The sequence below is a fragment of the Amblyomma americanum genome, chromosome 10, assembly GCF_052857255.1.
Source record: "Amblyomma americanum isolate KBUSLIRL-KWMA chromosome 10, ASM5285725v1, whole genome shotgun sequence".
NCBI lineage: Eukaryota > Metazoa > Arthropoda > Arachnida > Ixodida > Ixodidae > Amblyomma > Amblyomma americanum.
The window spans coordinates 61,852,033-61,914,974 of record NC_135506.1 but is presented as its reverse complement, the minus strand read 5'-3'; the positions used below and the strand labels follow the sequence as shown (position 1 = coordinate 61,914,974).

The 62,942-nt window shown below is 45.0% G+C and overlaps 1 protein-coding gene and 1 long non-coding RNA gene across 4 annotated transcripts; both read right to left on the bottom strand.

Moving 5' to 3' along the window:
- Positions 1 to 12,666: 12,666 nt before the first annotated feature.
- Positions 12,667 to 38,963, bottom strand: LOC144108854 (uncharacterized). Of its 3 annotated transcripts, XR_013309524.1 has the most exons (4): positions 38,757 to 38,963; positions 25,809 to 30,656; positions 24,462 to 24,620; positions 16,039 to 18,487 (listed from the first exon to the last, which is right to left on the bottom strand). It is a non-coding gene; the product is annotated as an uncharacterized LOC144108854 (long non-coding RNA). The 3 variants fall into 3 exon arrangements; XR_013309525.1 differs by lacking the exons at positions 16,039 to 18,487; positions 24,462 to 24,620 and adding an exon at positions 12,667 to 12,789; XR_013309523.1 differs by lacking the exon at positions 16,039 to 18,487 and having other exon boundaries at positions 22,270 to 24,620.
- A 979-nt stretch (positions 38,964 to 39,942) lies between these two features.
- On the bottom strand, positions 39,943 to 43,187 carry LOC144106192 (uncharacterized). Its single transcript, XM_077638929.1, has 2 exons — positions 42,966 to 43,187; positions 39,943 to 41,895 (listed from the first exon to the last, which is right to left on the bottom strand). Exon 2 carries the CDS (start codon positions 41,645 to 41,647, stop codon positions 40,163 to 40,165), a length of 1,485 nt encoding a protein of 494 aa, XP_077495055.1. The 5' UTR covers positions 41,648 to 41,895; positions 42,966 to 43,187; the 3' UTR covers positions 39,943 to 40,162.
- Positions 43,188 to 62,942: the final 19,755 nt, after the last annotated feature.

Here is a 62,942-nt window from a genome sequence, read left to right as displayed (position 1 = left end):
GCCATCGCTTAATTTGAGCAAAATTTTCATTTACATGGTTTTGTGCTCGTTTGTTACGATTTATAGACAGGATAGAATGATAGGACATTCTTTATTATGGAACAACGTTTGTTTTTTCATTATTTCTTTGCCAAAAGTTGTAGTTCTTCAGTCGGTAGCTCTCCGCCCCATGATGCTTAGTGTGGCCATGGTGGTACAGGTGGTCTCGAGGAAGCTCCATGCAAAATCCCATAGGCGGGGCGCCAGCTGGCCCTCTAGTTAATAGTAAGAAACTCTATGGTTGAGAGAGTTTCTTACTGTTAGTAGTAATAGAGTGAACTAGAAGATATCTTCTAGTTCACTCTAGTAGTAAGAAACGCTATGCGTTAGTATTTGTAAAGAAAAAACGTTGCCTTCAGCACGGCGCTTTCGAGATTCCATTTGAGTGATTGATTGTTAGTACAAATTTTACTTCCATCAGAAAAGGCGTTTCTCCCCGCCATCGGCACGCAGGCCTGTCAGATGGGGAGTTGTGCGTCCGCGTTGAGATTTATTGATTGATTGAAAACATCTTTATTTACTGAATATTCGTGGAACATGTGGGCGGACCGCCTAGTCCGGTAGTCTGCTGGTTATTGCTGCTGCGCTGGTCCTCCCCAACAGCCAGTGCAGGCGGTCAGGATCATCGCTGAGCAGAATAACCTGCCACTACTCCTCTGAATGGTTTGGAATGGGGTCAACTATGGGATCAAGTTGGTATGCCCACATCATGTGGTAGAGGTTAGCTACCGCACCACAGTGTAGGCACTGTGGAGAGTATTTGATTTCATTTATTTCCGTCAAAGCGGCAGGGGATCGAACAAAAGTGAAATATAGTTCACTTCACGAGGTTCAAGCCCTGTGTACAAGGCATACAGCGGTTGTACAACATATTTACATATGTAGTGCTTAATTTTCGGCAAGAACTTTATACAAAATACAGATGCGCAAAGCCACTGGATGAACTGAAGCTAACATAATAAAATAAGAATATTGCATTTTCATGTCGGAAGATTGCATAAGCATAATACATATATACAGGAGAGAAAAAAAAGATGCATCATCATTATACAATTCATAGTGAAGATATCTCTATTATGACGCAAAAAAAGTCTTCAACCTTGACATGCTAATATTTTCTAAATTGATATTATGAGTGTCCTTATAGTTAAGTAACGATGGAAGAGAATAGTCGAACATTTGACGGCTAAAATTTGTACGTAAAAAAGGAACCTTCCAAATTTCTGGTTACCGAGATGTCAACCTACCTTCTCTTAAACTTAAGTTTGCTATGGATGGAATAAGGGCGCCCTCGCTATAAAGTTAATGTTTTTATCTTCTGCCCAAGTTGAAATAATAAAGGCTATGTATGGAAATTATTTGGAAATTCGTGAAAAGGCTTCTTGTATGTGTATTTGGCTCATCACCTGCGATGAGTCGAACGGCATTCTTTTGTAGAGTGTGAATTTGATTTAAATTTGTAAATGTAGTGTTACCCCAAACAAGAAAACAGTAGTTTACATTAGACATAAATAACAAATTAAACAAATGAAGTTTAACAGCAGGAGGTAAGAAATGTTTGAATTTAGCTAGTATACCCACGGTCCTCGAAATTCGAGAAATGACGTTATATACATGGACATCCCAGAACATATGTTTATGAGAATATACACCAAGAGTTTTAATTGTATCTACAACTTCTATTGCTGTCTGACCAATAGATAAACTGATACTTTGTGTCAAGGTAGACTGTCTTTGGGTGAAAATTACTGCCTTTGTTTTTTGCCATTTAGTTGTAATGAATTTAAAGTGCTCCATAAATTTAAATCGCTGAAAGTTCTGTTTATGTCACTTTCTAGGCAATTATAACTATGACTACGAAACAACAAGGTTGCATCATCTGCATATATTATAAACTTTGCAACCGAGGTGATATTTATATCATTAATATAAAAATTAAATAGTAAAGGTCCCAGGATGCTTCCTTGAGGTACTGCTGTCGAAACTGTTTTATAGGTCGATAAATTTTTGCCTATTGCTAGACATTGCTTTCGATTTTGCAATTTTGATGTAATTAATGCTGATGGGGTTCCCCCTATGCCATATAATTCTAATTTCTTCAATAGTGTTAGGTGATTGAGACTGTCGAATGCCTTAGATAAGTCAATGTAGAGGCCCGCTGTAATTTTCTTTTGAAGAAACCATGTTGCGCATAAAAAGACAACCACAGGAAAGGCCTATCCTATCCTCAAATGCTTTCAAGATTTTTTGTTTGTTAAAAGTGCCAGTTCTGCAGACCGCCCTTTACGGAATCCAAACTGGGATACCCTGATAAAAACATATTTATTTGCAAATTTTGTTATTCTCAAGTGTATTATTTTCTCTAAGCCTTTTGAAAATACCGCCAAAATCGAAATGGGCCGGTAATTATGAAATGAATTTTTGTCGCCTGATTTAAATATTGCTATTACTTTGGATATTTGCATTCTGTCCGGGAAGATACCTGTTGAGAAAGCAAGATTACATATATGTGTAAGCTGTGGTAATAGTGACACAGTACATTCCGCATTTTTGCTTAGCGCTGACCTGCAGCACGCGCCGTCTCGAAGAAGAGGAAGCGGAGGTGTCGGCGATCTTGAGCTGTGGTGCAGGCGTTCGTCGGATCCTGCGTTCCTGTGTTCAGTGATCACCACATTCACGCGTGATATTTTGGTGGAACTTTGCTGGGTAGTGCACCCCATGCCCAGGACCCCTCCAAGAAGCCGGGACTCCAGCCCGCTTGACACCTTGAGAGTCGAAGTTACGCCCATCCATCAAAGTAGCCGGCGGCTGCAAAGACTGCAACCAGAGTTCGGGCCTCTGCAGTCTCGTCCGACCGCCAGGAAACTGACCTCAGCGCGACCATCAGTGCCCACAAACACTCCCGTCAGCATGCCGGATGCCATCCCTTTGCCGTCTGTCGTGCTGCAGCAGCCACGCGAACCACCCACCTTTCACGGTTTCCCATGCAGGTGAGGACCCGGAGGACTGGCTCGAGAAGTTCGAGCGCATAGCCCAATACAACAGGTGGGCAGACGACTCGAAGCTGCAGCACGTGTTTTTTTTTTACTGGAGGGTGCAGCTCGTATTTGGTTTGAGAACCGAGAAGCCACAATAACAACATGGGGCTCCTTCAAGACTCAGTTTTTGCAGGCTTTTACCACTGTCCTCAGGAAAGAACGTTCCGAGCTGCTCCTCCAGACACGCGTCCAACTACCAAACGAGACCGTCCTCGTTTACTCCGAAGACATGGCGAAGCTCTTCCGCCGGGCTGATCCCAACATGTCCAAAGAGAAGAAGCTGCGTTTTCTTATGAGGGGCATCAAGGAGCAGATCTTCGCTGGGTTAGCTCGAAGCCCGCCCAAAACGGTCGCCGAATTTGTTTCCGAAGCCACTACGATGGAAAAGATGCTCGACATGAGATCCAGACAGTACGAGCGTCCGCCGTCGCTGATGTCTACCAGCGGTGTCGATGCTTCTAGCCACGACATCCTTCGGGAAACCATCCGGACCATCGTACGCGAAGAGCTTCAAAAGCTCTTTCAAGCCCCGGAGTCGCCGCAAGTTTCTTCCATTTCGGACATTATTCGTGAAGAGGTCCAACAGGCGCTCACGCCGCCAGCCCTTCTTCACCCGAACACAACACACCAGATGATGACATACACCGCAGCCGTTCGCCGTCCACCGCCGCCTCCAAGTCGCCCGGATACACCTGGCCACATTCACCGCCAACCACACCCACCTCACCCTTCTCAGGTTCTCCCTCGGAAGAACGACGTCTGGCGTACCGCCGATTATCGCCCTCTGTGCTATCACTGCGGCGGGCCCGGTCACGTCTACCTCAACTGTCGTTACCGACGTATGGGTCTGCAGGGATATCGTGTCGATGCGCCCCGACCGCAGCGTGGTCAATGGCCTCCAGAAATAAGCGATTAACTGGCCGCGACACCCGAAGCACCACACTGCTATGCCCGCGACGTTTTTTCGCCGACATTTCGCGTGGAAGGTCTCCTAGTCCCCGTCGGGAAAACTAGAAGCGGCAACCTTTGGGGGCAAGGTTGCTCACCTGCGACATGTCCAAGATCCTCCACCGCTGCACAAACATGACCGACTGCTTATACGACGCACCGACGATCACCAGACCGATAACACGCCTCGCCGCATCAATTCTTCGCCGCAACGAAACCGCCTGGTGCCGCACCGCAGCCGTGAGCGGACTCCGCGACGTTCCCGTACACCTACGACTACAACTGCTGATCTGAACATTTCAATCGACGGTACCGACGTCACCGCACTTGGGGACACCGGCGCCGACTTCTCGGTAATCAGTGGACCTTTTGCTGCGACTCTGAAAAAGGTGACCACACCTTGGACGGGCCCACAGCTTCGTACTGCCGGGGGTCATTTGATCACCCCAGCTGGCACGTGCACATCACAATTAACCATCGAAGAGGACACGTACCTGGCCACCTTCGTCGTACTCGACCAGTGTTCCCGAGACGTAATCCTCGGAATGGATTTTTTGACAGAAAATGGCGCGGTTATTGACCTTAAATCGAAGTCAGTGACGTTCTCCACCGAGAACGCAATCCGCAGTGGTTTCGAACGTCCCGCGGCTCTTTCCATCCTTGATGACGTCACCATTCCACCCCGTTCGAGCGTTGTGGTCTCTGTCGGCGCGAAGACGCTGCGAAAGTTTGAAGGCGTCGTCGAAAGCAAACCAATTATGCTTTTCGACCGCTGCCTTGCTTTCGCCAGAGGGGTCGTTTACCTCGAAAACGGAGAAACCGAAGTCCTGCTTACGAATTTTGGCAGTGAGCACCAACATCTTAGCCTTGGGACTACTGTGGCCCACGTTCATGGTATCGCCGACATTCGACGAGCGCCCAGTCTTGCCATGGTGTCCTCGTAAAGAAAAATTTCGCCGCAAACAATCAGCAATACCTTATTGTTATACCGACGAGCCTAAGAGACGAAATCCTTCAAGCTTCACACGATGAACCGACTTCTGGACATTTGGGTGTAGCCCGCACGCTTGCAAGAATCAAAGAGAAGTATTACTGGCCCCGCCTTCAGTCGGACGTTGCACACTACGTCAGAACGTGCCGAGGCTGTCAGTGTTGCAAAGTGCCCTCAACAAAACCTGCTGGATTCTTGAAGCCTATAGCACCACCATGGCGGCCTTTCCAGCAGATCGGGATGGACATGCTAGGCCCATTCCCTCTTTCTCATTCGGGAAACAATTGCGTCATCGTGGCAACTGGCTATCTGACCCGATACGCAGAAACATCAGCTCTGCCAAGTGCCACAGCCCTTGACGTAGCAAAATTTTTCATCCATCAGATCGTTTTGCGTCACGGTGCCCCGGAGACCCTAATCACCGACAGGGGTACAGCTTTCATGGCTGACCTCCAACAGCAGATTTACTCCACAGTCATACAGACCACCGAAGGACGACATCCTACCACCCTCAGACGAACGGTTTAACGGAACGCTTAAACAAAACGCTAGGTGACATGCTTTCCATGTATGTCGACGTTCAGCACAAAACTTTGGACGAAGTGCTCCCATACGTCACCTTTGCATACAATACGGCCGTTCAGGAAACGACAAACATGCTACCGTTCCGTCTCGTTTACGGCCGCGACGTGACCACGATGCTAGACGCCATGTTACCGCATGTGGACGACATCGACCCGAATGCGGATCTTCACACCTTCCTGCACCTCGCTGAAGAGGCTCGTCAGCTGGCCAGGGTGAGGATTCTCGACCAACAATGCCGAGATGCCCAACACTATAACCTCCGACGCCGTGATGCTCGGTGCTCATCAGGAGACCGTGTGTGGGTATGGTTTCCGATTCGCCGACGTGGACTTAGCGAAAAGCTCCTCTGCCGGTATTTTGGACCTTACAAAGTCATCAGGCCACTTGGAGACCTGAACTATGAGGTCGTTCCTGACGGCTTTAAGAAGACTCGGCACTCCCAGCACCCTGAGGTGGTACACGTTGTCCGCCTCAAGCCTTACTACGAGCGGTAGCGCTAGAGCTGGACTTACGGCCGCACAACACGTGAACTTCCTTTGGTGAACTTTTTTTTCCACACACCGGCTACGCATCGGGACGATGCTCTTTTTTTTTCCGGGGGCCAGTGACACAGTGCATTCCGCATGTTCGCTTAGCGCTGACCTGAAGCACGCGCCGTCTCGAAGAAGAGGAAGCGGAGGTGTCAGCGATCTTGAGCTGTGGTGCAGACGTTCGTCGGATCCTGCGTTCCTGTGTTCAGTGATCACCGCATTCACGCATGACAATATTAAGTCAAGAACATATTTGACAGGAATTATTTGAATATTGTCAATGTCAGTGACATGGCTATTTCTAAGCGATAAAAACTTTGTGCAGAGTTAACTCTCACTTGTTGGTTCTAAGAAAAGTGTGTTTGAATTTCTACTCAGACCTGTTTGCACTTCGGGATAACAAGAACTTGAAACTAAATTACAAAAAAGTGGTTAAATGCTACGACTAGATCCTTATCATGGAGTATTTCGTTGTTCACTGTTATCTCACTGAGGTCTCTGTTGGTGGGAAAACGATTTAATAATATTTATTTTGTTCCACACTACTTCAGGTTTCTTGCTGCTACCGAGTTCAAATACATTATATAAGTAAGTATGATTTTGATTTCTTACTAAAACATTTGTTCTGTTTCTATGTTTCTTAAACTTATTCCAGTCATTTGGATCACGTGTGGTTAGAAAATATTTAAATAGTTTGTTTTTCTTTTTTATTGTGTTAATGCATTCTTTCGTGATCCGAGGCTTGCGAGATTTCTTAGGTTTTTTAATCAGGACAAAAGGGAAAGATTGTGAATACGCAAACGCGAAGAGGTTCAGAAACTCGTTATAGGCATCAATTGCAGAGTTTAATCTATAAACGCTATCCCAGCTTGTCTCCATTATATTCTCCTGAAATTGCTTAACGTTCGTTCATTTATGTTTTGCTTTACGGAACAGCCTTCGGCTTCCTTATCAGAGTGTGGTAATGGCAGTTTTGTGAACATTAATATGGGTAGGTGACCACTTAAAGTTGCAGCGCACACGCCTCCGGAAGCCTCATGGGTAGGTAAATTTGTAATGAAGAGGTCGAATAATGTATTCGCACTTATTGTAATGCGGGTTGCTGTTTCTATTAGATTGCTCAAACCATTTGAAGAGAGTATAGTTTGCAATTGAAGTTGAGCTGTTGACTTACTTAAAAGATCAATATTGAAGTTGCCTCCTAAATTGAGCGTCAGATCATTTTCGTTTGTAAACCATAGCAGCTTTTCCAAGTTAGCAAAAAAGCTTTCTATACTGCCATCAGGAGGGTGATAAACGACAGCAAAAAGGTGCTTGCAGCTGATAGCCGCTAGATATTCAGTGTGTTCACTGATAAAAGAGAACTCTTCAAGTAAATCACAATTTAAATTTTTCTTCACGTTTAGCAATATGCCACCACCTCGCTTATTGTGTCTGTTTAAAAAATAGGTGTTCTAGCTTTTTTCCATCATGACGTCACCATTGCAAGAATATCAAGTCTCCGTCAACATGAGGACATGGAAATTAAAGGTAAAACTTTTTAGAAGAATGTGCAACTGATCTTCATTGTTTACTGAAGATCTTACATTCAAATGGAAGCACCTAAGGACATTAATCTGTTCAGAAAAAAATGTTATTGATATCCCACGGCAGTAGTGCCATTCTAGACAAAAAAAAATGAAACTGGGTACTAATTCAGTGCGGATTTAAACAATCAAGTGAAAGACACGCTCGCTTCGTACATTGATAACTTTAGCCGTTTCATCTTTTCGAGCGAAAATCTTGCCATCCCTGGTCCACGCGAACTTCCATTGGCTTTCCGTCTTCATTGCTACAGTTATTCCCAACAGTCGCTTCATCGCAGGGAATAAATGCTCATTAATGTAAATTGGCGTGCTGATGCAATTTTCATCAGCACGCGTTTTCCTTGCTTTAAGAAGCAAGGCGTCTCTCGTGGATCTGTTCTTGAATTGAACAATAATGTTCTCAGACGACTCGTTACGCGTTTTCACCCTGTGACACACTTTAATGTCCTCTTGTGCCACGGCTTCATTCAGGACATTTCGAATTCCACTGACAATATGTATCATGTCCTCACTCTCCACCTTTTCAACACCTTTGATTTCAATGTTGCGATTTCTTGCATATTGCTCACTGGCCGTGATTGTAGTTTCATGCTCTTCAAGTTGCTTTTTTATTGCGAAGCAATACTACTTTAGGTCGCACTTCAGCCCGTTCCGTGGCGAGGCGGTGGTAGGCGCCATTGACCTTTAGCGTGACCTCGCTGCGTGACGTCACACCACGTGACCTAGAGTGACGTCACACCAGCTGTGTAAAATCGGGGCCCCATCTCACACCGTCGCGAGACAAGGCGGTAGCCACCAACGGCGGCCTAACTCCCGCTCCTCTCACCAGGGGCGCTACGGTCGGTGTGACGTCACACCAGCTGTGTAACAACGGGGCCCCATCTCACGCCGTCGCGAGGCGAGGCGGTAGCCACCAACGGCGGCCTAACTCCCGCTCCTCTCACCAGGGGCGCTACGGTCAGAGTGACGTCACACCAGCTGTATAAAACAGCTCCGCTCCTCTCCCCAAGGCACTGAAGGCAATCATACAGCCAGATGTTATGCTGGTGCCTACGAACAAGGCAGCTCGGCAGAATGCAAAGAGGAAGCATCAGCGAGCTACGGAGACGCAAGAAGAACGAGAAGAACGACTTTCTAAGCGGCGTGCCCCGTATGCAGCTCGGCGACAACGTGCAACCTCCTCTGTGGAAACAGCAGACGCAAAGCAAGAAATTATGAGTTTGCCCGACAGTGAGTCTCCTTCTACTAGTTCAGAACGCTGGAACGCGGCTAAACGGCAGAGGCGTGTCCAAGAAACCCCGGAACAGCGGCTCGAGAAGGAACGTGCGTTTCGAGAGAAGGAAAACGAAAAGCGAAGAAAACAGCGTTATGTATTTACTGGTGGTTGCTTCGCAATCACCAGGCTTAACCAAGCTAAGCCACGGCCGTTTTTCTGTCTTTCTACACTCGTCTGCAAGTGTTTCATTTGCTTCCTTTATGCTTCGTTTTCTTTCTTGAGCTGCTCGTTACTTTTCGCAGTCTCATACTCTTGGTTAATGAAGTCTAGGTTATCCTTGAGTTCCCTCAATTCATGCCTTAGATCACGTTCAATCTTTCATGTCCCTTTTCATTTCTTTCAACTCTTTCCTGTCCCTTTTCATTTCCTCTTTAAACTCATCCCATGCTTTGGTTGACATAATGCAGCAGTTGAATAAAAACAATAGGAAGCATAGGAAATGCACTATTGGCAGCAGCAGGCAGAAAAGAACAGAATGTGTGATGTCCAAAGCTCTAACCTGCAAAACAAGTAAAATGCGCTTATGTGTTGTCCGTCGCCGCCCGCTGCTGCCAAGTGGTTCCAGTCAGGAAATGTGCCGTACATTTATAGCGTCGGAATCCTCTGAGCGGCAGATGCTGCCGGGGGGTGGTGGCCTGGTAGAGCCGCTTCGTAGTGCCGCCAGCGCCGGTTTTACGTTCACATGTAGATCAGCAAAAGAGCGGTCAGGCTGTGTTCATTTCGTCGCTTATTTGCAGCAACAAGTAAAACGCGCTTAGGTGTTGTCCGTCGCCGCCCGCTGCTGCCAAGTGTATACGGTATACCACTGGTGTAACTTAGCTGGCGTTGGGTATGTGTTGGTTTGTAGTCTCCTAAGGGTGTTCTAACTTATTGAGGGATTTATGTGGTGTTGGGTGCTCCTTCCTGGCTGTTCTGTAAGGCGCGAGATTGTCAGCATACACTGCTAAAGCTATTAGGTCGCAGCGCCCTTCATGGTCATCAGGAGGAGACGCCCGGTATAGAAGAGCTCAGGCATGCCTATGAGCGGCTTCGTTTCCTCCTGGTAGTTCCAGGTGACCGGGAAACCAGATGACTGGGGCATGGCTGGATGGATGCTTCATCAGCAATGACAACCCTGACCTGTGACTTAATCTGTTATTGAAGTTGCGAAAGGAGCACAACGGCGTTGGGGCTTAGATGCTGCAGCTATTGCATTAGCTGTAGCATCTAAGCCCAACGCCGTTGTCTCCAACTTTTCAATTTCCGAGCTGGGAGAGGTTAAGGAATGCCATCCAGTACATTCTCAGAGAGATCACGAAGGCTTGCATTAAGCGGATGGTGTCATTTTCCTTCATGCCATGATGCTTATTCTGATACGCGTCCGGAGGATTTCCTCGGTGGATGTTGTAAGCTTCTTCATAGTGGTGGTGTGTTGTCGCCCCTGCAGGATATACTGCACTAGGATCTTGATCTCCGTGGGTTTCTGTACTGGGTAGTTGTCTATATACACCGTTATGTTCTGTGCTAGGGGTGTACTCGGGTTGTTCAGGATGAGAAACTCGGGCTTTTCCGGCGCACACTGGAGGCCTCTCTCCCTGGTGTACCGGTCCATCGTGTTTGCTGCTCCTCGAGGTTGTACAGGTGTGGGCGCTGCCTGATTTGGGGATTATTATTTCTGCGTGCTTCCGCTCCCGGGGTATCGTTCCGGTCTCCCAGATCTCGTTGAAGTAGCCAGTCATTTCTCAGATCCGCTCGTCTCCCGCGTTGCAGATGACCGCGTTCGTTAGTTGATCGCCTCCTGGGTCAGTATTCTTTTTGAAAGATCGGTCCACCGCTAAGACCTCCTCCTCATTTATGGGAGCATCGAGGTTTGGGTTGTCTGGCCCCGAGTAATCCGGTAGGGAAACCAGGGGCGAAGTGGGGTCGCCCGCATATCGAGCCCATACCTGGTCTACGATCTCTGCGTTCGTGGCAGGTTCAGCGTGTAGGATCCGCTTGATCGTCTCGCTGTTCTCACCTTTAGTGCGACTGTATAGTCGATGGGGAATCGGATTAGGTTCCAGTTTCGGGCATTACCGAGTTGGCCGTTGATGTTGTCGCAAATCTGACGCCAGAGACTAATAGCGAGCTCATTAGCGTAGGCTTGAATTTTGTTGTTCAGCTAGGCTAGGCGGAGTTTCAGGTGGAGGTTATGATTCTGGCGTTTCCAGTGTCTAGTAAGGCTCCGTCGAGCTTTCCATAGATTCAGGACCTGGTAACGGTCTACCTCCGGAGCCTCATCACTCACCGCAATGTGCTTAGTGCATGTTTCGTTCGTATTTCTCCTTCATGCAGCGAATCCATTCTTGAACGTCCACGAGTAGTTGATGTGGTTTGCTCTTGCCGGAATGTATGCCAATCCGTCATTTTTGACTTTGAAATTTCGCTTGTAATGACCGTTCCGATCGTGATTTCGCAGACGTAGTGGTCACCGCCGAAGCTTAGCCCTGTGTTGTACCAAGTACCAAATATTTTTGAAACAAAGAAATCACTGCTAGGTGAAACACCCTCTCATAAATAACTGTGTTCGCTATGTGCACAACTGTGTACAAAAATTGTTTAGGTAGTGCCTGAAAAAGTAATGAAACTAAAGAGTCTTCACCCGATTTCCATTCATGCCTTGCAGAGTAGCACCCGATGGGTTGGAGTGACAATGCCAAAGGTCAGTCTGTTCTGGTTTCAGAGAATCCATGGGTGGACCAGCCTCCAAGAGAAACAGGTCAACATTTACGGCCTGTTCTGTGCCAGCACCTTCCGCTAACACATTATCTTTTCCAACCACAACAGCCACAATTCCACCAGAATCTTGTGAGCTGGAGGGAACTTGAGTTGCCGTGTCCAAAAGGGAGCTTGCAGCCTGGGAGCTTTCAACTTGAGAGTGAGGAAGAAAAAAAAACATCCAAGTCACACAGCAATGAAACTGCACATGTGACTACTAGAAATAAAGATGACACTGTTATGTAGTCCTCTGGTTTTGTCTCTAACAAAACATTCTGAAAATTTGTTTTGCTGGCATCCTCATGAATACTGGAGACAGCGAGTGATGTTTAATGTTCATGAGAGATTGAGGACATTTCAATTAATCTTTAAACATTACCGAGTAGGACAAACACTACACGGGACCACTGTGTAAATGAGGACAAACAGTGCGCCCTATAAAAAATGCATATGCCTCATGTACCTTGTCCACTGTACATCAAAATGATAAAAACCAAAAACATGCTACACACAACATGTAGTGATAGATGTGATGAGCAACAAGAAAACATTTTCTAAGGAAACATGGCTATTTGCACAAGGAAGGATTTCTGGAACAAGCTACACAGGAAAATCACACTTTTAGTACAACCACTGTGCAGTGCAGAGTGAATTCTGGATACGTAAATACACCCCTGCAAAGTTACTTGACATATCACACCTACGAATGCGCTTGGTTACTGATAAAACTAGCACTGCACTCTGGTGCAGAATACCCCCCCATTTTAAACAGCATTGCATGGCAGTTCCCAAGAAGATGACCCTCTGGTGAACTCTCAATCATTTGACTTGTCCTGAAAATGAGTTAAGAACTAACTACTTTTGTGGATGTTTAGAGACATGCATTGTATAGACAGCACTTTAGCAAATGGTAACACTTAGTAATAATAGCAATAATAGTAATAATAATAATAGTTTATTTCCAGGCAATCGTACATTATACAGTAGTAACCAGCCCGCTTAACCACTGATGCTTGTGAGCATGGCTGGGCAGTACAGCATGTCTGCATCAGGACAAAGTCTTGCAGGAAAACAAAAAAAGAAAACATAATATTGAAAGCACATAAACGTTCAAAAGAAACAAGCAAACACATGTACGTCGCAAAGTAGCGAGGCTCAAAACAAGGCATTAGTACTGGCATCGTACATGCACAAGATTGTATTCTCCTCAATACACATAAAAAAACCAGACAGGGCATTTTTGTAACTGAATTATGTTTTGAGCACTACATATAAAAAAAGAGCATTGTTCCAAATGAAATATCTAATAAGGGCAGCATACGATAAGCACATGGTGTCATTCGACTGCACAAATGACCGTATAAATGCCTTAATTTTTCGAACAGAGGTGAAGGTGTTGTCGGTTTCAAATTTGTTGAAACATGAAGGTACATAAAATGCGCGCGTTTTCTTTCCATAATTAGTGTACACACGTGGAATACTAAATTTCTTTATGTGGCTTAAGGGTCGTGATTTTCTATTTCCAACTTTGAAGGAACATGAGAAATAATGTTTGTATAAAATATCAAATAAAAACTGTTTTTCTATGAATAACATTAAAAAAATTCATGCTAAATATTATACATGTTCACTATGAAACTGTGTACCACATGACAGGCTGCATGAAATTTTTTTTTAAACACTATTTATTACATTTAATTTGTATGTGGATGCAGAACCATAAATAGTAAGACCATATCTTAGAAGAGACTCACCTAAGCTCTTATACACCATTTTTCGTATAGGTGCATCACATAACGACCTCAGGGAGTAGAGATGTGCACATACCATTCTTAGTTTCATTGAAACTTCCGCGATATGAATATTCCAAGATAGTGTGCTGTCGAATGTCATTTCTAAGTATTTTGCGCTATTAGTTGTGCTGGGATACATGAACAATTCTCGGAACAAGAGTTATGTAAGTAAATTGGCTTGGTGTTTGTTATGACTTCGAGGATTGCGGAAACATATAAGGTTTGTTTTGGCTTTGTTAACTACTATTGCACTGTTTGAAAACCAAGGGAGCACGCGCTCTATATCTGTTGAAAGTATACCTCCGAGTTCGTTATAACACCTTCCTGGCAGTACAAGGGCCGTGTCATCTGCGTACAAATACAGCTTGGATTGCAGCGGTAAACAGTCTATTTCATTAATGTAAATATTGAATAAGAGGGGTCCTAGGACCTACCCTTGAGATACTCCTGATTTAATATCGAAAAGTGTACTGTAACAGTCACCTATTTTTACACACTGTTGTCGATCTTTGAAATAACTGCAAAAGAATGACTGGTAGCGCCCCCTGAAACCAAAATTATCTATTTTATGTAGCAGAAGTTGATGGTAAATCGTATCAAATGCTTTTGGAAGGTCAAGAAAAAGTGTTACAGCAATAAGATTCTAGTCAATTTCTGAGCAGATCAAATCATTAAAGTATTCTAAAAGGCGAGTCGTGTTGTATCCTGGTTGAAAGCCGTATTGAGCTTGGCTTAGTAATTTATATTTCTAACAGAATGACACCATATTATCATGCACAACTTTTTCAAGATTGCAGGCAATAGATGAAAGGATAGCTATTGGTCTGTAGTTACTGTAAACACTTCGTGATCCTTTTTTAAAAAGGGGTCTACCCAAGCTGGTTTTCAATTTATTATGAATATTGCCTGTTTTTAAGGTTTCGTTGATGACGTGAAGCAACACTGCTTTTAGTTTATCACAATGAACAATATCTATTATTCGAATTCCATTGCAGCCAGGTGATTTCGTGATTTTTAATATTTTTACTATGTTCCAAAGTTCACTTTCTGAGATAGGAGGCAGGTAAGCAGAATGAACATTTGAGTTATTTGCTGCATTGTGAGCACCACACCAAGTATTATGCACAAGTAATTTCATCACCGAGTCAATGAAATGTCGGTTAAAACCTTCAGCCAGTTTTTTGCTTTCAACATTCGGGAAAGCTTGTTTTATTGTATCATCTATCGTACGCTTAGGTGATCTTCCCAGAACCGTGTTTGCTATACTCCAGGTTTTTCCAGAATCGTAGCAAGAAGCAGAGAATTTCTGTAGGAGATAACGTTTTTTAGCTACTTTTATTTCCGCTGTTATTTTATTTCTAATTTGTCAAAATTCTTCTTTTGTACTCTTATCAACTCTCTTTTCCTGTAGCTTTTTCTGAAGTTTGCTTTTAATTTAGCAAAGTTCAAAAATTTCTTTGTCAATCCATGGACTGCGGGGGTTTTAGCTTAATTTTCCTTTGGGAGTTGCGGTATATATCAGCAAAACTCTGTGCCAACAACTCATAGCATTGTAAATGATAAGCACATGTGAGCTTGTTCCAGTCAAGAGACCTTATCTGTTTATTGACATAAGCATTGTTCAAAATTAACTTCTCCTGGAACTCCTGGCCGGATTGGTCAACATTTCCCAAAACTGCCAAGGCCACAATATAATGATCCGCTACTTTTTTCCCTAATTACAACCCAAAAGAACTGCCTTTACACAATTTTGTACTGATGAGGTCAATACAGCTTTGTGTTAAACGATTGCCTACAATTTCTTCACGTGTATAACTTTGAATTTTATTTTCCAGTCCAAAGCTTGCTAGTAAGGTCAGGTATTCTGACATTCCCGTTTTGTTTACGTTACAGATATCTAAATTACAGTCACCAGCCAGAATAACTTGTTTTGATGCATGGACATGAAGGAAGCTCGAAAGCTCAAGAAAAATAGCTGTTTTTATTTGGTGGTCTATATACTGCACATACTAAAAATTTATCTGCACCTTTTGGAACATTTTGAGCAATCACTTCTGCTTCGACAAAATCAGTTTGCACCTGTTTGCATATCCAGTCAATATTTACAAACATGAGTATACCGCCACCTCTTTGGTTTTTTCTGCATAACGAAAATGACTGAAAGCCCATAAATGAGAACTGCAAGCATTCAGGTTTGCTAATATTAACCTCAGTCAGGATAAGAGTCTGCAGGGATGGCAGAGCTTTCTGCAAGAATACCTGTAACGTGTCCCAATTTCTTCGTAAACTCCTTACATTGACGTGCATTAGTTCAAGGACGACATCCTTAACATTTCACTCGCACATTCTCCCTTCCTCTTCTCCCAATCACTTACACAGTTTACGCTATCAGCCATTTCATATCAGTTTGGTTAAAGCTTCTTCACTGTCGATTCGCATCACGGAATCACCTTCTTGCTTTCTCACAAATATCCGTCCATTGCGAGCCCAAACAAAGCAGTAGTTTGTTTGGTCATCCAGAGCAGCTTCTTTATGTGTGCGGTAAGATTTTCATTAATGAGAATATCTTCTTCCTTTAGGCTGGTTCTTTTCTCAATCCATTTATCTGTTACTTCTCTGGCAAATCACACTAGGATTGGTTCTGCACTGCTGGACTTGGTTTTGATTCTGTGTATTGCCTTAATGTCCTCATCCATTGGTATAGAAAGTTCAAGTTTCTAAGCTATGGACCGGAAAACTTCTCTTAAGTCTTCATGACCATTATCCATCACACCCTGTATTTCCAGGTTATTTCACCTGGAGTGCAGTTCCAGCTTGTCCACTTCTTGTTCCACCAGCGACCATCGAGAGGCGAGCACACTTTGCTATTAATCGTTCTTCCAGATTAGTAGTCTTTTCCTTCAGTTCTTTTATTGCAGATCCCTGGGATTCAAGAGTTACTAAAATGTCGTCGTATTTGGATGACAGCATTTCAAGGGATGTCTCAATTCCTTGGATTGTTAATGCTTGTGCTTCAAGCTTACTATTAGTTGCCTCATGCTTCGCCAGTTCTTCTTCTTGCTTTTTTTCAATTATATCAATGCGACTTAGAGAATGACATCAAGCTTAGCCATGATACAGTGGACTCTCGTTAAACAGAACTTCAAGGGACCGGGAAAATATGTTCTATTTATCAGGAGTTTCGTTTAGAGAAAGAAGGTTCAGGATTTCGCAATCCGTTCCACACTGCTTGGTCCCGACGAGGCAGGTGTGCATGCAGTTGGCAGTCTCCGCGGAAGCAGATCTCAAATGCAAAATCTAGATAATAAAAAGAACGGTACACTATGGGCACAATCTTTATTGCACAAAAGCAGTGAACTTTTTTCTTTTTCCAAGCACTACTGAAATTTTTTTAAAAATGTCAATAGTCCACTTATTCCGTAGAAATCAGTGGAACTGCAATTTATTGGCTTGAGAAAAAGGACTTTATGTTTGCTTGTTTTAGCTCTCGCGACCATTTTCTTTGAATGGCGCCACCCATTGCTCACTTCTGCAGAATTTTGGGGAGCCGTCTTGCTCGCCAGTCCCCGCATGCTGCCGTGTCTGCAGCGGCAGCCTCCCCTGAAACGGCACGACACACTATGCCATTCCGATCTTTAATCTCATCAACCACCCTTCGCTGCACGAGAAACCTTCAATGCCGAGCTGCAGAACAAATTCTGCTTGCGCGTGAATGAGTTGCCCGCTGATCAAAATGTTTTCACTGCGGGCTCTCCGCAGCCAAACCACCAGGCACTTCTCCAGATCTTCGTGGTTGGCCACCCACTGCCGTTTTCTTTGAGGGCCAAAGCGTGACGTCCCAAAAGCCTGCCGCAGCTTATCCTTGTCCTGAAGTATCCTCGGGAGGCTGCTCTTGGGGACAGCGTAGTTCGTCACAAACGCTGTTTTTGTGAAGCGAACCACTCTCGAAGTCGTTGATTATCTCCACCTTCCTTTCTAACGTAAGGGCATTGTGAGGTTGCTTCTGCGCTGCCATCGCGACGAAATGTCGCAGACGGCGCTCGACAGTGGATGTAAGGCTTAAGCCTAGCTGAATACAACTGCAAGCACACCGTGACAGAAAGCAAGCGATGCTGTTGTTGATGATGATGATGATGGCCTCTGGTTGAATGGCACGTACCCACGGTGGGGGATTGGCCAGGGCACATTGTTGATTGCAGTGTGCGAAAAAACCCGAAACGTCCGAAGATGGAAATCGGAAAGAGGGGGGGGGGCAGTGATGAGTACCACGACGGGGCTGCGTGTTCACGCCAAGTTGTGGTTTCGAGCCTATTTTCGGTTCCGTTTATACGGTGGTCGGAAAATTTTTGTTCCGATTAACGAGATTTTTTAAGATTGCCTTAATACAAAACCAATCAACTACGAGGCGTTTGTTCCATTTAAGTATTGGTTCCGTTTAACCGACTTCCGTTTATCGAGATTCTACAGTATTAGTCAACGAGTGATCGTCCAGACTACCCGCATTTCCATTTTCAGTTTTTGCACAGGGCAGCTTTGATTTTCTAGAATCACAAGTTGGACAAGACCACGTTTGCAGCTTATCAAGATTCATTTGCTTCAAGTTGAATTTTAATACATCCGAGCACTTCCCGGTGTGATACGTGTGCGTGCATTCGGCACATTGTAAGTACTGTTTTTCTCAGGAGATTGAAAACATACAAGCAAGACACTCACGGTCAGGCATTTTTCACTCAAACACAGGTGCAGTCCAGTGGAGCAATAGGCTAAAATATGAAACAACAAAAGACAGTCTTACCTAGACAGGCAAAGTAAAATGCGTAAGCTCAGGCCAATGCACTCCGCCGGACTGCAACTGGTGGCCAGAAGCTTGCTTCTTTTAAGCGCAGTCAAGCAAGGTGTAATAAACTGGTTCACTGCTCTCCTGCTCACTGCTGTCCACAGCAGGCAGCTTCAAATCTAGACAATCTAGACAGGCAAAGTAAAATGCGTCAGCTCAGCCCAATGCACTCCGCTGGACTTAATCCGGTTAATGCAAAAATTAGGCTAAGCATGGAATATTGTGCAGTAGCATTAGTTACGTTGGGCACTTAAGGTCCTTACATGCTAAAGGCATTTGAAATAAATTTCTTTAGCTTAATGGCTTTCTGCCTAAAGGCCTTTACCTGGAAGGCCTTTGGGTAAAGACACAGGTAAAGGTCTAAAGGCCTGCACCCAGGTGAAGGTCTGTCAGGTGTACACACCTGGCAGGTTGCCCACAACCCAGTGGGCAGGTGGGCTGCCTGCGACAAAGCAGTCTTCAGGGACATACGCATGTACGTACGTATGTATGCATGCCTGAAATCAGAAAATGTGCCTAGTAGTGCTACTGCACCAAAAAAATCTTTTTTTGAAACTTTTAAGAACAAATGAGGCATGTCAATGACATCAGGAATCTATAGACCCTACTCATTCTAAGACATGATGGGCTAGAGGAGGCTCTTGCGTGGCAACCCAACACCAGCATCTATATTATTGCAAGTGCTGGAACTAAAAGCTCAAGTGAGGGCTGCTCATGGGCCAGAAGGAACTGCACAATGGGACGGAAGATCGGGCAGTGCACCCAACCTCCCTAATAAGCGTGCAGAGGGGTTCAAGTTTAATCCCATACACTATCCTATTTCCTAGTAAATATGAGCTTGACGGCACTGACAAAGTTTCTCCCCTCCCCACCACCACCACCCCCTGGGGCAGAGATCACTGGATTTTCTGAGCAGCCATATTACCCTGCTCCTGCGGCGACGATGCTATGCGACTGCCAGAATGTTGCGTGCCATGGCTGCCTGCATAGGCGCGCCATTCAGTTGATGTCATGTGAATAGGGTCTAAATGGTTAGTAATAGCTTTAAATGAAAGCTTTCAAAATATAAATTTTGCAGATGTAAGAAGTGGAAGAGCAGAAAACTGAGCAATTCACTACAGAAACGTCTTTTCTACCCGAAAACAAGCAACCTTCACACAGGCGCACCATTCAGTTGATGCCATGTGAATAGGGTCCAAATGGTTAGTAATAGCTTTAAATGAAAGCTTTCACAATTTAAATTTTGCAAATGTAAGAAGTGGAAGAGCAGAAAACTGAGCAATTCACTACAGCAACATCTTTTCTACCTGAAAACAAACCTACATAGAGGTGTACTTTCCAATGTGCAGACTGATAAGCCACTGATATTTCTGGCAATAGGACACAAAAATTACAAGGATACCCTCTCCCAGCACCACAGTGAAAGGTAAAGCCAAGAAAAATCATGCAATAGTTATCCACACATTGGAACACTTTTCCTTCATGCTCTTAAGAAGCACTCCAACATAGAAAGGCCCTGAAACCCCATTCCTTCATCAAATGGCCATTTTTCAGGGGCCAGCCAAGAGCAGCATGACATACTTGCCCCTCAGACAGTCACAATTATAATACAGTGCTTATCAACGTGACAGCCGTTCAATGCCTAATATATCGAAGATATTGCTGCCAGCACGCGTAACTAGCTCAGCCATTTGTAAACTAGTGCGGCCACCTGTAACTAGTGCACCTATTGCAAGGATGCACACTGAGAAGTTAAGTGACATGTGATGGCCATGCCATCCAATAGAGGAACTAAGCTGCACTGTCAGCAGAGTTCATTTACGGAGTGATTGAAGAAACAGTAGGCTCATTCGGTTTTCCTATCTGACAGTGCAATCACAAACATTACCTCCTCTTACGCAAAGAAAAAAAAGAGGCCAATGGTGACACTTTATCTCCCCTGGGGCAGAGAACACTAGGACAATACAATTGGAGAAATATGGAATGATAAGAAATTGAAGCAAGAATAAGAAAGAAACAAGAGTAGTTTCAGGGCCCTGTTGTCGATTCTGGTGCTACAGTGCAAAAATACAGCATAAAAACAGGGCAGAACAGGAGAGGCAGCACACAGTGGGCCTGACGAGGATAACAGGAATGACAGTGTAGAAGCGTTGCACTCTTATTTTCACTTCAGTGTCAAAGAACCGAACAGTCCGCTTTTGTTACAGTTCACCACGATTTTACGTCATGGTTTGAAAACAGAAAACCCTCGTTTTGAATGACACAATGACAACATCTTTACAAATCGACAAACTTTCATTTTAGAGAGGTATTAGCAAGTTTAAAACAGCCTGAATTTAAATTCAAAAGTACAGAATGTTTTTAAGAGAGCGTTGTTGGGCGAGTCTGTCAAACATTTCAACATTCGTGTTAACCTTCTCATCCTTGTCTGTGTGTGCATAGTACTGTTTCTTTATAGAACGTTTCTGACAGAATGGCTGCTCAAGCATATACTATTAGCTAGCCTTGAAGCGGCATGCGTCTTGTTCCTGAAAAAAAAAAAAAACCCTAGAAGCATACAGCATTATTTTTCTTATGGTAATCTGCCACACATTTATGCCACATTTAATTCAGCCTTTTTACAAAGCAGAATTATAAAAACAAACAAAACAAAGTGATGCCAAAAACAACTTATCTACCAAATCTTACCAGCTAGCCAGTACAAATGCTTGGAAACAGAACAGAAGGAAAAGGGGGGAGAGAGAAAAAAGAAAAGAGAGACAGGGGTGTTAATTGACTACAGCATCAGTTGGCTGCCCTACCCTAGGGAAGAGGTATAAAGGGAGCAAAAAAAAAAAGGCAAAGAAAGTTGGGCATGTCAGTTTACAAAAGAAGTGCAAGGCCTGCTCGAAAGCATGTGTGCCTATCGCATTTGCTGCTCTTTCGGTTGTTGCGAGTGCCACTTCTTAAGTAACGATGTGCACGTGCCCATAGCACATAGTCAGCATTACTTACGAAGTGGCACTCCCAACAACCGAAAGTGCAGCAAATGCGATAGGCACACATGCTTTCAAGCAGGGCCTCGTCCCACTACCCTTCAATACAGCATTTTACGACACCTTTCAAGTGCCCCACTTTACCCCACCCACCACACTATGTAAGACGCAGCAAGGTGAGCCTTTCACATAGTTGTGCAGAGGGTGCCCCTCATTCTTTCAAAAGGTATACAACAGCTCCTCTTCTACTACTAGCACCTACTCATCAACTTTTATACTATCTAACCAACAGATAAGCTACTCATGACACCTTGTCTCTCATCTTATCAGATGCGCAATAGCTCAAATGGTGATCCTTATGTGAGCACTTGCAGTGCCTGACGCCACTCCTCTTGCTTTTCTCTTTTATAAAAAACCATTACCCATACTCTTACGTGGAACAAAAAGAAAACACACACTGCATCCATAAATGGCCATTTGTTCGTAGTTTTAAAATATTGCAGTAGCACAAAAATTGAGGAAAAGTAAGACACAAGTTATGTGCTAAGATAAAAACTAAACTACAATTTTCTTCCAAGAAAGCCAATAGGACAAGGCATTCCTAGCTGGCACCACATCCTGCCACTGCTCATAACATGATAGTAATGTTCAGCTTATGTGTACCATGGACATTAAGGTTATTTTTTAGATTTAAAACCAACTGTACCGTGAACATTAAGGTTATTTTTTAGGTTTAAAAACAAGCAAAAACAAATAAATGGTTACTTAAATAAACATACTCAAGACTTGGCACGGTTAAAAACGATATGGTTATCAACAAACCGCTGCTATTCTCATGTATAACAGAAAACCTTAAATAATTAGAGAACATTAAATAAATAAATTTAAAATCGTAAGGATTTCCTTTTATAAGATGAGACTGCACACGTACCTCTGTAAACTATACAAATCAATTTAAAACTGTACACATGTAGAACAACTGATATTCATCAGTTGTGTTTTATGCATGCACAAAAGCATATAATTCCCCTTCATACAAACTGAAACAGCCTCTGACAATTTAGCTTACAACCGACAACACATAACACATATTCCCATGGTGTTGCTTCTTGGTCTTTGATATGTAACAAAAGCTCACTGTGCACATATGGCATTTGCTACTACATTACTGCTAAAACAAGCATACCCAATACAGATGACCACAAAAGGTGGGCCTGTGACACAGTAGCAAGACTCAATTTTGTCTAGAGAACATGGTTGGGGCCCATGACTGTTGTTGCCAAACATCGCAAAACTTCCTCTATAATAAGTTAACTGACTACACAGATTGCTATGCTGACAATGAGAAAGAATGCGCTGGCAACTCTTGGAGAATGCGGCTTGAAGAAACATCAAACAATAAATCTTTACCAACATGCATCTTATAAAGCAGGAGATATAAGGGTTTGGTGCATGTCAGTCTACGTATTCTCGTTTTAATCAATATCACTGCAATTATGATGCACACACCGCCAGCCCTAAATAAGTTCAATATATGCCTGACATAATTTTCGTATCTTTAACAAAATCTCTAAATCACATTAAGATAAACAGCATGGAGGTGCTACACAAACAGACACACCAAATACATCCGTAGCCTAATACCAGATGTGATATTACATAACAGCATGGTAGGTCACAAAAACAAAAATATCACAGGCAGAAAGTACCACACCAGTGTCCACACAAACATAAATACAACATACAAGATCCAGAGGCCGGTCTTATCATTGTATGGGCACTATACCTTTACTTGTCTTTCCAAAACAGCAATAACAGGCTACAACACTTATATCACAGAAAGTACAGTTCTAGATCCTTTTCACCCTTTTGTAGTTTTTTCATATGCTCTAAATCCTTAGTATAACATTCATATTTCGACTCACTGAAATGCAGCTGCTTTGGCAAAAACACAGTGCCAATGATCACATTCTCAAAATAAGAAAGTATTAGCTTATTAGTCTCTACACGAGTTGAATAATACACAAATGCTGGCTCATAAAAAAATATTAAAGAAACTACGTTGGCAAATTTAACCAGAATGGCATGTTGCATTATGCCCTGAACCACAAACACTGGAAGCTTGCATGCCACTGCACTTACAATCACAATTACGAAAACCGCGAACCTGAGTTTCAACACTGAATAATCCAAGGAAAGGCTCAACACAACACGAGTTGGGAAGGAAAATATATTAGCCAAAGTCAACATGAAGAGGTCTTTAAAAGGGACCATAAACAGCAGTCTCAATGGAAACCTTCGACTTTCACCGAGTAAACGAGCGAAGAATGCCGGTGGCCGGCAACTGTCTTCGCACGCATCACATCCATGGTTTTAATTTTTGCTCAGGTCTCTCTTCCTCTCATCTGAAAACTGCACGTCAGCGGGATTTTGGAAATCACTCTTGCCAGAGCATGGACCCAAAGAGGAAATTTCAGGACAGGTTAACATGCACACAGTACATTTGGATTCGCATACACCAGTGATTAGGACTTAGCTTCCCTAGACCAGGTCCTGTGACCTAAGGAAGGTGTGTACCAATGGCCATCCCATCCTAATGCAGAGCCAACAAACAGTGCTTCATCTCAGGCATGACCACACTAGACCGATCTTCACCCTCTGAAAATGCTCAAGGCAATGATACCTGTCCTGCTTATCTTGCGACGCAGCCCTTTGGACACTTTCACCTGTGCCCTACCCATCAGCAAAAGCATGGTGCAAGTCCATATATACGCAAGGAGAAAAGAACATCTTAATAACAGGTCACAACAGTGTCCTGCACTTCAATTCTAGCCCAAATCCCTTTTGAAAACAGAAAAAATTTGGGGACCGTATAAAAGTGACTAAAAGGCCAAAACTGCAGCGGAAACTCGGCTTTCCTATGGGGCATAGTGACAGTTCTTAGTGTTGGATGGCTCGACCCCTTCTTCCTGGTCATCTTGCAGTGCAAATTCGTGTGATAAAACTTGTTGTACACAGATGCTGTACCCAACGCACAGTACCTGGTAACGTCGAGTGTCGGCTGGTGGACTTTCGCCGCTGCAATGTTGTGCCACTACACCATGCAGCCGCAGAAAAGCAAGAGTACCTAGCTGGTCCAGTGGGGCAGTGATCTGCAGCTTCCACTGTGTCTTCCTCAGCATGTCGGTCTCCTAGCCATCCTGGTGTATCCAGAGGGCCACTGTGCATTCTGCCAGTCCAGATCTTAAGGTGAAAGCCTTTCCTGGCTCATCAGTGTGTGCGAGACCTGCCCGCATAGGAAACGTGTACAAGAAGAATCAAACAAAACAAAATAAAAAATTACAAAATTAAAAATAAAAATGAGAGATATAAAGGAAATGAGGTGAAAAAAATGAAAACTGGAGAGAGGAAGAGAGGACAAGGAAAGGCTATCATTTCAGCTCATAAGCAGACTTAAGTGCAATTCAGAATTTTTTTGGTTGAGAAGGAAGATAGTCTGGTTGTGGTGCACACCAGTAACCCCGAACCACGGTGTGAATTGGGTCTCATACGATTTTTTCACTGCAGAGTGTGCTACTTCCAAACACTGCCAACCAGTTCAGTGATGTTTCCTAGCCAGATTCATGTGTCCTGGCTGAAGCCATGATTGTGTTTCGACACGAGCTACTGAAGGGAAAGGCCTCGCGACAAACTCAGGGACACTGCCGAAGTGTGCAGGTGTTTCAAAGAACAGAAGGAAAAACATGCAGCAACAGGCTGATGTCCTTGTTGTTATCACACTCCCTTGCATGCACACAATGAGGTATTTCAAAACATTTCTTCCCATGCACTGCTTTTCCTTTTGGGCATGAGCACACCTACATATACATACACTAAGACTCAGGCAGCCTTAGTCAATAGATAGAAACAACTGGGAATGACCCTGCTGCAGCCTGACGTGCCCCTGGGTGTTTATGATGGCAACGGCAGTCATTGTACAAAGAACATCACCCCTACATATGCAACAGCTCCACTGAACTCAACTTCAGTCCCCTTACACACCATAGCACTCGAAAAAAAAAAAAATGCGCCACCACAATTAAATGCAGCACACACATAGGCACAAAAGAATGAAAAGGCATGCTGTAAAACAAAAGCTACAATTTGCCATTTTTAAGATAATAGAGATGCAAGTAGATGTGAAAGGAGATGTTTAGAATGTTTGGTTTGGTTTATGGGGGTTAACGTCACAAAATGACTCTGGTTATGAAGGACGTTGTAGTGAAGGGCTCCGAAAACTTAGACCACCTAAGTTTCTTTAATGTGCACTGACATCAAACAGTACACGGGTCGAGAATTTTGCCTCTATTGAAACTCGACCGTCGCGGCCGGGATCGAACTTGCGTCTTTCAAGGTTTAGAATGTTCTTGACTTGGTTTTTAAGGCCCTGAACACTCCAGAAGTGCCCACCTGGGTAGCCACGTGCATCTCTTACCTCACTCCTTCCGCAGAGCAGCTGTCAACTCTATGAGGAGGTGCACCATGCACCTTTCAGTTCGCCACAGGCAAATTCCATGCTGCACCAATATCTGGCCATCTCCATGCTGCGATAACGCGTATTCCGCCACCATGTCAGTAGAAAATTTGGCTCCCAACTATTTAAGCCAAAATTCAATCAACGAATGCACTCAGCACCTATGAGCCTTTTATTCTGCCAGCGGCAATGCTTAGCATGAGACACATGCCCGATCTCATCTCTGCACCGGGCGTAAGAAGGAGCGAAGGTGACCTGTCTTTTCTGCATCGGCAAGAAGGCTTCACCACAATGAAGGATGCCCCCGCAATACAGCTTCCCACAATATTGTGCGAAGCTGCGATGAAGACATTTGGTGGGGTGCACTTTTTTGCATGTAAGCGTTTTATGTATTATTTCGTTCCCTTAACAGTGCCGCACAGATGCCCCAGGCGTGCCGTTGCACAGGATCATCGATGTTCGTGATTGCTGCGAAAGTTCAGGTCAACTGAAGGACATGCGAGACATTTCATTTAAAGGTGATTGTTTTAACATTGACTCCTATGGGGAACCAACCAAATGGTTTCATATTGTCCACCTTATCTGAGAATTCATATTAACCGAGGTTATCTTAACAGGGTGTCTACTGTATTAGTCCAGCTCATCATGAGCAATCAGCAATGAAAAATCCGTGCTTCCATATAGGAATCTGTTCAAAAAGTGGGGGAAAAAAGGAATTAATTTGTGACAATCAAGGCAACTATGTGCTCAAGAGGACTAATCTTACAATTAAAAACTACTCTTGAAACATCTGCTCAAAAAGGGCTTATTTTGTCAAACGACCAATGCTCCTGCATTTAAAATTTCCAGCATGATCAGTTACTCTTGGCTCAATTTTACAAGACAAAGCTAACTCGTAGCAGATTTAAAATGAAAAAAACCGGAAAGTTTATCTAGGTATTCAATAACAATGCATACAACAAACAAGGCGCAACACAGTGCATATAAATTGCCTTTTTTTATTGAAATGCATGGTGTGATATGTAATCAGATCATCCTGGTGATATGAGTAAGGACAGTTTGGTTACCTTTTGTTTCTGGTTTATGGGGTTTAACGTTCCAAAGTGGCTAAGCCTTTGAGCGGTGCCGTAGTGGACGGCTCTGGATAATTGTGACTGCCTGAAGTTCTTTAGCATGTTCTGACATCGCACAGTACACGGGCCTCTAGCATTTCACCTCCATTGAAATGCAACTGCTGCGGCCGGGATCAAACCAATGTCTTTCGTGTCAGTAGCTGAACATCATAACCACTGAGACACTGCAACAGCTTGTAAGGATAGTTAGCTTTAAGATAAATGCCACCAAATAGAACTGAATACACTCCTATAAACTAGCTTGTGGGCAGCAAGGAACTCGGCGAGAACATGACAGCATTAGAGAGCTTGCTTTGTGGCACTGTGACAGTGTTTACTTCGAAGAAGCAGACACACACTGAAAAAACTTTTCGAAGAAAAACAATGCCATTATCGTTTCACAGGCCGTGGGTTTGACTCTTTATTCTAACAGAGGAAGTTCACCAAGTACGAACCTTGGATAAAATGAAAACAATCAGCACGACCATCAGTTTCAAGTGTGCTCGACTGTACACTCGCATCACCCATGCCAACCTTCAGGGCCATCCCTTATCCATGCCCGAAGATAATGTGCTTGTATATGAAATAAATTTTCAACCAACAACGTCTACAGTTTACGTACAAAAAAATGTTTTGCGATTCGCGGCAATGCAATCTCCAGACATTTTTATGCTGCCTCAGTGCCCAGGATGAGCAGAAAGCTGGATTGAGGCATCCTATCCTGCAAGTGCTACTTGCACTTGGGCAACGGCTCGTCTCGTTTGGTTAATTCTAGCTGTCGTGCTACTCTGCAACTACTGTGCAGTGCGATTAGGTTAGCGCAACGCTAGTCTACGCGAAGTTACCGCCAGCTAACACAGCTTGCTTTACAAGCACAGGATAGACAACCTTCCTCAAAGGAAGTTGACACCTGAAAACGGCTGCAAATGGATGTGCTGCAGATAAGGTCGCCAGCACCTTATCTGCAGGGTACAGATGGATATCACCACAGCCTGTTTTCTTTAGTGCCTCAGTGAAGGCCACAACAAGGCAGCTCACGCTGATGAACGAAAAAGGACAATAGGGAAGTAGATTCCAGTTTGCGCACGTGTGTCTAGCTGTTTGGCACCCGCACTTTTTGCTTTGTAAGGTGACAGAGTCTATTGTACAGATACTTCCTCTGATTCAGCCTCACATCAAGCCTCGACCTCTGCACAGGCGACAGGACAATCCTGAGCTTGGAGAACTCTCTTCTTCAGACACACGCTGTGACTGCATAGGGTGCCCTCTAGCCTCGCACAAGGCAGGCACTGGGCAGTGCCGTACAGAGAGCACTTGTCGTGCCTTCAGACATCCAGGCAGTCCAACTGAGCACACTGTGGGAGTACGTCCGGATACTTCTGTCTGGTTGGCCCACCCCTGCAGATCGGAATTGTGTCCACCAGCTTGACCAAGCGTGCAAAGCCCTTGATGGTTGAAGGTTGTCCAGCAGCTCCCAGTGCATCCTCCAGGCTTCGGTTCATGATGAACACCTCGAGCGGCTTTCCTTTGCAGCACTCCGTGACATTGATGAACTTGGTGACGACGGGAGTCGTTCCGTTGCTAGAGACTCCCATTGTGCAGTAGAAGACACGGTCCCCACTAGGTGCCCTGACCTGTGAGGTGAACGAAAACAAAGATATGTCCGCAACGTCAGGCAATGAATTAGTAGAACTGAACGATATGTAGAAGAGGTCAATGAAGAGCCTTCAAAAGACTATGATAAGTTCTGGTCTTTCTTTGAGCCTTGCATACATTGAAGCTGTGGCCTCCCGACATTGGCAGTGCGACTAAAGCTTGGCTACCCAGAAACGCCATTTATTGAAGTGAAGGCATTAAATGTTTGATTGCTTGAATATCCGCCATGAAGCACTTGCAGTCACCAATTTTTTATTACACTTGAAATCTATCTCTAGAGGATAATAAGAGGAACCATATTTTCTGGCATAAAGTGAGGTTTTGTGTTTGCATAACTTTCGAATCTATTCCAATCTAACCGTATGCATTCAGCGTCGATGCTAGTTAAAGGTTATGGAGGCTATGAAATAACGCTTGGAGCGTAGCATGACAAAAGAAACGGAGCGTCACCACAGACACTTCGAGTCCCATTTATGTGCCACGCAGTTGTTAGGAAACTTAAGTTAGAACGATTTGCTAAAATTGCCCTAGCATGAAGCACGGCAAATCTATAGCTGCATAACAGCAATGCCCGCCTTGTGGTAGTTCCATGTGAGTGGAAGCTTTATTACTTCAGGGTGAGGAACTAGATGTTCCACAAGGTCGGAAGATGTGTTAATGGCTGTCTGAGGAATGACCCTGGCGGTGCTGGTGGCCACATCGGGGATTATAAAGATAGCGGTCATGACGGCAGTTCGTGGGACGATAGAGCTGGTGGCAGTCGTCATTTGCGGAACAGTGCATGCAGTGTCCATGCCGCAGGCTTGCTCTTCCATTTTCTGCTCAGATTGCTCAACTTCTTGTCGGTGTTCTACCACGCACTTTTCGCACATCAATGCATCTGGATTCTGCATATCCATACATTGCTCTTCAACTTCCGCTTTGATGGGGCAGCCATGCTGCACGCTGTAAGTGCCGCCTTTGTTATGAGGACTTTGCACTGCAGCACAATGCGCACCAGCATTGGGGCAGTGCTGATCGTCGCTTTCAACTTTAATGCAAACGTCAAGTTCTCCATTATAAGTGCCCACCCGTTCACAAAGTGTGGACTCTGCAGTCGGAACGCTACTTGGCCCCAGGCAGCCCTCCACTTCGCCCTTCTCTCCAACATAATGGATGAGCTCTTCACTGCAGGTGTTGACGTCCAGCTTAATGCAAGACTCTGCAGTTGAATCGACCTGAGGCTCAAAGACTAGTGGCAGCTGGTCGATTGTCCTTGAGGTCTGCTCGTGTGAAGCTTGTGGTTTAGCGTCCTTCACATGTGCTCCATTACTGCCGTGGAATATTGTTGGCACTGCACCCTTGGGAAGCCTTGGGACCTTCTTTACATCCAGTAAGACGTTTCCTCCGATCTCGCTGAAGTACCGGTCGTTCAAGAAGTGCTTTTAAAAATGGCGTGCACAGACCAAGTCTTTGCACCTCAGCGGCCGACCCACGTTCGGAACATTCCGCTCCCATTGCTTCAACAGCTCCTGGTCAAGAGGCAGCACGAAAAGGAAGAACTTGTCTCTGCCCTTCGCACGTCCAGAATTGCAGCCGGGAACAGCACAACTCATGATTGCTGGGCACTGCGCGTTACCTATACACTGCTTACACTACCTACTTTACGACGCTTTATTCAGCACTGTCACACGACAGACATGAAGCACTATTTTTTTTTTTTTGCGCCACGACAGCATGATGACGTACAGTGCATGTCACCGTGCATCGCAGGTGGCTCAAGAGAACATGCAGGTGTCTAGGCTTTATTTTTTAGCCTGTATACTGATAGGCGGTAGTACGAGGTTATTAGAATTCAGAGCCTAAATGAAATAGATGCATTGGAATCGGGCTTCGCGCTCAATCCTCTCATCTCCGAAGGCGAGGAGGCGATACTGTGTTTTCAGTGCGCTGCATAACGCTGGACGTGGCAATGCAGTCACCGGGGAACCACTTTGACTGGGGAGGGCATGCTATCCATCCAAATTCGTTCAAGTGGAAGTGAAGGCTCCAGGAATCCTGGCTGTAAGAAAAAAGCAGTGCTCAAATAAACCTCCAGCACATGGGACAAACTGGACGCCACTTTTAACACTGAGTGTGCATCATCGGAATGAAATGTGGCAATGTGGACTCCACACCTCAGCACATTAGTAAGGTGTCAAATAATGGGGCCCGTGGCAGTTATTTCCCAAATAGCAGGGAGCAGAAAGCACTCCCTTCATTTTCTTTGAGGGAGACAGGGGAGGACGGCGGGAAGCACAAAATATCTGCATTTTATTATGCTCTGAACGTGTTCTTGAATTTACCAGGAGAAGAAAATGAAGCTGCTCGTTTCAAAACTTGTCATCACTTGCAGTCTAGAAAAGCGTGCAGTGAGTCCTCGCCAGTGCCTCATGTTTACACTATTTTCTATCTTAAAAGGACACTGAACAAGGAGCTGTGCTAGATTGACTTCATGTTTCTTGGTGGCAAATTTATGCTTGTTCTAGAGCGTTAGTTCTACTTCTCGCGTTTCAAATCTGAGCGTTATGCGTCAAACGCAAATCGTAACTGAGTGGCTGCCATGATAACCGAGGTGGTTACATAATGGAATATATTAATAACAGGGGCAGCATGATGCCAGAGCTCCACAAGTGGAAACTAAATTCTGTCGATCAGGTATATACATCCCTGTCTGGCAGGCATGAAAGTCGGGCCAATTAGTCACGACATTCGTGTAAAATTTTTTGTGGGCCCACAGTTTGTTGCAGTGTTCGGGGTGGTGGCATACGATTTCACGCTTTGTGCAGCATTAGCTTACTAGTAGAGTTATAGAGTAGTTCGCAGCAGGGATTCAAACCGCCGACCTATGTCAGGTATGTTACCGCTCGATATTTCATCACTGGCTCAGCATCAGCTCATTTTTAAGGCATAAGCCTTTCTTGGCTAATGAGTGCCATGAATGGAAGTTGTAGATGGAAGTTTGTGGACGGAAGCTGTCTGCACGAACTGTCACTCAACAGTTGATAAGCAGCTATATGCAATAAAATAAAAAGCCGAAGTTTGAAAAACAAAAATAAAATAAAAACAAAAACAAAAGCGAAAACAACAGAAAAATGGAGGCAGAAAGAGAGGAAAGGGAAAGGCTTTCGCATTTCTATTCTTAAGCAGACAAGTGCAATCCTGTAATTTTTTCTGATGAAACTGCAAATGAAATCTCCGATTTCCTGCCCCATTTGTGGCCCCTGAAGCTACAGCGCATAATGTGTGATGTCATTTTTACGAAATGGGCTCTCGGAGGATCAGCGAAAACATACGAAACCACTAAACCTGCCAAGGACATGAGTCCTTTGTTACATTTAAATGGTTTAGGAAAAACACTTACAACTTGATCATATTAAATAAATGAAAGAAAACCTTGCACATACAGTACGGACCTCGAAGGAATGCTACTTCAATACAGTGTTACCAAACTTTATTGTTGAACAGCTCGAAAAGTTCTGGAACTACATTTGAACGAAAAAAAGAAACCAGTATCACAAATTTGCATTGACGGATCAATCATTACCGAGCACCGGGATATTCCAGGTCATTTCAATTATTATTTCCATAGTCTATTTTCTAAATCTAGCATTTTATCATCCAAGGACAAAACGTTTCACCCATCTGAAGCGAATTTTATTTTGTACCCTGGCATAATTTCGATGCCATTAAACTAAATCTTCATGTGTCCTGACAACCTTGAAAATATTTTTTTGAAACGATATGCTGAATGAATTGCAAAGTTCCTTGTAATTATATTTTGCGCTTCACGAGTTGCTGGAAAATTACTGGATGACTAGAGGTCAGCCAGAGTTGTACCCATGTTCAAGAGGGGAAGCCGTTCACTGTTAAAAAACTACCATTCAATATCACTGACATCCTAAAGTTGTAAACTAATTGAACATATTGTTGCCTATCAGATTAATGAGTTTATGGATAAACACTCAACCCTGGCTAATGTTCAACATGAATTTAGAAAGGGCTATTCAACAGTAACAGAACTAGTCATAGTAATACATTCACTCGCCTCATGTCATGATAAAAAGGTCTAATTGATGCTGTATTTCTTGATTTTAGCAAAGCCTTTGATACAGTTCCACATGACGAGCTAATACAAAAACATAGATTTCTTGAGCTTCCAGAAATTCTGATCCCATGGATAACGAACTAACAAACCGCCGCCAGCTTGTAGCAACTAGTGAGCAACAATACGAAACCACATACGGACTCAAGGACAAGGACTCAGGAGTCCTTGAAAGAAAGGTCTTAGGACGATTGCTTTTTTTACTTTACATAAATGATACTGTACTGCAATGAAAAAATACTGCAATTCCACTGTACAAATCAGGTTGTTTGCGGACGATTGTGTGCTTCTTCGAGAAATCACTTAAACAACTGATCAAATCGATTTAAATGCTTCTCTTGCTGGCATATTTGATTGGTGCAAAATTTAGGGAATGCGGCTTAACACTGCAATGAAGGCCTTCCTTCACTTCTCTCGTCAAAGAGCTCCACTATCCTTTTCTTACATATTAGGTTTGACGCCTTTGCAGGAAGAAACCAAATATAAGTATTTGGGCGTTGCAACTCCTAACGATTTATCCTGGATTTACACACTGACAATATTTGTTTTTTGGCCTTGAGTAAATTATATTTTAGTGAAATAAACTTTAAAACTGCCCACCTAACGTAAAATTGCTTGAATATGCATGCATTGTTTGGGACCCATTTATTAAACAATATATAAAATGTCTTGAAAGGGTACAGAGGAAAGCTATGCGATTTATCTGCTCAAAATACTCTCAATATGATTCTCCCTCACAAATAATGAGTTATAATGGCACTGAGCTTCTTGAGCATCGAAGAAAAAATCTTCGATTGCAGTTCCTTTCCATGCTTTGTAATGGAGTTTTAGCAATTAACCCTTTATCCTCTCTGTCTCGTTCAACCTCAAGGCTTACTCAACACCACCATCCGAATTCACTAACCCCTTATTTTGCATGGACAGGGCATACAAGTTTTCATTTTTTCCGAATTCACTAACCCCTTATTTTGCATGGACAGGGCATACAAGTTTTCATTTTTTCCCCGAATTATAAGGGACTGGAATTTGTCGCCCGTTTCCATTAAATGATGTCTCGTTTATTTGTATTGTTGTTCTTTTTACAACCCTGCTTGGACCTGAACAAAGGTCTGTAGTATGGGATAACTAAAATATAAAAATAAATAAAAATTTATCAACTGATGCTTCCTCCATAAGGTCTAATGTGGTGGCAGGGCTAGAAAAATAATAATAAAAAACATGTTTTTTAGGAATCAGCATCAGGGCATTACTGTTCTTTTTACCACCCTGCTTGGACCTGAACAAAGGTCTGTAGTATGGGATAACTAAAATATAAAAATAAATAAAAATTTATCAACTGATGCCACCTCCATAAGGTCTAGTGTGGTGGCAGGGCTAGAAAAATAATAATAAAAAACATATTTTTTAGGTATCAGCATCAGGGCCCTAGGCAGCAAATCCCCCACAGTGCAGTGCGGGGGGACATACAGTGCTACACATAAGTAAGGGTTTACACAATTTTTAAAAATAGGCTTTTTGAGTTAGAACTGTGCTTTTTTGGGCATAGCATTTTCAGCGGTGTTGTACATCAGAATACAGCTAAGAATTGCTAAGTAGAACGCTCGTTAACTAATACCGAGAAGACAACTTTTTAACTATTATTGTTAGGCTCCTTAATACTGAGAGGCGTGTAGCCCACCGTAATTAACATCCATACCAGCTTTAAGAATTTTGAAAAAGCGGTTATCTTCGGTGCTGTCCCCCAACAAATTTTGGCTATTTTGACGAGTTAACATGCCCCGGAGAGATTGCTTTCCCTGCAAGCTTCTCGAAAGCGCATGCATTTTGGCATGCTGTAATAAAACTCCCAGGAACTTTTCTAAACAAAAAACAACAATGCACTTTTCTCTTCTCCCTGGCTAAATTATGATTTTGCTCTCCTCCACAAATTTTTATATCTCCTTTTAATTACTTGCACTCTCAAAACTAATTACATCTGCCAATTTTTGAACTCTGAAGCAACTCAGATCTCCGTGGTAGCCCCTCATTTATTGAAGAGTGGAGTGCCTGACCCTGGAGATGGAAATGATCCACTGTCTCCCTGACTTGCCTACAGCAAAAACAAATGTCCTCCATGGTAGAAAATCACTGCAGGTAGCTTTTCATCCTTAAGTGCCCACCATGAAAAGTAAAGCATATCCCTTGTAATTTTCAAACAAGATTTCCTCTGAGTTTTGTTTTCAACTGTCCTTGATAATACTGAAGTTGTGTTGTCCCTCCTTTCCTTGCATTAATAAACATTTGTCGAGTTGTGCATATTGCTTCAAGGTTACCCTACTATCGAGTCCTCTCCTCTGTCACCTCTATTTACTTGTGAGCCACAGAGTTCTCCTCTACAAGATATCAACGCCACAGCAACTTAAGCACCCAAAAACTCTTGCCATTGATCACCTCCGTATTTTCCTTAACCATACTTCTCACAGTCTTGCTTTCTGCCCCCAGGGCTTAAAATATTACTAATATCCAGGGGCGGATTTAAAGGGGTGACGGAGCGAGAAGTTGCCCCCCCACCCCTCCGCCAGGCAAGAAGTTTTACATTTCAAACCATGCTAAACACCATTATTTCGAAGAATGATGTGTAAAAAACATATGGTCCAAATGGGACTGCCTCCTCCAAAACCACCACCTACAAGAGAGACCCATGAATCGCTTCTTCCAAATTGCCTAGCTTATTTTGCTACCGTACGTGCTTAAGTTAGCATGCTGGCTACCCTTTACTTTATTTCCAGTATTGGTACAATTGTCACCAGACGCCATGCATACAGGAGCATTGGCAAATGTTAGGCGTTTGCAGTCATTCAGATATCACAAATAATTCCTTAAGTATTATTGTCCGAAAGATCCGATACCTCATGACAGCTGCACACCTTTTACTAATGGCAGATCTAGTCACTCTTATCACTTATCCAGTCACCAATGTACCAGTGAGCCTTAATTGTAGAAAGCTCAAAATTTTTCAACATTATCACACTGGACTCACAGTTACAAACTTGAGCTGCAGGTTTTCTCGCTGTCTTCTGCCCACACACAGCTGTCAAGTATTGGAGGTACACGACCAATTTTCAGTTGGCCTAATCACTGATAGGACACATTAAAACCTATTTCTCATTAATTTTTTTTTAATTTCCTCTTATGCAGACTATGAATGATAGCGGTCACAAAAAAAAAAATCCCAGTCTAACCTGTCTAAGCTGTCCTGTCATCTTTATGCTTACTGTGCCTTCCACTCCTACAAAACACACGCCTAAAATCTTTCAATAAACAAAGAACTTCACTAGCCATGCCATTTTTTTCCAATATCTGCCATTAGAAGGACTCGTTTATGTTGTATGTGCCTCTCATTAATGTCCAACAGCGTTGTGCACAGTGGTCACTCTTCAGCTGAATCAAATGAGCAGCATAGACTAGCAAACATGCCTTCTATGTACGACCTTATCAAAACCTCATTGACGATAAAATATATAATAATCTTCATCTTTCCCATCAAGCTGGTGGAGGGAGCTATGGGTAAGAGTTGCAAGATAGCCTGACGAGAGCCCACAATTCCCTTTTCAAAGCGATACAGGCGCAGACATCAATACACAGAAATTGCTGCAATAGAGAACAAAAACTACATTGTTCAAGGCAGTACCAAAAAGTGAAAAGGCAAAAACAACACCAATATGGTTTAAACTTGTGACATGCAAAGAGATGCAGCTTGCAATCTTTGCATGAGAGACTTAAATCAATTCCAAAATTCACTCAGGTCATTTAAGAGCGCAGGAAATATGTAAGGCAATTTTTCCATACAATAACTGGCTCAAGGAATGATCACCTGCCAGTTCTGAAAGTGAAATGTAGTATGTTCTGATTCTAGCAATCAAAGCTTCCTTTTAATTGGTGCTTAAATGCCACACTTAATCGGTAATAGTATAATCTTCAAATAGGTATTATGTGTTCCTGAATGAGTAGACCGCAAATATACACATTACAAAGAGCATCCAAAAGGGGCCTAACAATATTTATGTTTGTGTGTGTGTGTGTGTGGGGGGGGGGGGGGGGGGGGGGCAGAATGAACAGCTTTTGCGTTAGTTTCTTTGGTAGGCTTTATACTAAAAAACAATGACACAGATAAAAAGATAATTAAAAGCATCCTCTTTCTATTGGGGTGATGAAAACAGTTCCCAAGCTAACATATACCGCAGTGGTGGCTCTCTCTCCTATGAGGGAGGTGCGTGGTTCAATCCCCAGTGCCGCTGGATATCCACTGGTTTTCCATTGAGTCCTAGCTTTACCCTGGCCCGTTGCTAACTTCTCAAGGGTAAAATGCTGGGCGAAAATGTATCCTTGACCCTACCTTATGCAGACCAAAAACATATCAGTCACGACGCTTTTCGGCCAAGCTATTCTTGCACCACTGTAATTACTGTCATCATGGACGTGGTAAAAACAGCACAGCGACAACGGACACGTATGAAGAAAGAAGACGGAGAAGCGGACGAAACGTACGTGTCTGTGGTCACTGTGCTGTTTTTTTACCACGTGCATGATGCACCAACTAGCTCAGTTGTCGGTTCTTCTACTGTCATCATATATCCTTGAAGTGTATTTTCCAAGTGTCAATCGTCTCCTCTCCTTAGCTGAACTACCCTCCCTGTTCTCTACTAGCGTTTAAATTGCCTGTTATCTGTAGTTTTTGAAAACTGACCACACGCTGGCTGTTTTTAATGCTTAGTGTGTCTTGAATCTTTATGGTGGCATCGTGTACCATGCACTGGAGGGCCTAACATTGGTCATGTCAATAGTGTAATGGCCAGTCACGAGATGGCGCCATGTATCTGTTGGTGCGCCGTTGCCGTTTCACCTTTTCAAACCCACTCTTGTTTTCCTCCCTCTAGTTTTCTTTTGCTCTGTGTTATTAAACAAAATGGCAGCTTGACAGTTGTGCGTCGTTTCGTTGGCATCGTGTCAAATCCACTCAATCCACGACCCCAAAAGATCTGCTCACCCTACGTACTCAACAAAACCAACAGGGCAAGGATATCTTTTACCAATTCCGTGTCTTCGATGGATGGATAGAAGATAGGAGCATCCCTTTTGAAACACGGTGTTGGAAGTTGCCACCAATACGTTTTCTTTCAATTCACCTAGCTGCCTGCTTTTGAGGCACCAATCTTCCAATCGATTTTGGTAACTTCCACCGCAGATTTATTTACATGACCATTGTTATCTGTAAACACTAGGGCCTGACGTAATTCTGTTAAAAGGGCGCAGTGCCCCCTGGTTTTCAAAAGGACACCGTTTCCTCTGTCGCGCCCGAAGTGCATTTTGCAAACGCGATAATTCCAAGCTGCCGTCACGCACTCGGCAGTTCCCTCTGGTCTCCTCTACTGCTCTCCTTAGCTCGCCGACGCGGCCTTGTGCACGGTTCCTCCGTTTCACCACTCTCCTCGTACACGGCACTAAAGTCACTGGAACTCTGAATTGCACTGACTTCATGCACAATTTGATCGACGCGATACCTGTCTACATCGCTGCGAAAGGATAATCATAAATTCAGACGACAGCCGGCCGGGGATGCAGGAGCGTGCTACTGGTGCTACTGCCAGAGCCTCCAAATACCTCTTATTTCGTTGAAGCCACATATCGGATTGTCAAACAGTCGCGCGTAGAGTCGGGATGGCCTACTGCGTTAGCGCGGCTACTATCAACTCGGCAGCAGCTACCCGCCTCCCACCGAACGGCCTAACGCTTCCCACTCTGCAGCCTTTCTACCTGTGCGCTTCCACATTACCATACCTATGTCAGTGAAGCTCGCAAGTGCTGCGTCAACAAATGCACGAGGTAGACAGCAAAACAAAATAAAGTCAGCATCTCACTGCGGCGCCGATCACAAGAAAAGGAGCTGATTGGGAGCCAATGTCTAGCTTTTAAAACGTTCGTTTCTATTAGTAATAGCTAATAGGCGAAACGCCGAAGGGTGCGTCAAGCATCGCTTACCGCACATGTGCGCTCCGAGCGTTTGCTGATGAATCGCCGGCACTGACAGCACCTCTCCTGTACCGGAAGGGCAATCGCCTTTCTTTTTGAGTCACGCCACTGACATAAGGTTCAAAACATTCACGCCGAAACAACTTCAGTTCTGCAACAAAATGCGAACTGACAGTTGCAAGCAACGAAAGCTCGCCCAGCTGACCCGCTGGCGTACTTCCGTCTAGAGAGCGCAATGAAGAATACTAGTGGAGAAATTCAATCTTTGTGTTTCAGATCGCCGCCATAACAAACATAGCGCTAACGTCGCTAATATTGCAGTATAGGTGTTTTATAGCTCTTTTGCAAGGTAAGTCAGACATCCCATTTTAGTTCCATGTTTTCTTCTTTCAAATATTGTGATAGACATTATAATAAATAGTCCACCACTTAATATTTGCCTACGAACGCTAAAAAGTTTAAAATTGTATTTTATTTTGTTTCGGTTTCATTAGCCAAACGCCGGCTGTGACGTATGAGCAGCATGCTTCCTACTCAGCTAACTGAATAGTCAGCAACTCTACCCTACGCTAGTACAGTCCCATCACGTTGTGCTTTAGACAGGAATGACACATGAGCATTATACGCCTCAATAACCAATCATTAGAATATCTCCCTCGTTTTCAGAAAAAAAATATAGTCAATGCAGAAACCGGCGCTTAACACAGCACAACTCATTAAGGATTTTGATAGGACCTTTTGTTAACAACGAACACAAGATGGTGAAGTCAAGTTTTTAATTCAGATAAACAGGAAAGGGAAGTATGCCAGCCGCGTTCAAACTCGCTGTAGTCAATTACTGGCCAACAAAGGGATAAACATGTGCGAGTTTTGCCAGAGGACTAATTGCAGAAAAGCTACAGGCAAAATATTTACGCACGGACAGTGCTCATATATATAGCAAGTTCGTAGTAAAAGAGCGGGAACCGCGAAACCAGATGCTCTACAAACGTGGGAATGGCGCAAAATACGTTTTATCAATCACATTTCGATGTGGCCATAGAAGGTCATCTACGCTGTCCGGCACTCCTCGAGCACGCCGACGTTCCGGTACGCTGAAGAGCATTTCGCGCTGCTGTGCTGCACCAAGGCCACGCACAGGACCGCAGAAGCAAGTAGTCAGTAGTGTTGTGAATCACGAACCTTACAATGAATTCTCAGACAAGCAAAACAACCGAATTTATTAACAAAAACTATGTTCCACAGCGGCATGAGAGACAGCACCATTGACAGCGAGCACCATTTCCCCGCTATTTACATCCGTGGTGATTAAATCAGCGCGACAACACACGACAGCCATCCAAGCAGCCTAGGATTGCGCTCCAGGATCGCGTCTTGCGTGGAATGCATACAGAATTTCGTAACGATTAAGCGCCTCAAGACTGAAGCCGAGCCAATGCGCCTTCTATATCCAGAAGCACAGCCTCTTTGTTCTTCCCTGTAAGCTTTTGAAGCTTGTCCACGAGGCCGGCGCTCGAGCGAACCTTCTTCAGGGCGTCAGCGCCCTCAACGTCGTCGACAACGGCGCTTCCCGCCCTCACAAACTCCACCGCCCTGTCCAGGAGACGAACGTTCCGTTCCAAGAGCTCCGCCATTTCTGACACCCCTTCCACGCTGTCGTCGGGATCCCAAGCCACCATGAGCTTCGTCAGCGTATAGTTCTTCCTCAGGCCTTCCAAGACGACGCCGAGCTCATCGCTGCTGATTTCGAAGTGTTCGCAGACGCTCACGCTATTCAGCACATCATTGGCGGCCAGAAGTTGGGACAGAGACGTCGCGATGGCTGGCGTCAGTTGCTCAGCGTACATGGTGAACGTCGTCACAGAACGGTTCTCCTTGAGCGCGTCCAAGATCCGGACCAGTGTTTCGTCCCGGTCGACGTCCATGAGGTTCTGTACGTGAGTGAGCGTTGTGCTACGCTCCAGGACCGACACGAGACCATCGGTGAGCGCGTCGAAAGTGCATCCACCCTGGTGAAAGTGCAGCGTCCTCACGGTCGCGTTTTTCGCGACGGCTTCGAAGAACTCCCGCAGATGCTCCTCGGAAACGGTGTCTGTGACATCGATGGACACCTCTGAGCAGTGCCTGTCCTCTCGCAGTAGTCTCGTGAGCTCCGCCAGGTACTCCTGCATCCACAAGATGTAGATCCTTTTGAAGCTGTCCGCATAGCGTTCATTCCCGAACAAGGCCGCGAGGTCCTCCTCCTCGATGTCCACTTCAAAGAGCTCAACAAGCTCCAGGGTCGAGTTTACGGTCAGGGCGTCGGCAAAGGCAAGGATAGCCTGCGATGTCAGGTTGTTCTGGGTCAATGCGAGCTTCTTGAGCGTGCCGTTCTCCTTCAGCGCTTCGGCAAGCGCCGTTGCGCCTTCGTCGCCGATATCGTTGGACCATAAGCCGAGCTCTCGAAGAGTGTCGTTCTTCTTCAAGAAGTCTGCGATGTTCTTGGCGAAGGAGTCACCGATGTCGTTGCACGAGAGATTCAACACTCGGAGGTTGGCGAAGATGCCCGACAGATTTACGCTGAAGTGTTTGCCCTCGCCCTCGACGGCGAATAATTCCAGTTCCTCCAGCGACGAAGCGCCATCATCGTGGCCCTCTAAGGCGATCTGGCACAGACACAGCGGAATTCCGAAGAGTTTAAGCTTCTTCACGGATCCCTCCGTGCTCAGGACGCGCCGAAGAACGTGGGCTTCTTTCTCTGAGAGGTTATCTTTGTACTCTAATTTTATGGCTCCCGCTGCAACGTCTCCAACAGTACCTGCACATGCATCGCTTTCGTCACTCGCTCTGAGCCCTTTCTTGAGCAAGTCGCTCACCTCGACATCTTCGGCGGGCATATCGTGACCGGGGTTCTCGGACATTTTCGCGACGGCGTACGGCTAACGCTGGGATTTCCTGCGGCTCGTGGTAGCAGCTATGCACACTGGCTTTGCAGAAGTATATGACTGTACACTGCCAATCTAACCCGTGGAAATGACAACGCGATAAGGCGCGTCCAGCTCCGAAGCCGTAGCGAAGAGCGAGCTAGCTGCCGATATGCGACGGGTAGATTAGTTAGGCTCACGACGGCTTTTAATCTAAGGAGACGTCCTTGGATCCTCCCAGCAGCCTGCGAATATCGAAAACAAGACATGATTACAGATACCTTTACTGTAGAGGGCTTGTAGACGCTTATAAATGTTGATACAAGATATTGGAAACAAGAAAAAATGAAGCCTTATCGTGATGCAACTTGGTTTGTAAAGCTCGTAGGTCATATTACTGTATTTTACACCCCCTTTCCTTTCCTTTTAAATAAAGAACGGTTACTGATTATCCTAGTTAGGTAAATACCCTGAAAACACAATAACAGGGGCAGTCTCGCGAAGAACCTAATTTGTATCTGCTTTTCTAAATGGAACACTGCATCATTTTTTTTCTCTCCGAATTTCCGAAATCAGAAAAATATAAAGGCCGAAAATGACTATTTGCAGATTCAAACACCATTAACAAAATAAATAACGACGGTTTTCTTGCAGATTATGCGCCCATGTTATTTCTATACGCGTGACGTCGCACGGTTAGAGGGCGTTCACTGAGGTAGTACATTAAAACCACATCCTCATATTTTAAGAACAAGTGTGAACGCAAATAATTATAGATGTCTGAGGAAACGTTGAACGTGCCTAAAGCAACGCATCTACAAAACCGGAGGGCCCGAACTAGAACTGCGACGAGACAAAACGTTGGCCCAATAGACACAAAACGACGCTGAAGGACCATGCGCCACCTGGTGCACCACATAGCAGTCGCTCCTGTTTCGAGGTTGAGCAAAATCACTAACCGTGAACTGTCGACGCCGACCTGACGGTAACGCCCAGTACAATCAAGGTGTTTCACCGCTACACAGTTTACAGCAATTTTCGCTAGTTGTCACTGATATATAACGCAAACGCACTATCACTTGACTACAGTGCAACGTATGGTACCTGCACACCGAGAAACGGAACGAGGTAACCTATGCAAACGCGGGCATTTAGCAACACAGTCTCGGGCAAAGCATGCGCAGTGCCTGTATCGTAGAACTCGACGGCTGTGCAGTGCTACGTTTATAAAAACGACGAAACAAGTTGCGCATAACGTGTGAATACTGCCAGCTGTGCAAAGCAGCGGTAGTCGGAACGCTGAACTGTTACTCACCTTAGACCATGCCTCAGACTCGCCCAGCAAGCGTTCTTTCGAAAGTGCTGCAGGGCGAAAACCGACCGCTCCGTTTGTCCTTCGGAAGCCAACTACATGAAACTGCCTGACAAGAACTACAAAGCGTAACGTAGAAAAAGTCTTCAGACTTTATCGAAAAAGAACATATGCAGCGTCTCTTCAGCTACTCGACTTGCAGACGAGAGCCGTGCGTACTCTGTGAAAAACGATTCTATAGTTGGAAGCACCATGATTACAAAGAAAGTGGCAAAAATGCTGCTGATATCCGCTGCACTTTTTGTGGCGCGACGGTCACTAAAGTGGCATTCACACCGGGCGTAGGTGGTGGTGAAAACTTAATTTTAAACAAGGGAGTTTAGGACACGGAGGTCCTTGGACCCCCGTACGGCTCCACTGCACTCAAAAGTTCATTTCGGAGGCTCATGACGCTGGAAGCCTGGCCTGCGGCGATGGCTTGCTTGGCCTGGTCCTCGGAGCGCAGTAGGGTCTCCCAAGCCTCCCAAGTGGTAAGGTGCTAGACGCCCCGCGGTGGAGGATGCGCCGGGTGGTAATGTTTCACAAAGATAAGGATGCTGAAACCACAGAGTTTTTGCTTTCTGTACAATAAGTGCAAAAAATAGCAAGAATGAGGAGGGCTATCAATGTATCGACACGACAGAAACTCGCTAGCATTAGGCGTATTCTCTTTTGTTCTCTTACTTGTAAAATAGGGCTAAAAGATTTATATTAACGCGATTCATAATGTTGCCTCGACAGGGTCATAATTTCTTTCACCCTCTTGACCGCACTGGGCGGCAGCTAGTTTTCTGCCAGTATCGTCCAGTTAATTTAGTGCCGCGTTGAGCCCCCTTTTAACTCTTTCAAGTCCACAGAACAAAGTCGACACTTTACTGTTCTATTACCCAGAAATTTTTGTGCACTTGGATAAGCATTCTGATACTTTAACATTACCATACCTGATGTAATTAACCAATATAAAAGATCTCCAAATATTATGAACAAAATGTTGCCATGGGCCACTAAAACACGTTGATTAAAAACATCAGAAAATTTAGAAAGCAATAAAACCAACAGAATCAAGACGAACGGCAAGCTAAAGGCCTCGTTCCCAAAAGCCGAAATGAAAACCATACTGCCGAGTATGCAACAAGTCGAGAGAAGCAAACTGGCAACGGTATTGCGCGACAGCGTGTACAGCTCGTTCGGTCGAAAAGCCGTCGGCATCGTAGAAGTGGTATAGTTGTAGTTGTCGGCACCGCGCGTTGGAAATATTGGTTCTCTTACAGCGCGGTTCGGGTCTCCACCGAGATGTGTGTGATTTTTTTTCCTTAATAATAATAATTGGTTTTTGTGGAAAGGAAATGACGCAGCATCTGTCTCATACATCGTTGGACACCTGAACCGCGCCGTAAGGGAAGGGATAAAGGAGGGAGTGAAAGAAGAAAGGAAGAAGAGGTGCCGTAGTGGAGGGCTCCGGAATAATTTCGTGTTGTCGCCGATTCAACTCTCTGAGAAAAAGGTTGCTGGAGGAGCCCTTGCAGCATCTTGGCCTTAGTTTGAGCAGCCCGCTCTAGCTATCATTTGGCGCCACCACATTTGGGTTCAGCCACAGATCTGTTTGTACCGCTGTTCTAAATTTCCTGATAGAATCTCACCGACTGCCTTGCTAAGTGTTCCAAACTTTTCTTTTCTATCAATTATTAAATTTTGACTTCATCCTTATTATTTAATCCCTCTCTTTATTATTATTCTAATAATTTTGAAATCAAAACTCTCATCTCTGTTCATGAAGAATTCACCGGTGTTGCGCTCCCATGTGCTTTTCCTTTTTATTAACTGCGTTCAGGTGAATAGCCACCCGATTCTTGGCCGATCCCCCAGTGTGGGTATGTGCCATTTTTTGATCGGCTAACGACGATAATTTCGACCACATCGGGATCTTTAACGTGCACTGACATCGCACAGCACACGGGCGCCTTAGTGTTTTGCGTCCATAAAAACGCAGCCGCCGCGGTCGGGTTCGAACCCAGGAACTCCGGTAGAGTAGCCGAGTGCCCTAACCACTGAACCACCGCGGCGGGGTATTTCTTTTCTTTAAAACCAATTTTCATTTCATTTTCTTTCCGAAGCAGCCATAAGCAATCTTGTGGGCTCGGATTGGGGCGACAGCCGGTTTGCGCAGGATGCTACCAAGTTGTGGCGTATTCCAGGTAATATCGGATCACATGCAAGTCGATCTGCAGGCAGCGGTGCATAGCCTGGAGACCTCACTAACAGAGCTGGGCCTGGAACTATAGCACTTGACAAGACTGAATTTCCCAGCACGGATGGTAGGACTCGTACTAATCTGTCCCAACAGTTGCATCTTCTCATGGCAGGTCAGGTGCTCACATCTCTTAACGGATCACTCAAGCTTCTCGGTGTGCCCGTCAGGAGCTGTAAGAGCCTTCGTACTTGAACTAAACGCCTCAAGAGCACCTGCACAGTACCCTACATCTCATCGCTCGTATGTCAAACAAGTACGGTGGTGCAAGGCAGGAAGCTTACTAGAAGCTGGCTCGCGCGGTAGCAGTTGGAAAGATTCTCTATGGCTCCCCCTGATACGAACTGACCACGGAAATTCATAAAGACCTAGATCGTCAGCACATGACGACGTTACGCCCCATAACGGGTCTACCACGACATACGCGCATCACGGCTTTAAAGGAAGCGGTGGCCCTTCCTCCTATACACAAAATCATTGAGGAAGCTGTAACTCGTCACGAAACAGGGACGCGCTTTGGAACGCCGGGACCGCCAACTCTCGGCACCGGTTGATTATGAAGGCCGGCAGCAACCGCTCTGGCTTCGTCCACTCCTCGGCCGCTACAGACGTGCGGCTCCACCCAGCGCACATACGTCGGCACGGCTCCACCTAGCTGGACACCTGGCCCTGACAGAGAACAAGATGAGGAGGACATATACGTGGATGCATCCCTTAAAGTCGGCGCCATATCAATGGCATGGCGCAGCCGTGAGAATCGCAATTTCATTGGCTGCCTTACCATTCGTGCACCCGATGAGTGCATAAAGGAAGGGGAACTGCTCGCTATGTACGGCGCTCTACTGCAGGTGGAAAACGTTCTGGTCGGCAATCAATTGCTATAAACTGACATGTCGCGCGAAATCCGAACACTCTCCGATTCACATGAAGCTGTACGCGAGCTTCACAAACCATTCTCGACCCACCCAATTGCACAGCAGATTACTTCTATAATCAGAACCCTCTCAACACGCAACGTGCGCATCCGCCTCGCGTGAACCCCTGGACACACGGGCGATGACGACGGGAACCAGTCCGCTCACAACGCGGCTCGGGAGGGTGTCTCGTTCCTCTCACCGCCGGCATACCCCGCCGTTACCGACGACCCTGCTGATATGTCCGACAGCTTGGCTGTCCTAACGTGCAGACTGGAGCCTGCCAAACAGAGAAGCCGTGCTCGACTTGCGGCCGTTACACCACCGGGTTACCTTGCTACCTCAGCTGCTCTCACACGGCATGAGCAGATATTCATTAATAAGATCATCGCCGATGCCACCTGCACACCAAACATCATCCGTAAATGGCTTACCGGCCCTCGCTGGAATCATGGGGGGCAATGTAGACGTTATGAAGTGCCCGTACTGTGGTCTTATGTGTCATGCTGACCAGTTTTGGCATTGTTCAGAGTTCCGCAAGGGACGCCACGACCTCGTCGCCCAGCATTGTTTTTGCCACCGATGGCGAGGAATTTCGTGCATTTAGCAGAGCCGGAGAGAACGGTATCTAGGAAGGTGTTAGCAAATATGCTAAGTGGCCTCTACAATGCAGTGTAAAGCGGGGCTAGACCACCCATGCCGTCCCTTCATGTATCAACAGACCCCTACTTTTCCCTTCCTTAACAACCCAATTACCCAACAAATGGCATTGAACCTCCATTTCTTAATAAACAGCTCATTCGTTCATTTTCCTTCCCTTACGACGCGATTCGGGTGTCCACCGATATATGTAAGACAGGCGTCATTTCTTTTTCTTAAATTGCCCAACGGGCAAGGCGTCGCGCCGAACGGGCGGTGGCGTTCCGGGGGCTTCTTGCAACGCTGCATCAGGCTGTCGCGTTCCACTCTTAAAGGTGAAACTTTAGCGCCCTTCAGTTTTTTTTATTGTAAAGATTATTTACCCGATACATTATTCTGTCCCTTAGTTATTTATATATATCTGTTGCCTGAGGGTGAGAGAAACGGGAGAGGTTCGCCAACAGCAGAACAGCAAATCATGAATCAGGAAAAGATTTGTTACAAACTAAGGCCCTGGGTTCTAATAATAACCGAGCGCGCGGTGCTTATTGTGAAATTACAGTGTTATAACTGTGCCTTGAAATATCTTACATTTTGTTTCTATCAGCTAGGTTTCGAATGAAGCTTGAGAGGGGTAAGCGTACGTGCTTCGTTTAGATAATGAATGTATGAATTTCAGAAAGAGGACGGGCTGCGACTCTTGAATTCGGGAACAGGGATGGAGGCTAAAGATTTAAAGGGGTGCCCGAGCCTTCACATCATTGCAATCATCTTCTTCAGGAAATGACGTACGCGCGCGGACTTCCGTAGTAAAGTACAGTACGCTAGCAATTGTAGTCTGTGCATCCTTTCTCTCGCGGATCAGATCTTCTTAGGCCATGACGTATATGTTTCTTTTTTCTTTCGCGTTAAAAGCGACCAGAACACCGCTAGGCGGACAATGTCTGGCTAGACAGGCTGGCATATCGAAGAAACCATGCGCGCCTGGTCTGGAATGAGCTCAGTCCTTGGAAGCCTTCTTCACCACTCGATTGCACCAGTCCCATTTGCAGGTGACATATGCCGTTCGACTGCTTTGCTCTGATTTGGGTGATGGAAACGGCGCCGGGTTTGCGGAGTGTTCCCGGTGTCTATCCTTTCGTTCTTTGGTTCTTATAAGTCGTACACTTCGGCCAAGTAGGTAAATCTCCTGGTAGTGGGATATCCTCATAAAACGGAAACGCCATGGATCAGTGTGTTTGCTGTTCCTCGCATCACTGATTTATAGAAATTCTCAGGGCTAAATGGCCTCATATAAAGGATCGGGAATATGAGAACAAGGGTACAAACACGCAATACGAAAACAGAATAGGGAAGGGGTCGGGTTCAATGTCCCAGCTGCGAGTGGCAAATGCTAGCCAAGTTGGCCCGCCCGAGAGAGCCGTGGAGACTCGGCGTGGCGGTGACGACTGGTGTCTTTCTTCGCACGGAGAAGTGGAGAAGGTTTCAAAAAGGGCGCGAAAAGTGCGTAGATGTGGCGGCAGCTTCGCGGTCAGCTGAAGCAGAACAAAATGCAGAATTACAGAACACACGGCAGATTAAAAAATAGAACAACCAAGCAACTGGATGAAGCAAAAGAGCACATCTACAGGGCTCATTTACTGAACAATGTTGTAAGCCTGACGGAAATGGTGATGACCCTCGGTAGCAAAGATGAGTCCCGGAAGGCTGTTCCACTGTTGAGAACGAGTGATGAAACTCTGAAAAAAAGTTGCGGGTCCATGCACTCGGCGCTGTAGTGCTGCAGCCGCGCAAAAGAGTCGTGGTGTAGCGGTCTGGGCGTCCGCCTCGGCTGAGGATGGTGGTTCGTTCGAAACTCACCGCCGGACACACACCGGTAAAAATGGGTACAAGCCACCCCCGTCCCGGCGCCCGGCTCCTTCAGGGGTGTGTGCTTGGAGGAGGTTCCTAAAACCCCGCTGCGCCCCATCGGCGGAAAACCCAGTTTTGAACAACTCAGCTTTGAAAGGTGGTTCATGTTTCACTCCCAAGTGAAGAGTTAGACTCAAGGCTCGTACGCTCTAACCAGCGTCAAGTTCAAACACTAATGTTCTTCGTCAGAATCGATTCAGCGTATCACTACGGCCATGGGCTTGTCCGGCTTTCGGATGTCCGAATTTGTGAGAAAAAAAAGGGGGGGGGGGCGGCACAAATGAGCTTCTACCGCACGAGGCAGATTTAAGGTTGTTGACGCTGAACTTATCGCTGGTCCGTCAGAGCAACTGTGGTCAACACCCTTTTCCCAAGCATCTCACCCAGAAAAGCCGAGCACCAGGCCGGGGGAAATTTTGTCGCCAATAAAATACAAAAACAAAATTGATGATATCAGACATGAGAACCAAATGCAGTTTGACTTGAAGTTGCAATCATCTCGGCAGAAGACCCACCGGAAGTCGCAACAAATTATTTACAACAAATTTCGGATCATAAGGGGTGTAGGAAGAGCGAACATCGAAAAGAATGCTATCAAGTTGTGCGAATATCGGGGTTTGGCAAAACTCCTCTGAGCCGTGAACAGTCCTTACCAGTTTTTTCATCGCTTAAGGTCGTCGTCTTCCAAGGAGGAACATTTCCGCGAAAACCGTGAAAAACAAGCTTGCTAGATATTGCAGACAAGTCAACGATTTTTATCAAAACAAGGCTACCTAGGAAAAAAAAGTAGAGTAGCTGAGTGCGATGGCAGGAGGCCGTAGTGCGCAACATTCGGATCTCGTGCGGCGCAGTTAATGCAAATCACCCCTTTATTTTGTAATAGACTTACCTGCAGCGCGAACAGAAATGCGTACGAAAGAGCACACAACAAAAAAGGCGTGCGAAAAAAAAAAGAACTCTTCTGCTTCGGTTATAACTACAACACAGCGACAAGGCACATAATTCATGGAATTAACCACGGCCTGCCGCGTTTCCAAACATTCGGAGAGTAAACGTCGGCTGAGAATGGTCGCTTACACTAAAGAATATGGAACTAACTAGATGCATGGCCAGTAGAAATGCCTTTAGAAGGCAGGTAGACGCGTTTACTACCACTGGAATAGTCAGCCCTGTTTCACCTGAAACAATAATATATTTATTCACTACGAACAGCGTTTTCGTTATTGCCACTGCGCCAAATTTTCGGACATGCACACTGCGAAGGACGTTCAGAATGCAAGCACAAAAAAGAACAAAGAGCAGCATCCGCAAGCCAGATGGTAAACAAACCTTTGACACCATTATATTACCGTGACTCGTTTCAGGAATGAAAAATAAGCTAGCAAATATTCGTCATTCTCAATTATCGTAGCGATTAACTTCATTCGCATGTTCCTTACAGAAGGAAACGAGAGTAAACTCTCCTGTTCCGCACATCCAAACGCAATTATGGAACTAATATCTAGCAGAGCGCACAGTTGAAGGCATTGGATGCTGTAACACCTTGTTTCGCGGTTCAAAAATATCCCGGGGTGATCTCGAAGCTGCAAGTACTACGCACAACATAGTTACACTAAGAGGGAATATAAATTACACCCCTGGGGCCTCGGCGGTGGTTCAGTGGTTATATGGCGCTCGGCAGTGGCGCATCGCTTAACCGCTGCACCAATGTGTCAGGACGGGTATCAGGACTGCTAGGGATGTGTGAATACAAAGTAGAGAATATCCTTCTGCATATATGGGAATTAACTCATTACGCTCTTGCGTCATGCCCTTAAGGCGGAGCTTAAGTGCGCCCACCAAATTTTTGTTTCTTGCCGCACTTGCGTGTAGGTGCGCTCTCTTCAATGCCTCTTGGCACTCTTTTTAGAAATGCAGTGTATTTTTCTACTGTCGTGAACCAACCAGCCCGCAATGATGTTCTGCATTAATAAATTTCTGACCCTGGCATAGAAGCTACGCGAGTGAGCAGGTGAGCTTTCAGCCCTGTGTGGCCTCGTGAGCGTGAGACGAAGGTGATTCTGGCATAACCTGTTTCGTTTTTAGTTTCCAGTACAGTTCCACGAAAAGTTGTCTCTATAGTGTTCCATGCAGCAGCGTTGGACACGAGTCCACTGATAGGTTTTTAACTGTAGATAAGTACAAGTTATATAGAAACTTTTTGTGCACTCGGCAGGTTGATGACCTTGCGATCTTAAAGAAATATAGAAATAAATTGACTAAAGACCTGCGATATCTGCGCAAACTTCTTTTCACTTATTACTTCTGGATGTTGAGAATACTCGACATAGTGTTATATGGGCAAGATTAAATACACATCTACAGAAGGATTGTGCCCGCTCCGCATTAACCAAGCTAAATATCAATGGAAAGGAAGTTTCAGGTGTTGAATTGGCTAATGCATTGAATAGTCTTTTAACGAACGTGGGCGCTCGTGATCCTCATACTGATGCTTCCTAATATATATGCATTCGAAATAATGAAACTTTTTTCTGCATCCAGTTACAGAGTGTGAAGTAGTGTCAGTCATAAGAAATGTTAACAACAGTAGTAACTGATGACATTCAAGTACGGCCAGTTAAGCAAACAGCTGATATATTCGCCCGCATACTTGTTCATATCTTGAACCTCTGTTTAGTAACTGCAGTCTTTCCCGTAAGAATGCAATCAGCGAAAGTTGCTGTCCTTTACAAAAAAGATGACAGAATTTTCTTTGTAAACTACCGACCAATTTCGATTCTGCCAGTGTTCTCCAAAGCCTTTGAAAAAATGCTTCAAGGAAGAATGTCAAATTTCCTTAATAAACTTAACCCGCTAAGTACATTTCAGTTTGGTTCCTGCAAAGGCAAATCAACTGAGTTTGTTTTACTCCAACAAAAAGAATACATAATAACACAGCTAGAAAACAAAGGCATTGTCGTTGCAGTTTTTGTGGATATTTGGAAGGCTTTTGACCTGGTAAGTCACAAAATGATGCGAAAAAAATTGCAGTGCTATGGTATGAGAGTAAAAAAACTATCAATAATGAACTCTTATTTATCATTTAGACAGCAAGTGATATTGATTGATGGCATGCAGTCTGAACCAAAACCTTTTATATGTGGTGTCCCTCAAGGGAGTGCACTGGGGCCTTTACTGTTGAATATTTGCATAAATGATATTGTCAGTATTAGCCATAATGGAAAGTTGGTCGTCTATGCTGATGATACGAAAATATTGTTCTGCTGCTAATGAGATTCATGACCTTATCTATCTGTGTAAGGCCACAATGAAAGCCCTCGAGGATAGGTCCACAGATAATTTAATGCAGGTAACCAAGTGCAAGACTAAAGCGGTCATATTCAGGCCGAAAAATAGACTCATACCACAGCATGAAGATACAATTTTAAACTTGCGTCCTGTAGAAATAGTGGCGCAGTTCAAATATCTCGGGGTAATATTCTCCTCGAGTATGTCATGGGACTATCATGTTAATCACGTGTTACAAAATATTGCTCATATGACTGGTGGAATATGTCGCTTAAAATATATCCTCCCTACACAAACTAAAATTATAATTGACAACTCAATCTTCAATTCACATTTAAATCATTGCAAGTTAGTGTGGGGCTCTACAACATTCACTAACGTTGAAAGTATTTATTTAATCCAAAAATGTATCTCCGACATGCATATAATTCAACGTGCCGACATCCAAGCGCCGCCTTCTTTAGCCGTTCCAGAGTGATAAAAGTACATGATCTGTATAAATATCACCTTAGTGTGATCCTTAAACCCCAAACTAGGAAAATTATAACCCACCATAGGAAAAAGCTGAAGTTAGTAAAAAGCATTAGGCTATCCAACAAGACATGGCGAGGAATGGAGAGTGCCGACACTTCGACTGACAGAGGAAAACAATCCGTTCGTTACACTCTTCCATCTCTTCTTAACAGTTTTGCTGTTATTAATTTCGGTCCGTTTTTCTGTTCGCGGCGAGAACTTCACACATTGTATCTAAATAATATTGCTTCAGTTCACTTCTGTGTACACATTGCTGTTTTGTATTTTGTTTGGCGATTCCTTGATGTCTTTGTCTTCGTTTTAAAACTTTGCAACTTTTAGTTCTCCCTCCTGTTGAAAATTACGTTTGCAGACTCGTCAACCTGCTCATTGGAAGCTTTTTTCTACCACCCTTCTATCTGTATTGTTAGATGGGAAATAACCAGATTGATTGAAAAAAAAAAGCTTGAAACACGGCCGCCGGTTCAGCCCATCTCGTTTGCAGATGGCGGTAAATAGCGTGGGATGCCATTCGGCAGAAGGACGAACTCCAACATAAAACGCAACAACTGTTTATTAGCAACGGCAGCGGACGAGCATAACCACACTACGGTCGTCCGGTTGGCGGAAGGAAAACAGCCGCTCTGCCCAGCCGGGAAGGCAGCCTGTTTTTGTAGCCGCCGTTGGTGACGCTTGCTTTGGGCGACGCAGCGGTGGCGCAGTGCTTTATCGTTAACGCGGTCCAGCGTATGGCAGTGTTACGCTGGGCCGGATGGTAACAAGGTGGAGGCTGCGCGGAAATGTGCGCAGAGCGTGTCGCCACAATAGGGTTAAAATTTTTGAAACAAAACTCGACCTGTTCAAATAAATTCGTTCCGCTTTTCTTGGGCGAGCAGGCACATGGATGCCGATGAGAGCGGAGCTATATGGCTTGCAGTAGTAACCTATTTTTTAGCAGTTATATATTGCTAATACCCTACAGGGGCCAGAAGCGCATGAGTGACGGGGGAGTAATGACATAACGGGGGAGTAACGCATCATACAGTGCGGACTATGCCATCCCATATAAGCCAGTTAAAAGAAAATTTAATCTTTTACTCTCCTACCTGTATCGCATAGTGTAAAGTAGCGTTATCTAAATGACGTATTAGGGCTCACTATGTTGCAGGTAACAAATCTTAAGCACAGGTCTAGTTTCCCTTAGGCTTCTCTGTGTGACGGAGCATTTCTTGACGCTACAGCGCTGTAACTTAGAATTTTTCACTACCAATAAATTCAGTTCAGTGTTTTTTTCAGACCCTTAACTCAGAAAAAAGTGAAGTATTTTCTGCCTGTATAGTTTTTTTTTTTTCAGAAATGAACGGGAAGGATCGTACTTTCGTCGTGATTCTTCTGAGACTAATCAGAGACCGGAAGCGGGCAGAGCGGGTGAGGGAACAAACGCGCGTTAATGACATCCTAGTCGAAATCAACAAGAAGAAAAAATAATGGGCTCGCGCAGGGCATGTACTAAGAAGGCAACTAGGATAACCACTGGTCCTTAAGGGTAATGGAGTGGATTCCAAGAGAAGGTAAGCATAGCAGGGGGCGGCAGAAGGTTAGATGGGCGGATGAGATCACGAAGTTTGCAGGCATTGGGTGGGCGCAGCTGTCAAAGCACAGGGTTAATTGGAGAGACATGGGAGAGGCGTTGGCCCTGCAGTGGGTGTAGTAAGGCTGAAGATGATGATGAAATTACGAATGGGAAGTGGGGATGGTTGCTGCGCTGGGTTGGAGTCCTTATTGCGGGACACCATTGGCCGCCGCTGCTGCACGTGCGCTCTGGACCAGTGCCCGCTGGGACTCCAGCTCCGAGCTGGACAGGACCGCCTCCCAGCCCTCCCTAGTTGGCTGTCTTATAGCGGCTATATGTGCATTGTACTGGCAGGCCCACACAATGTGCCGAAGATCAGCAAAATTCCCGAAGAATTTGCACTTGACCGAGAATGTAGCGTCCACGTGTGTTAAAAAGAGGCATGCGAAAGGTACAGATACAAAGCGCCATGAAATGCAGGACTACACGTCTTTCATTGTCAGGAACATAGAGTTATTTTGGACGCCGCCACTGACGAAAGCTGTCGGAAGAAAGCTGAAAGAAGGTGTAGGCTACATGCGATGTGCAGGACTACATTTGTACTCAGGTCTCTGCTATTTGCACGGCGCTGATCCTGATGTCTTCCACCATCAGGTACCGTCGAACGTGTTTCCAGCAATCCTCGTCCAGCTGGTCCAGTTGCATGAGTCCATCGTCGCGCGGGTGGCAGACGACTCGTTCTCTCACCACGCCGGTGAATCGCATGAAGGCGTCCATGGACTCGATACTTCTGAGGTGATTTCGAACTGAGGCAGCCGTTGCCTCTTTGGTGGCATGGCACAAATCGGCGAGGTCTTCCACGAGCGCCACGTGCAGGGATACGCGCTCCAGAGCTCCGGCAACGTACCTGCATGTAGTGTAAAGGCAGCTTTGTGAATGTCAGTTAATGTACACGCTACGAAACTCTAATTAGCACTTCCCAAAGAGTGTAGCGAAGAAGGGGGCTATCCAATTTCACCAATGTTCCTTCCGGACTTTGATTCACAGCAACAACCGCCTCCGTATACCCCGGAAGCTGTTCCGTGCGACAGGTGTGTACCGGAAGAAAAGCAAATGTCTGTAAAAATACTGCAACAGGTTCTGACATCGGAAATTATGTACGTTTAAAATTTGTGTGTGTGTGTGGACCTGCATCCTTGCAATATTCAGATGACTTTTAGTGACCGCTGCTCTTAGAGGGCGTTTCAGCTAACTTGTGCAAATAATTTCAAAAGTGGCAGTGTTATCTAAGAGGATTGATCTTCTGCACAGCTATCTTTTATCAGCTCAGTAGAGGTCCTGTTCAAGCGTAATGTCATTTCAAACGCTCTTAGATCTCCGATTGATAAACACTACCTCGGCAGTTTCGTAATCGTTCAATTTAGCAAGTATTTCATGTGAATTATAAGGACGAATTAAGTTTAGAAATAACCAAATCAGTTTTTCTTCTGCATAGCTGCACCACGAACGTGCATAATTGCATTCGGCTAAAAATAAAGCACGCGATATTTATAAAGTTCCCTGTGAATATGTACACCCGCGGGCATAGGTTCACTACTCCCAATTTTCCGCTAGAGAGAAAAATAAGTTAGCTACGCAAATCCGAAAAGACTAAACAAATCATTGGACTAGGAAAAGGTTCAACGATTTGCGAGAGCACTACACGTTCCTGGAATTCGCCTTTTTCACACAGGCACTCTGCGCATTCGCGCCCCGTCTCCAACAGCTTCACTGGTTGAAACAACCACCAACTCCTACCGCGCATGCGCAGTTCATGTTTGTGACAGACGCATGCGACAGATGGCGGCAGCTGTCAAGCACATACACACACATGCACAAGCCCACACACGCACGCACATGCACACACGACGCTTAGATCGTGCACCTGCTTCGCACAGGTGCGTTTGTTTTCAACCTGTAGCAGAAGAGTTTTGGCCGCTCCCCAGAAGGAGCCACAACCTGTGAAAAAGGCGGATTGTTATGCTGCGGAAAAAGCACAACCAGGTTGGACAGCCTGCAACTGTCTCTGCTAAAAGACAACGGCTTTTCCGCGCTCCTACTTCAGCCTCACGATAACAAGGTGTCCGCGTGTAACACAGAACCTAGTGTACATAGCGTTTGTCTTTTGTTGATTGTTTGTTATGTGCAGTTTTCTGTGTCAAAGCCAGGTAATAAAGAAAAAAAAATGAACCTTAATGTTACCAAAGATGTGTTCAAGTTATTGCGCTTTGTGCTCCTTAAGTCCTTCAGCTGGTGTGCATTTGAGGCTAGTAACATCGTGACCCCAGAGCGCATTTTCAAATGAAAATTTCGAAGTATTGTGGGATTTGCTGTAAACTTTCCTGTAAACTTTCTTTTTTAAAAAAAGAAACCCTCTTTGATATGTTGCAACTTCCTCTACAACTTTTATTATGAAAAGTATGCGGTAAAATTAACGACCACATTTGCTGTCCAACTAAACTTCGTTAACTAGCAAATAACGAGCGTTTCAAGAACTACGAGGACCAGTTCTAGAAAAAGGCAGTTCCCCCTTAACTTGCCGAAGCATCGTACAGCATAAGTAAACGCAAAACCTTTTGTGGTGAACGTCTACTCAAGCAGCTGCACGATTTCGATTATGCTGCCGCAAAGTTGCAGTTTAAAGCTGGTATGACTGACGCACGACGGGGACGGCGAACGAAGGATGTTTTGAAAAGCACAAAGGATTATGCACGTTGTTCCACCTGAGATTTTACACAATCTTTAAATATAGGCTTTCTGAGTTAGAAGAGCGCTTTTCTGGCTTAGAACTTTCAGCCGTACGTTGCATTAGAATACACCTAGGACGTGCTAACTATCAGGTTGGTTAAATAAAAAAATATTTCAGTTTTAACCATTGTTTTGAGGTCGCATAACTATTGGAAGGCGTGTAGTACACCGTTAGTATTACACATATCGGTTCTTAGAATTTCGAAAACGCGGTTACCTTTGCCTCTGTGGCACAACAAATTTTAGTTATTTCACCTAGTTATGCTGACTGGACTGGTTCCTCTGCCTGCAAGCTTCTCGAAAGCGCATGTATTTTGGCGCGAAATAACCACAACTTGTTGGGCCAGAGCGCAGAAGGTAAGCTCGTCTTCGAAATAATAAAAACTGATTTGAACATTACTTACGGCGACTACAAGCCTCTCAGTAATAAAGGAGCCTAACGATATTAGTTAAAAGTTCACTTTTCGATATTAGTTAACCAGCCTGCTAGTTAGCACACCTTAGCTGTGTTTTGATGTACTCTACCTCTGACAATGCCATGCCTAAGAAAGCGCTCTTCTAAATCAAAAAGCTTATTTTTTAAAATTGTGTAGTCATAGGTGAAGCAACCTGTATAGGCCCAAGTGGCATGATAATGCATCACGGAATCAATGGTTCATTAAAGACCGCGATGATTTCACAACACAGCATCGTCGCCGGGTCTACGCAATCAAGCAGCGTCAATGTTTTGCGAGGTTGGTGTGATATGCTCTGGAAGGAATGGCGTGGCAGTGCGTGTTGTAGATCGAAAGCTTTGATATACTCGAGGTAGAACTCAGAGTTTCGCCTGACTCTGCGCATTTGACCTTGAAGCCCGACCAAGGTCAGACCAAGCGCACATCCCCAAGACAAACAATGCATGATTATGTGCCTTGCTACGCATGGCCATGATTTTGACATGGTCACATCTAATGCCCAGCAGGCATGTGTCCAATGACCAGTGGTCACTTGACCATGACCTTTGGAGTTGAAATTAGCAACGCCTGATGTGTATCCATGTAGCCATGCATGACCATTTACAGTCATGCAAAACTATGAAAAACCAAGCTTTCGCCCATGAGCTAGGTTCAGCCGGGTTGAACGTCGGCCAATTTTTCTTTCGACCACATCTTTCCATGCCGCGGCATTCCTCCCAGACCGGCACTACAGTCGGGCGAAAAATTAAAACAATTATCTGAATTGGGCACGCGTATACGCTGCTATCAGTGTGCGAAATTATTTGTGAGTGGCTGCAAGAATTAGAAGCCGGATGGCTTGTCCTCAGTAAGAAATTAAATAATTCTGCGTTTTAGGAATTTCTGTGGAATGTGATATTTTTTTCGTGCTACTTCAGACTTATACAGTTCGAACTTTGATTTACGGTAATGTGGTTATAACTTACGCTAAGAATTATGTAGAGATAAACAATAATACTAGACAATTTTACCGTTAAGGAAAGTTTTCTCTGAAATGGTATAACGCCAAAATATAAATACCTGTCGAGTCGGAGACCTTCGGTAAATTGCGCCGCCTGTGCCAAAATGCGGGAGTTTCTTCTCGTAGTATCGGCGATCGCCAACCAGCTTCTGGTCGCCTCCGCGTCCAGTCGGCCGTGAAGTCTAACGCTACGCAGGGTGTAGTTACCAGCAACGCCAGTCGAGAGACGTGTCACAAACGCGCTGCTATTTGCAGCAGTGCGGTTGACCAAGAAGAACGTTCTGATGCTCTGGCTGTGTCTAACCGAGTCCGCTAATTCCTGGAAGTCTTCCTTGTCCATGCTGTTTGTCCAAACTATCAGCTCCTTTAGGCTTGCATTTGTACAAATGCTTTTCATGATTACTGTCCACCACTCGTTAGGCAAGTTTTCCGGAATATCCGCAGCCCGTCCAACGCAGAGTTGCAGCTTTCGGAGGTGCGGTGTTGACTTTACGTAATCTGCGAGGGCTGAAGAGATCGTGAGGTTTCCTCTGGATACGTCAATAACAAGGTTAGTTAAGTGAGGGCATTGTGGTAGGTGTCGTAAAGCTTCTAATCTCACATTCTCTGTAGCTGATATAAATAGATCTATTCCTGACAATGCCTTGCACTTCATCACATCAACGTTGCTAAATATGAGGCAGTTTCCGCAAGAAACCCTTTCTTCGACGCCGCTCTCTTTCAGGGCCCCACAGAGCGACGATAAGATAAAACAAGTGCCGCAGTCATTAATATACACTTTTTTCATGCTGGAGTTTCTTGACAGCACTCTGAAGAAGCTCGCCCAGATAGCAGGGGTCCATATCGAGAAAGGAAGAGCGAGTTCCTCCAACGTGTTGTTTGCGGACAGCGCCGCTACCCAGTCATAGTTCCTGTGGTAATCAGGTCTCATTCTATCATGCGTTGAGATTATTCCGAAGGCCAGAAGGACTTCATTTTCTTGGAATATTCTGCCTACAAGTCGTGTACTTTCTTCGTTACAAATGAACTCAGTGAGTGTTAGAGACGAGAGGGTTCGATTTTGCAAAACCCCTCGCAGAAGCGAGTGTTGCGTTTCCTTATTTCTTGCTGCTATACGCAGAGTCGTCAACGCTGTGGTGAACCTGAGGTAGTTGGTGAATGCCTCTTCGTGTGATTCCAGTGCAAGGGATCCGCCCATACTAAATTCTTTCAACGTGGAGTTCACCATGAGGGCTGCCAGCATTGCCTTGCTCTGCTGCTCCGCAAGAGACAAGCCGTACATCCTCAGTGAAACGAAACACGAGGACGTCCGGAGAAGTGCACACAGTGCCGCAAAAACGTTGGCATGGAACTCAGTGTCCATAGCGATGCATTCAATCTCTTCCAGGCTGGTCAAGCACTGGATGGCCTCCGCCAGATCGTTCGATATTGCCCCTCCCGAGAGCTGCAGCTTTAAGGTCTTGAGTGACGTGTTGCGCCGAAGGGCGTCGCAGAGGAGCGTCTCGGAACTACCAGAATTCGGAGGTGTGGCGTGAAAAGACACGATGCAGTGATGGGTCGTGAGTAGCCGGTGCAGAGCTCTCTCGCCCTGCGACGATTCGAACTCCGATGGATCGGGCAGATCAAGGCCAGAATTGGAGAAGCTTGACAGGGAGAGGCGGCCGCGAGCACCCACTAATTCTTGCAGCTCAAAGCGCGCAGGGAAGAGCACGGCGTTCCATTTGGTAAGCTCGTGTACGATATGGCATGCTTGAACATCCGCCGCTGTGCAAGAGGCATAATAGCTGTCAACTGGGTCTCTCACATAACTCCTTGCGCCATCTGTGCGTGCCGGAGGGAAGCCGGAAGAGGATGCTTCGGGCGCTGCAGTAGGGTTTGTTGGGTCTTCATTAGGTGCTCCGGTGTCTTCCATTGCATCTGCGTGGCGTTTAGTTGTAAGTGACTCATGTGGATTGAGAATGAGGCCGTTTAAATTTTAGTTATTTAATTTTGCCTGCCTAAGGGACAACAACCTAAAATTTTAATTTGGCGGTCACCTTAGTTTTACTTTTTTTTTCATTTACATACCCTCAAGGCCTATGTGGGCGTTAGACCGGGGGGGGGGGGGGGGGTGCGGGGAACATCACGTAAGAAATATAATGAACGGAATACAATAGTAATATAACAACACTTAAATAGTCTGCAGGAACACATCATAACAAATGTTTAAGCAGTCAAGAATACGAAATACAAAAGCTCAGAATCACGGTGGAAGAATAATATCGGTGTCGAAACGACGGTGGTAGGATCGCGCGGAGCGGCCCTGTCCCACATTGCGTGCATGCTTTGACACTTCGCCGACATATGGCGTGGCGATACAGGGGCCCTTATAAGTGCTTATAGAGTGCTTATAAAATGGCAAAAAATGTATCGAGCCTGTGGAGATACAGCGGGGGCTTAGGCAAGGATGTCCTCTGTCTCCTTTGTTGTTCACGTTGTACCTGCAAGGGTTGGAGACCAAGCTAGAGAGGATCGGACTAGGCTTCAACCTTTCTTTTTTCAAAGAAGGAGAATGGATTAAACAGTCAATACCGGGGCTAATGTACGCGAATGACATAGTGCTTACGGCTGAGAACAAAGAAGATTTGCAGAAGTTGATAGACATTTGTGGTAGAGAGGGAGATAGATAGGGTTGGCAGTTTAGTAAGGAAAAATCTTCAGTAAAGATGTTTAATGATGAGGGCGGCGAGCATAGAATAGAGGAGTTCACGCTGGAAGTTGTGGATGAGTACAAATATCTTGGGGAGTGGATGAATAACGGTGCTGATAATCTGACAGAGCATGAAAAATATGTAATGAATAAAGCCAGTAGGAATGCAGCTGTCATGAAAAAAGGGCACTGTGAAATTACAATAGGTATGAAGTGGTAAGAGGGATCTGGAAAGAGGTGATGGTTCCTAGCCTGACCTTCGGTAATGCAGTTGTGTGCATGAGATCAGATGTTCAAGCAAGCTTATAAATTAAACAACGTGGCGTAGGGTGGCTTTATTTGGGAGCAGTTGGCAATACACCAAATCAGGGGCACAGGGTGATATGGGATGGGCGTCGCTCGAGAGCAGAGCAGCTGGCAGTAAGATAGCATTTGAGGAGCGATTGAGAAAAATGGCGGAAAAACAATGGGCCAGGAAAGTTTTCAGATACCTGTATATAAGGAACGTTGACAAGAAATGGAGAAAGCGAGCTAGAAAACTGACAACGAAATATCTGGACAGCAGTAGAGGGCAAATCACCAATTATCGGTTAAGAAAAAGGTTGAAGAAACAGAGAGAGCTCCGTTGCTGACAAAATCAGCACTGGGAACATACAGTATTTTTAAGCAGGAAATTGCCAAAGAAAATATCTATGATAATTATAGGGGGAGCTCTCTGTTGTTTGAGGCCAGGACGGGAGTTTTGCGGACTAAGACATATAAAATTAGGTATCACGAGATAGACACGTAGTGCGTTGCGTGCGGAGAGGAGGAAATGGCTGAAAACTTCACACTTTTCTGTAAAGGGCTTTACCATACAATGAAAAGCAGCGTGGCTGATTTATTCAAAGCATTGGGGTTTAAGGACAGCGAAGGAAAAGTAGATTTTATGCAGGTAGAAGTAACCAAGTGAAGGATATCTGATTGGTGGCTGGAATTAAGACAACAGTAAAATTTCACAAGTCATCGCTTGGTGGCTTGAACCACCACCCGATTTAAGGGGTTGAGCATCCATCCATACATCCATACATCCATCCACCCATCCGTCCGTCCGTCCGTCCGTCCGTCCGTCCATCCATCTATCTGCTGCTGAAACACAAGCTAGACGGCCAGGCTTCTATTGAGGCTGAGGTCGACCATGTGTTCTACAAGTTGCATGAATTGCCGGCAGCTGTCAAGTGTATAATTTATTATTTAGTTGGCTTTATATGCCACAAGTACTTGAAGAGTACAACGTGTACGAAGTGCCGTGAAGGATTATTGGAAGAAAGCGCCCTTCATCAGCAGCCGGAAAACAGCCCTTTTCTGTGCAAAACTGGAGGAGGCCTCATGCACCCAAAGCGAAACCTGTTTCACTTGGTCCACACCACTGAGATGGAATTACAGAAGCATGTGGCTCTGAGAAATGCCTATCGACTGCTGTTACTTTAACGAACGGCGACTCTTCATAGTAACTTCACTTTTCTGCTCTTCTCCTTTCTTTTTCTGTTTTTATCCCCTCACCACTTTGCCCCGTGTAGGGCAGCGGGCAGACTTCGCGCACTTGCGCGGGACATCGCGCTTGCCGCGTGGAATTCCGGCCAATTTTCCAATTCGCGTTTAAAATCGTTGGATCCAGATCTGAAGCTCCGGCTCCCATGCAGCCTACTACGACGTGAAGAAACTTTGCTGTGTCGCTTGCGGTTTGGTGTAGCTTTTACCAACCATTACTCTTTCTTAACCGGTATGGCTGATAGCCCTGCATGTGCCATCTGCGGGTATGAAGAGGCTATATCCCACATTCTTTGCCACTGCCCTGCCTACGGCGCCGAAAGGCAGTCTCTCTGCCGTGCGCTGGAGCGTCTAGATTCGCGCCCACTGAAGGAAATGAAGATTCTGTGCCACT

Bases quoted from the DNA above. Each gene is read 5' to 3' on its own strand.
- LOC144106192 (XM_077638929.1), bottom strand. From the start codon at position 41,647: ATGTCCGAGAACCCCGGTCACGATATGCCCGCCGAAGATGTCGAGGTG.